The sequence below is a fragment of the Nicotiana tabacum genome, chromosome 14 (assembly GCF_000715075.1).
Source record: "Nicotiana tabacum cultivar K326 chromosome 14, ASM71507v2, whole genome shotgun sequence".
NCBI lineage: Eukaryota > Viridiplantae > Streptophyta > Magnoliopsida > Solanales > Solanaceae > Nicotiana > Nicotiana tabacum.
The window spans coordinates 23,678,570-23,750,658 of NC_134093.1; the positions used below are offsets into that span (position 1 = coordinate 23,678,570).

Below are 72,089 nucleotides of genomic sequence, written 5' to 3' on the forward strand. Positions count from 1 at the left end.
ACCCATAGAATTAAAACCTTGAAAATCCATCTTTGATGGTAGCATTAGTATAATGAAAAGAGAAAAAGTTTACCTCATTCAAAGATGTGAAAGCAGAAGAAAAGGAAGTTATCGCAAATGCGTTGGTGGCTATATCAAGAGGCCACTTAAACCTGTTTAGTAAATTTATGCGAGAGAGACACAAAAAAACTTGCTTTCTTATCTATGTATCAATGACAAAAGGAAGTAACTAATTAAGTTATAGTGAGTACAAGTTAGAAAGTTAATTCGTCAAAAACATGGGAAAGAATGAATGTTAAAAATAAAAATAAAAATTAAAATTGAATAGGAGTGTAAATATATTAACTACTGAGAGAAAATTTTATTGTTATATATAACTTATCTGTATAACAATAATGCTAATATTTTGGGGGCCTTTTAGTATTTGGGGCCTAAGCCAATTGCTTTAGTAGCCTTACCTTTCGGCCGTCCCTGAGTTATCGTCTACCATAAAAAGATTTAACGAAAATATTGTTCATATGAAAGTGAGTCTTAGTGTAACCGGTAAAGTTGTTGTCATGTGACCAGTATGTTACGGGTTCGAGCAGTGGAAACATACTCTTGTAGAAATGCATGCAGGGTAAGACTGCGTACAATAAACCCTTGTGGCCCGACCCTTCCACGGACTCTGCACATAGCGGAAGCTTAGTGCACCGGGCTGCCCTTTATTGTTCATGCATCTTCGTACAGTTACAGTGAGCAAAATTAAAATTCCATTTAAGTACTGGCAAAAAAGCTATAAACGGTCAATTGTAATCATCATTATATTAGTCTTGAGCACACTTCAAGTTTCTTTCCTAAGTGCTGGAGCAAGATTAAAATTGGCTAGACAAATTTTAAAGAACAAACAAAGAGCTTAATTACCTTATGTTATAATAAGAAGTTTGAGAAATGGACACTCCTACTATACCCCTAAACTACAAGCTAGCGCGCATGCAATGGCTGAAAAGTCGTTGTTGTTGCTAGTTGCTTACCATCTCGAAAATCTCTCTTTTGCATCTCTTCTAACAATGTCTCAATTCTGATTGATTAGCTTCTCCTTTGCGCAAAAGAGTGTGATTCACTTGCATAGTTTAATTAACATGTATGTTTTACCATTCTGACTGATGATGATACCTATATTGTTCCTCTTGTGATTTCAATTAATCCAATCCAACCTTATCCCCATAATATCTTCTTTTTCCCTTATTATAACTTGCCTGATTATTTCCAGCATTGTCATCAGTTGCTATCCCTAAAATATCAACTGTTAGTTTTGAGAAGAATGAAAAATCCCATTTTGACGTGGTACATTATTATTAGGGTCTTCTCTACTCATTCCCATGATCTTCTCGATCGAAGGGTAGTTCAAAATTCCCAACATATAAACCACTGCCAATAGTTCTTGGAATATTATATTACTTCGTCCACCAACTTCTTCAACTGAGTTTGAAGAATTATTAATAATATTTTTGCTAGTTGGAACAATTGGTGGATTATAACATGTGAATCCTTTGAGAAGTATAGGAGCAATCGTGTTATCGCTAATTCGTGCTCCCATTTCGGTTGCGGAGGTGAAAGCTGATCCAGTAGTAGTAAAGTGATATTGTTATTATTTGATGTGTTTCTTGGATTAAAATTATATCTGAGCAATCCATATTGTAGCTTGGTTTGATCATCTTCATGCCATGAGGATTTAGGCCACGGGTTTTGAGGGGATTATTCGCAACAATTTCACGAGAAATATTGGAGAAAAATTGGTGAACTGCAGCTTGGTTTTGTAGGATTATTCCTCCTGCAGTGGCATTGGCAGATAAATTGTGTTTCATTTTTTTTGTTCTCTTCAGTTAGTGCATCACAAAAGGCTCGGTGTGTTACAAACCTGTCCTTCCTACAAATGCAATATATTGAAATAAGGTTAGATCACTCCTGGAGGCTAGAGAGAGAATTATTAGTTGCATTCCAAATTGAGCAAATTAATCAAATTGACCATTCCTTACTCAAACCTAAAAGTCGATAATGATTTATTGAAAATCAATAGTTCGAGCTGTATATATAGGAACTATAGTGAAATATTAACATTACTTACAATCTTTAAAAATAGTTTTCAAACCGTGTTACGATTTGACATTTTATATACTATATGTTAAAGCCTTTTGCATTACAAATCAAACTGAGCTTACTCGTACCTATGTTTACTCCAAATTAACCTCTTAATGTAATACATGTGTCATGTATATAAACTTGTATCCGTTAGCCATAGTAAACTTATATGCATTTTCACTAATTTGTTACTCTTATAGTTAAATTGTTTGGTACGAGTACTCACCTCGAGAAAATGAGAGTCCTGAACCAAATATGATTTTTTTTTACTCAAAGCACAAAAATAGATGAAAAAAATAATTATTGATTAATTTATGTATAACGCATGGGTTGTAGGGGCGGAGCCACCCTTGTCCGAGGGGTGTCAACCCCTTCGCCGGAAAATTACATTCTACGGATAGGTTTATATATATACAATGAGTTGACAACCCTTGACACAAGACAAATATCTAGCGTAATGGTTAAGGGGTGTCAAAAGATGCTGAAGGTTGCAAGTTCTATTCCCGATCACGGCTCATATTCTCAAATTGCTAGTGTTCATTCTTGTTGTCGACTCACCGAGACGCCGATTCGTGTTGTTAGTCATCTTTGAAAATTGTTGGATGTTGGTCGATCTTCGCCACTGGTCATGGCAGCCATGATAAGTTCCTTTACTCTATTTCTTTGTCCCTTTCTTTTTAGAAGTTGGGAAATGTCTTTCTATAAGACTATAACTTTCACTAGAATAATTTAATGGAGGACAAAAAGGATTAATTCCAGTGAAACAAAATATTACTTGTATTTCTTCTAACTGTGAATTGACAATTGTTATAACTGTGAATTGTGATATTTTATAGAAAATATTACTTGTATTTCTTCTAATTAAATTTTGTTTTATAATTCAGAATAAAAAATCATTGAAGCAGTTTTTTTGTAAAGTACCAAAATCAAGTTTGGCCGCTCATAATCAATCTAATTTGAAAGAAGATGCAGTACCAAAATCAAATTTGGTCACTAATAATCAATCTAACCTGGAAGAAGATGCCAACCAATCAGAAGTACCACTGCATTCTTCTCAAAGACAACAAATTAATCTTGAAACTTTAAACTTTGATCCGGCAGAAAGAGCTCAAATCTTGGATTACCATCCAAACCTCTGAGATGTGATTAGAAGAGAATACATTCATAGAGGTGCTTTTCAACCTCGAGAACATAACTTTCCTCAAACAAATTTTTATGTAGTAATGCATCGTTTTAATCCTGAATGGTTTGTTGATTATCATGGGTGGTTGGAGTATAGTATAAGTAACGATGCAACATATTGTTTGAGTTGTTATTTGTTTAAAGACTATAACATTCATCAAGGTGGAGGTGATGTATTTTCGAGCATAGGGTTTAAGAGTTGGAACAAAAAGAAGAGCTTTGATAAGCATGTTGGTGGGCCAAGTAGCTTTCATAACCAAGCAAAAAGGAAATGTGTAGATCTACTACGGCAACAACAGTCCATTATATATGCATTTGAGAAGCAATCTGATCAAGTTAAGCATGATTACTTGATTCGCTTAACTGCTTCGGTTAATGTCGTAAGACTTCTTTTGAAGCAAGGATTTGCATTTTGGGGTCATGATGAATCTAAAACATCATTTAACAGGGGTAATTTTCTTGAAATTCTCTCATTGTATACAAAAGAATGTGATAAAATTCATGATTATGTATTGGAATATGCTTCTCAAAATGATTAGATAACTTCTCCAATGATTCAAAAAGACATTGTGACTGCATGTAAGATGGAAACAATTAAAGCTATCATTAAAGAATTAAATGGTGACTACTTTGCCTTATTAGTCGATGAATCTTTTGATGTGTCGCGAAAGGAGCAAATGGCTATTGTCTTACGATATGTTGATAGAATGGGATTTATGGTGGAGCGACTTGTTGATATTGTTCATGTCAAAGATACGTGTGCTTCATCTCTAAAGAAGGCAATTGTTGATTTATTTGCTAAACTTTCCTTAAGTCTATCATATGTTCGTGGGCAATGTTACGATGGAGCAAGCAATATGCAAGGTGAGCTCAATGGCCTTAAAATGTTGATTAGGCAAGAAAGTAGATCGGCTCACTCTATTCATTGTTTTGCTCACCAACTTCAATTAACTCTTGTTGCGGTTTCAAAAAAATGTATTCAAGTAGGAGAACTTGTAGTTTTGGTCTCAAATATTTTGAATGTGTTGGGATCTTCTTTTAAGCGTATGGATGAATTTCAAGAATCTCAAAAGGAAAGAATTGAAGAGGCATTAGATATGGGTGAGTTTAAAACTGGTAGAGGCTTGAATCAAGAACTTGGTCTTTCAAGAGCTTGTGATACTCGTTGGGGATCTCATTACAAATCTTTTAAAAATTCTATTCTTATGTTTGGCTCTATTCTTGATGTTCTTGAAGCACTTGTTGTTGATGCACGTTTGATGGATAACAGAGCCAAGGCAATAGGATATCTCAAAACTTGTCAAACATTTGAGGTTGCATTCATATTGCATTTGATGATAGATGTTTTAGCAATCACAAATAAGCTAAATAAATGCTTACAAAAAAAGGAGCAAGATATCGCAAATGCCATGCTACTTGTAGAAGTAGCAAAGAGAAGGTTGCAAAGTTTAAGAGAAGATGATTGGGATTCACTTATTGAAAAAGTATCTACATTTAGTATCAAGTATGGCATTTTGATACCTAATTTTGATGAGCCATACGTTAACTCTTTAAGATCGCGATGTAAATCTACCGATCATACTATTTTGCATCATTATCGTGTTGATGTGTTTTGTAAGATTATTGATTGGCAAATTTAAGAACTCAATGGTCGTTTTGACAAAGTGACTACTAATTTGCTTCATGGAGTTGCTTGTTTGAATCCAATTGACTCATTTTCTAGTTTTGACATCAAGAAGATCATGAAAATGGCAAAAATATATCCTGATGACTTTGATGAAGTTAGTATGGGTGATCTTGAGAATCAACTTGCGACATACATTATTGATGTCCGTGATATTGATGAAAGGTTCTCCAATTTGAATGGACTTTGTGATCTTTCAAGAAAATTGGTTCAGACAAAGAAGAATTTAAACTTCCCTCTTGTATTCTGCTTGGTGAAATTTGCTTTGCTTTTGCCAGTTGCCACTGCATCGGTTGAAAGAGCTTTTTCGGCAATGAAGTTTATCAAGAATGACATGCGGAATCGAATGAATGATGAACTTTTGAGTGGTTGTTTGGTGCCTTATGTAGAAAAAGTTGTATTTAGTACTATATCTAATGATGATATTATAAAAATATTTCAAGAAATGAAACCTCGTCGAGTACCATTGTAATAATATAATATTGTTTTGCTTTAGGCTGTGGTAACTTTGGTTTTGCTTCTAAGGTAGAGTTACATATTTTTCGTCACAGCTTTTGCTTGTAATAGTTTTTTAGGTGTGTATTATCTGATGTGCTGAATCTTCTTGATTTGTTCCTCTTTTCCCTTGTACTGCTTCTTATAGCTATATATAGCTCAGATGAATAAAAAATGGTGTCTTCCTTTGAACCTACCCTTGTCTGCTTTCTCAAGCTCGTTAGTATGTGTTTGTTCCCAATGTTTTGGGTAGTTCACAAATTGTCAGCTTGTTTGTTTAGTGTCTATCTAGCTTTCTGCTTGATTCACCATATGAGAAAAATTTGGTCTGACGGAAAAAAAAGTTTGTTGTTATTCTTGTTGTTTCACTAGTAGAATTATTTTTCTTGGTTTCTTCTTTAGATCTTGACACCTCTTTGTATAAATCCTGGCTCCGCCACTGATGGGTTGCATGCGCTATACCTTAACGACACGTTTGTCCTTTAAGGTATAACATATGCAACCCGTGCGCTATATTTGAAATTGACTGACCCACAATAATTGGTGGGTATATCGCATAGATTTATTGCGCTGCATATATAGCGCTTATAATGAATGTGTTATACCCTCAATTATTGTACCCCCGCACAGGTTTTTTGCTTATTTCAGGAGCTTCATTCTTTCTTCAAAAAATCCATTCAGGAAAAGTCAGTCTTCTGCATCCTTTTTATTTTTCTTTACTCATTCCGAAATATTTGTTTACTTAACTTTTTCTGCATTTTGCCATAATGTCTGAAGAGCAAAAAATTAGGGTTGCATTATATTAGGGGGGTGGGTTTGTCATGGAGAATAACTCAGTACACTATAGTTGTTCTCCACAGTGTATTGTTAAGTTGTCACTTACAATAGAGTACGATAGATTGGTATCATTATTATGTAGAAAATGAGTGTGAGAAAACGTTCGATTAATAATAAAGTAACCGAAATATATCCATATTTTATTACTCCGCAAAGGGTTGCTTGATAGGCTAAGTTTAACATCGAAAATGATGAAACCCTTAAAGAGTTTTTGAGGACTCCGGATGAACACCGAGAACTTCTTGTGATAAAAATATTAAAAATATACGTCAAGTCTGAAGACGTTCGCAATATTGAGGTTCCGCAAAATAGGGATAACCCTCAATCATCGGGTGGTATTTTTGGAGCAGTTTTATCCGACCAGGTTCCGTTTGAAAGAGTTTGGCCATATCTAAACTTATCTCCACAGGCGAATGAGGAGCGAGGACATAATTTCTTCACAAGTTTACATAATCCACACGCCGAGTGGTAAATTTTAATTTTCCTTTGTATTAGTATATTTTCTTTATATATCATATTTATATTAACACTCACATATTCCAAAGGGGGTACCAACTACATATAAATTTTACAAGTTATGAACCAACGGACAGTTGGAATGTGCCCAATTTGGTATTTTGGATCATGGTGGTCCATCCGGGAGTCATCAACAACTCGATAATGTGCATCATGGGATATCAACAGATTATGAGTTGTAAGTTAAGAAATAAAATTTATCTATAATATTGGGATGAATTTGAGAAACTCATTATTTTATTGGTTGTGCAGTGAAAACGAGTAACTTGAAGGTTCTGTCCTTACTCAATTGCCTGAAGATGATATATTTAATCAGGATCTGGCAAATACACAGAGTCAGGAAGATGATATTGATTATGATAACAATGCTGATAAGTCTGGAGATGACACACCCTTCCCTGATGAGGGCAATGATGAGGAGAAAATGTGCTTTGCTGATGAGAATGAGAATGAGTAACCTGATTTGCCGAGGGAGCATGATGCCACCAATGAGCATGCTTCATATATGCAGACTCTACCTCCCGTTAGACCTAGAGTGCACGAGTCACATGTGCCCTTTAATTCAAGGGCGATTCTTTACCTTGATCAGTTACCTAGTATGCCGGATGTGGATGACCTCACAAGAGATCTTGATGACATTTAGACGGCAATGTGGGATAAATCTAGACCAACAGTGCTGTCAAAGAATATGCTTTTTGCTGATAAAGCGCGCCTAAGCAGGGCGGAGCGAATGTACAACATAAAAGAGTGTCGTGAGATCGAGGTTCATGAGTCATCTCCGGAAGTATACAAGGTTATTTGTCGTAGATGGTTTTAAGGTTGTAGATGGATGCTGCATGCGAGAAAGTTGAAAACAAATATGTGGATTGTGGGAAAATACATTGTCACCCACACTTGTGATATGAACACATTCATTAGGAATCATTTTAACTTGAATGTTGACTTGATTTCTCTTGTCTTTATTCCACATATTGACTCGTCCATAAGGTACAAGATTAAAGAGTGTATAACATTTGTCCACCAGATATATGGTTGTACCATTACCAAAAGAAAAGCATTTCTCGGGCGTAAATGTGCGCTTGAGATTATTTATGGTAACTGGATAAGTCCTTTGCCGCTATACCCAGGTATATGGTTGCTTTCCAACACTTTAACGCCGGGATTGTTGTTGAATGGAAGCTTGAGCGGAGTATTGGAATATAAAAAATCATATTCAGATATGTGTTCTGAGCATTTAAACCAGCCATTGATGGTTTTGTGCATTATCAGCTGGTAATATCCATAGACGACACTCATGTCTATGGAAAGTATGATATTAAGTTGTTGATCGTCGTTGCAGTAGATGCTAATGGAAGCATATTTCCCCTCGCATTTGCTATTTGTGCCAATTAAAGTCAAGAAACTTGGACATTATTTTTTAACCACTTGAAGGAGCATGTTGTCAGACAACGTTCAAGTATTTGTCTAATATTTGATCGGCATAGTGGTATTTTAAGTTCTGTATAGAATTTAGGTGCATGGAAGGAACCGTATGCCTACCACCGTTATTGTGTTAGGCACTTGAAGGCCAACTTCCAGAGGGCTCATCCGAACAAGAACTTACATGATTTAATGTGGATGATTATAACAGATCATCAAGAGTGTAAATTCAGGAGGCGAATAGAATTGATTAGGCAGGAAGACCCAGAAGCTTATTGTTGGTTGATGCGATATGAGCTTGACAAATGGACTTTGCATAAGGATGGTGGTAGAAGATGGGGAATTTTGACTACAAATATGTCAGAGTCTTTCAACAGGTTGTTGAAGTCTGCACGTGGATTGCATGTTACTGCCATGGTGCGGATGTCATTCAAGCAGATGACAGAGAGGTTTGTTGAAGGATCCAGAAGTGCATCGTCATTGATGAAAATGGGTATTGAATTTATGTCACCACCGATGAAACAATTTGAGAAATATAGGAAGCGAGCACAGTGGCATACATTTTTGCAGTATTGTAACGAGCGAAATATTTTTGAAGTTCGCACTAGTCTGCATCAAAACCACGGTAATAATACTCACACCATCAATGAACCTAGAAGATTATGTTCGTGTGGGAAATGGTCGATCTATCATTTGCCATGCTCACATGCCATGAAGTTCTTTCAACATACAGGTTTTGCGGCGACGAGGTACGATGATAAAGAATATAGTGTTGTTTTATACGTAAACACCTATAGTGGCCACTTCCAACAAGTAGGTGCCGAGCATTATTGACTGTCGGGACTATTTAAAATGGTGTGTAACAAGGATTATGTGTGTCAATGGCAAGTGCAAAAAAGAATGCGGATACTGAATCAAATGGAGGTTGGTGATACCGTTTATGCGCGTAAATGCGGTATATGTTCCCAAACAGGACACGATCGCCGTAAATGTCCTTCAGTTGGTTTGGGAAGCGGTGGTAAATCAGCTCCAGGTGGCAGTTCATCCAATGTGCCCAATTATCAAGGATAAATTTAGTGTCTTGTTGCAGTATTTTTGTTGTACTAAATGTCTGTAAAGGTTTTGTTTGCAATACTTATGAAATAAAATTAAGTTTCCAATAGGCTTAAATCTAATTGACATTTAGCATTGAAGATTCAATACAATAATTTAAAATAACTTCAAGAAATAAATAACGACTTTCATTCTTTATTATCGTCACTGTTTGGCACTATTTCATTGTCATTGTCTTCATCTTCTTTGTCAACATCTTGTACGCATTCGTCCAGATCGAGGAAATCATAATCTAGGCTTCAGTTGGCACACATTTTTCGTATTTTATCGCTATCATCAATAAGACCACTTGCTTGATTTCTACAACAATATGGGACTTCTACGTCCAACGTCTACGGTAGAAACTTAGGTAGTCCCTCCCACTCGACAACTGTTAGAAATACAAGATAATCAATGTCTCTATATAATTTTTTATTTTCTAATAAATCCCAATATTGATCCTCCCTTCCTTGCAGGTAGTTAACATCATCCAGTGCATAATGAATGGCTAGTGCATTTTCCATCTTTAAAATCTCCTTCATCAAATACCAAATCACTTCTGGTTCATCTTTGTATGTGTTTGTTTGGAAGGTTGCAGACAATGCTTGTGGTATAACTAACCCATACCAATGGCATAGTACTTCATAATCACACTCTTTTGAGTAAAGGGGAACCCATTGTAGTTTTTCACCCCAAATTTGCATACCTTCAGGCTTTGTAGAATGCGATTCCCCCTCAACAATGTGCCCTGCAACTTTGAGATCAGTGTGTATATTGATAGACTTATTTTTCAAGGGACGTAGAACACCATACCACTTGTCATCAACCAAATCAGTACAACAACCTAGCATATGTTTTTCAAGGTAGGGATCGATTGTGTTATGATGTGTTCCATGTGGATCTATTGAACTGTCTTTACCTTTTTGCCTCTTCTTAAACCACTTATTAAATGTTAGTGGCATTTCCGAAATGGATGTTGTAATGGTTTTTGAATACTTGAATGTAGTTTCAACTTATAAAGAACTAAACTGCACGAACTTATATGTTAAACGTAGCGCATCACCAATATGCGTTATGTGTATTGTCATGTCGACCTGAAAAGGCTGCACCCACTTGTACCGTAAATAATCATTAGCACGCGAGACATAGCGTATCACCAATATATGTTATCTGTACTGTCATGTCAACCTGAAAAGGCTGCACCCACTTGTACTGTAAAGAATCATTAGCACGCGAAACATTGTGCATCACCAATATGCGTTGTGTATTGTCATGCCGACCTGAAAAAGTTGTCGACCTAAAAAAGTTGCACCGACTTGTACCGTAAAGAATCTTTAGCACACGAAACGTAGTGCATCACCAATATGCGTTATGTAACCTAAATTCACTCTTAGCTACCCATAAACCCCCCGCGTATTTTACATTATTATTTGCGACGTCACCAAACGAACAAAACAACTTTCCATAAATTTTTCAAGTTCAAGCATTACGACATGTCTGGACGCAATGACGTACCAAGGTGTTACTGTGGCAAACGTGTGATTTTGAATCCATGTTGGTCAAATTACAATTTAGGACACGGACGTTGGATGTGAAAGCAAGTTGTAAGTTATTATTATTGAAATTTATGTTGGTTAATATATTATTTATAACATGTTAATTAATAATTTTTTTTGTTGTCATCCCCATTTGTAGGACGAAAATCAATGTGGTTTTGAAGAATTGTATGATGAACCCATTAACCAGGAATACTACAAATTATGTTTGCTAAACATTTAGAATCTGACCGGTGAGTACGAATTCCAGATCTTGAAACTGCAAGAACAACTTGGGGCAGTGAAGGAGAAACTAAAAGAGGCAGAAGAAGAAAATAATTTGTTGGAAGAAATATTTTAGTGGTTGAAGCATAGAATAATGGGTGATAGTGACTAAACAAACACATGGATGTGTTAAGTGTAATTTTTTATTTTTATGTTGTACGTGTCATGTATTATCTGTAATTTTTAACGAATTTAAATTTATGTTAAGCTGTCTTTTTTTTTTTGTGTTCTAGTTTTAAACTAATAGATAACCCGAAAAATAAAAACACGTGCGCAAATTATGTAAAACATCAATACTTTTGCTCTTAGATATTTAATGTCATATATACAACTCAAAATACATATCAATGAGTCCCACAGCCTGTATACTTTAAAGCATTGACTGGCCTGAGGCGCATACCATCCCCCTGACTATGCTATCAGGATCATCCTCATCATGTCACCTCTTTATCGGAGGATGCGTTGTAGCATGATTGTCAGTAAGGCTGGCAGGCTCGATAGAAGCGGCCGTTGGGCCATCAGTAACCTACAAAATAATAAGATATTTTAGTATATGAAATATAGAATACTAACGCACGTCTTAGAAAAAATAATTAATGGTAATACCATGGTCTCAGTGGGCTCCTGAATAAGATCATCCGTCTCCGACAAGCGAGTATCGCACAATGTGGCCTCCGTGACGGGTGATGACGAAATCTTTAAAAAAATATAAACACTTTAGACATTACTGACTAATCTATAAGGAAAAAACAAATTGAAATAATAGAAATACAAACAAACATGTGCTTGAGTAGCCACATAATGCTCTATGGGAACTCAGAGGTGCACTGGAGTAGATGAAGGCTGTGACATCTCGACCCAATGTGATGTCCCCTATCTGTGCCTAAAAGATCCTCAGTAGCCCTCCATGATGAGCCATAACTCAGTCGTCGCCCACTATGCACCTCTCGTATCGGACGATCCTTATCAACCCTCGATGGCTCTGGACGATCTGGAAAATACCGATCCCAATCATGCTGCGTAATGGCGGTGCTCGCGATCAACACTGGAGCTGACGGGGTCAATTGTTAAGTCCCTGGTGACAGCTAAAGGCTGAATGACGGCATATCATGAGGAGCATCGTGTGGCTCAGGGTAGTCACATGGCTGATCATCTCTAATATCCTCCACAGGTGTCTTAACGCCCCCTTACTGGGGACCCCATCCTCGCTGACCACCATGACCATGTGGGCCATCCTTTCCTCTCTGGCCATGCCTGCCACGTTCTGGGGCCACGTATGGACCATGATGGTACTCCTCAGGCGGCACATAAGCAGCCTTGTAACCTAACCGTGCATTCTCTCGGGGACGTATCAATGTGTCAGCAGCAAGATCAGCAACCCGACGACCAAGACCGTGCACAACTGTCGCTCCGTCGCATGTATGTTGTAGCATCTCCAGTCCCAACTGGTAGAACTGATGTAAGTCAATAGCATGTATATCATATAAAATATTAATTAAGGAATGATGTTAAAGTAATGTAACATTATTAGTAAGTATAACAAATAACATACTAGTGCCTCATGCCTCCCGGCGTATGGAGCGTACCGACCACCAGCGCAATGAACGGGATTCCCGATTAGAAGGCGAGTAACACTGCGATAGCAACCCATGTACTCATGCTTGCCGTCCAAACGGTCAGATGGAGGGCGTGTCAGAATCACACCATACTTCTGGTCCCAATCCTCTATCTAGGTCTCTAGCCAGGCCAAGTATGTCTGGTCGACCTTGCGGCGATCATTCTGCTGGTAATGTGTGGAAGGCCAAGTGGGCGAAATAGGTATAAGCTGGCGTCGACCAAACTGTCGAAGGACTCGCTTGGTGGCATGTTGTTCGACTATATTGAGACATATGAGTGAGACCGAAGATATCCACATAGCTCGACCGCGGGAGCAATAATTTGGCAATCCAGCTATGAGCGCGTCGTTGTATGGCCTCCATATGAACTATTTCTTAAACACAAGAATCATGAGTAAACGCAAGACATATCAAGCATTATCAAAGAAACTTAGTTATATATGTACCTGAGCGTATTCAAGTAAATCTAGAAAATCCATGTAATAAGGGAGATAATGTCGAGCCTCGACCTCGCGGGTGTGGCCTCGCCTATCTACCCACCTCCTAGCTAGTGATAGAAATGGTGGATGTGGTGCATCTGGAGCTATCGGTGGCTGGAACTGCAGGAACCGCTCCTAGGCCCAAACCTAATATTTATTGTGGACGTAAAATTTAAGTTATTTTTTACTATCTCTGTTATAATCATGAAAATAATTAATTATGTTATCACCTGAAGCAGCGGTATAAAACCGACAACGTCTCTCACGGTGCCCATGGCCGACCGGCACAGCTGCCTATAAAGGTAAGCTAGAACAGCTCCACCTCAGCTGTAATCAGGTAACTCATCTAGCCGCTCCAGATGTTGTAGAAATCGCAAGCTAACTAGGTTTCCCCAAGTGTTCGGGAACAGAATACCACTAAGTATCATCAGCAGCATCAGCCTCGTCTGTCGGTCGATAGCCTTTGGCGGTGAGTCATCAGTAATCTCCACGTGCAGTTCCACTAGATGCTGCCTAACGAGCATCTGTTGCAATCGACTGGCACCACTCAAAGCAGTCGGCTCCACAGGCCTGAGCCTCTACAATATATGTAGATAGTCCTCTCCCGTATAGTCCCTAAGAGCATACGGGTAGCTGACAACCATACCATCAATGGGCAACCCGAATAGAACCTCCACGTCCTCTAGAGTGAAGGTAGCCTCGCCGATAGGTAGATGAAATATGTGTGTTTCTGGTCGCAAACCGCTCTATCATAGCTGTGATCAAGACCCAGTCGAACTGAAATCGATCGATCTCTATAATCCGATAAAACCTCGTCGTTTGGAGGCGTTTAACTGTACGGGGATGAAGTGGGTGGTCCCTAATGAACTCCCAAAGATTGTCTATACGTCTGAGGTGGAAGGTCTGGGACAGACACTATCCATCCCAGATGTGTGAAGACTTATGGTTGCCTTGGAGCAACAGTAGCTCTCGGACAACAGGTTCAGGATGCACAGGGGGAAGCTCCATGACGATATCTTTAAATTGAACAATATTAATTAATGTATTTTTCTATTTAATCATTTAACATCTTTAAATATAGTGCGATATTTTTTATATAATATTTAATCAATAAATTTTTTATATTATTAATTATGTTGATACATTTTCTATGTTATTATTTTATATGTTAGTTTCTTATATTTTTTATTAAAATTCGGTAGGGTTTTGTTTGAACTATCATCTTTTTTCCATATATTTTTGGGTTATAAGAGAATTAAATATTTAATTTTCATAACTAATCATGATATATTTAATAATTATTCATATAGAAATACTTAGGTTGATAAATTTTCTATACTATTGTTTTATATGTTAGGTTCTTACATTTTTTTACTAAAATTTGGCACAGTTTTGTTTGAACTATCATCTTTTTTTCAGATATTTTGGGGGTTATAAAAGAATTAAATATTTAATTTTCATAACTAATAAGATATTTTAGTAATTATTCATATAACAAATACTTAGGTTGATAAATTTTCTATATTAATATTTAGTATGTTAGTTTCTTACATTTTTTGACTAAAATTCTGCTGAGTTTTGTTTGAACTGTCATTTTTTCTAGATTTTTTGGATTATAACAGAATTAAATATTAAAATTTCATAACTAATCAAGATATATTTAATAATTATTCATATAAAAAATACTACAAACTTAATACTAAATAATATTGAATTTATTTCATTCGTAACGATTTGTTTGTTAACTTTATATTTTGCCCAAAAATTCGGCAGCGTCTCTTTTGTAATGTCAATTAATTATTTTATGATTCAAATCTGATATTTGATAATTATCTACTAATACAATACATCCATAATTGAGTACTCAAACCGAGTTAGTTGATGAGGGCACATAATTTTTATTCTAGACTAAAGAATCCTAAAGAACACTAAAGTCACACTACTCTAGATGGCCATAAACAACATCAACTATCATAAACTAAAATTTATTATCGGTTTTACTTCGCTAAAGGGCACTACATATCAATTAAAGGCACAATATAACACTAAAGGGCACTAAATAATAATAAAGTCACATATTATTATATGTACAACACTAAAGTCACATATAACACTAATTATTCAACAAAATAACAATATATAATTTTCATAATTTTTAGCACATAAATAAACTAATTCGGATAAAAAATAAAAAAATAATTATATCACAAAACGATCACAAAAAACATACAACGCAGTAACAACAATTAATTAGTAATTTATATACATGAGTTTTACTAAAAAGTGAATCAAAATACCTCGTTTTAGAGTTTTTTGAATTGAGAAAAATGGATGATTTGACCACCGAAACGAGCAATAGAAGAGATCCACTATACGACAACGCCTTGGATCCGGTGTTAGCTCGCTAAAATACTGAGGGGACATAATTTTTGGGAGACAGGTGGGCTCTAATGTAGATTTATGCTTTAAAAATGGGGGGGGGGGGGGAGGGGGGAACGATTTTGGTGCGTTCTGTCGATGAAGAAGGTTGGGCCATTTATTATGTAGGTATAACGCATCTATGCGTTATACCTACATGTCTTTTCAACTTCAGGTAAGCGCATCCGGTATATGCGTTATACTTATAGTTTGACCGGTATATGAATTTCAAATATAGCACATGCAATCGCTATATATAAATTGGTCATCAGTTGATTTTTTTACCTATTTTTGTGCTTTGAGTAAAAAAAGATCACACTTTGGTCGGGCTTCCGAAAATGGTGCCGCAATCACATCGATATTCACGAGTACCACAAATCTTGGAATGAGCTTTCCAATCAGATTGAACTGCATGACGCTTTGCGCATTTGTCACACTTCCATTTCTTTTCACTATGTTTACGACAATACTGTTTCCTGATCCCTGTCAAGTCACCTAATGCACGATTTGGATCGTGATGTACACAGTTTGGTTCTGGGCAAACGTACACTCTCTTCTTCACTTGGCCACCATTAATATTGTTATTTGGTCTTGCTTTCAATTTCCATGGAAGGTTGTGGCCTCTTCTGTGTAATTGAAAGTTTTGATCTCTCTGAAATCCTTAATGACATACCTCACATATGTACCTGTTGGTTGCTTCTTGGTGACATTTCCATGACCTCTGCATCAGGGTCTGTAACATGCACGTTTATAAGTTATATATATACATTGATCGTGCAAATAATTTTTACAATATCAGGGCTTTTTAACTGGTTATAGGATATTCTCACTCTATTTTCCTGATTATCATATCAGACTTGATAAGAAGAGTTGTTTATTATTCTAGGGTTAATTTTACCTTATAGTCTAAAAAATCTACACATACAGTATTAGTGCATAACACTTCAACTGAAGTCAAAAATCATATTGATCCGATGATAATCATGGAAAAAACAAAAGTAACATTTCAACTTGTGGGTGGGTGGGTGGGGGTAGGATACATATCCCAATACATTTATTTTCATTAAATGTAATTGCTTCAAGTTATATTGGACTATTTTAAATATATAAAATTAAAAGTAAGTAAAGGGATGTGGCTTGACTAACAAGCATGGTTAAAAAGTACTGTAGAGATTGGTCAATGTAACTACTTAAGAAATTTCCTAGATAATTTAGGGGCGTTTTTTTTAGTACTTTTAGCTCACGCCAAAAACTATTTACGTTTGTTAGCTGAAAAAGTGTATAAAATTTATATAATTTTTGTATATAATATACAGAATGTATATATATACAAAAAATATATATTTTTCGGCTATTATTTTGAGAACGGTTATATAGTATCATTTTTCTAAAAATTTTATCGATGCATCGCAAATTGACACATTTGTTATGTATGTACGCAACAAAAATTACTACTCCTTTGAACATATAACCAGCTATAGCAAAACATATACCACTATATTTTTGTAGATTATAAGCTTGCCCGGGTTTCGAGGAAGATTTCGTTTCTTCTTCGATACTCATGAAGCTATAGACGTAGTAGCAGAAGTTACTTTTTCATCTGTCCGAGTTTCACCAACATTAATGCTTTCATTAGGAGAATGAGCAGCCAAAGCCACAAAGCTTTGGAATTGGTCATCATGATCTCCATGAAATTCTTAAATAAAGTTTCTTGACATCTTAATTTGGCTAATTAGCTTGTAGTATATAAGTTGTAATTTCGTTTTGGTAAGATATGTTTTGTTCATTGCGTCTTACTTAATATATTGTTCGACCAAAAAGTGTAACTTTCGGCTAAATTATTAAATTTATATAATAATGGATTAAATCTAATTAAAGATAATAACTCTAGATGCAAATCTTGAAAACGTGTGGGAAAAGGGGACAAATCCCGTAAATGATTGATGACAATAAGTGTTCTTAACGTATGAGCAATAATGGAGGTGTAACTAGCAATAAATAACAATAAATGGCATTAAAGTAAATAAGGAGAATGATTCACCCAATAACAGATGGATTGGACGAATGTTACTCCTGACAATGATGAGTGACAGAAAGATTCAAGATTTGTTTAAACAATCCTCGGATATGGTGGAAAAGTGTGAAATGATACGAACAAGAATCTTTATCAAAAGGTAATCTTTGTATTTTCACAAGAGAGAAAGAATCTTCTTCTGAAAGGTGTTCTTATCAAAATTAATTATGTCCATCTATTATTGTCTCTTCTTTCTATATATATGAGACATTTTTCTAAGAAACCCTAATAGTAGAAGTGCAGAGAATATCCGCTAGAATATTCGCTTTTAATATCCTATCCTCATAAACTAGTTGTTATAGCTCCTATCATCAATATTCAACCTCGACTTTGACCCTTGTTGACATCTCAATTACGGCTCTTGTCGACATCTCGACTACGGCTCATGTCGACACTTCGGCCAATGACTTTGCTGCTTCTTGGGTGACCTCGACTGACTCTTTTCTTAATGCCATATTACGCTAAATATCTTTAGGGCAGATTTTGGCCTATACAGTTAATCCCTCCGCTTATTAAGGACGACACTAGATGACCTTGATGAGCGGACTTTGTGTGATGTGATCGAAGTATTTAGACAAGATAAACAAGCCGTGATGGTTAAGACGAGTAGGCAGCGTGTCCCATAGTGAACCATAAGTTCTGGGGTTGTAAATCCCACGAATCAAGGTGACGCACGGCGACTGACGTCATTATGGTGTAATTTCCCGAGATGTTGCTTCGTTTCGCGCACGCTTCCTAATAGAGCTTGCCACTTCAGTTACAGTGTCATGTAATGATGGTTAGTTTCTTGGTTTTGATGCTTGCATCCTTATAAATTGGGGTATTTGGGTAACATTTTAACATTTACGAAATTTCTTGTACCCAATAAACTCTGCATCTTCTTCTTCCTCTATTGTTTGAAAATTCTTACTGCTTTTAGCGATTCTCGCTGCTTCTAATATTTCCTTGCTCGAACATCTTCCCTTAATTAACATGACTAAGGCATCCTCTATTCCTGGTATGGCAATTGATCCTACCCTTTTGGCGGTGCTGATACCCCCCTCACGCCAATAGGATCTCTGTCGCCGCTGAGGAAGAGAACTTCCCTACGGTGGAGGAAATAGTTCCACGTAATGAGAAAATTAGGTCCGATTTCTCGAAGATGTCTAAGGACGATCCTGAGATCCCTGAATTAGGGATGAAGGAGATCGATCTCGCCGAGCTTAGGGCTAAGTTCAAAATTCCTGCCCATATCGATCTGATCCCAGCAGAGCGCGATGTGGTACAATATAACGCCTCGGGTACTGCGCATTTTATGCGTATCCTTTCTACGTTGGCTATTCCTTTCCTCTTCTCCTATTGGCGGAGGAGTTTTGTCATTGTTACGGTGTTTGCCCGGCCTAACTCTCTCCATACATCTACAAGCTTATCCGCATGCTTACAAAATTCATGGAATTGGCCGGGGTCGAGGTCACACTCAGTCACCTGATGCATCTTTTCGCTCCTAGTTTCTATAGGGGGACGATGCTGCACCTCCGCCATCGAGGGAGTAAGTGCCTAGTGGTGAAGATGGACGATAAGGCAAATCGTCAGTTCTGGCTCAACTACATTTTCGTCAAAACCGAGGACGTGGTGGCCAACGCAAGAGGATTCCCTGAGACTTGGAATTACGCCCGTAAGTATCTCTTTTTTGTCAAGCGTTTATTTTGCCTGTTTCAATAGTAGTTTGACATTCTGTCCCTTCTTCGTGCAGCCGAGACTATGCCCCCTCCTTTGGTCGAGGACACTCATGACTGGGTCCGCCAGGTTCTGCCTCACACAGTGGGGATTCGTGAATGGCCGGCCTTTATCAAGAAATTCGGGCATGCGTCTTCCGCGACCAGTGAGTTCATCTATGTATTATTATTATTATTATTATTATTATTATTATTATTATTATTATTATTATTATTATTATTTATTTTTTTATATCTATACTGTTCTGGCCTCATGGTCGCTTGTTCGTTATAGTTTTGCATAAGAAGTGACAGACTCTTAATCTTTCTTTTTCAGCCTGAGGACCTTTGACTAGACCGAAGACCTCTCCTCATTCATTTCGTAAGAGGAAGGCTGCTTCTTCTTCTGAGTCTGTTCCCATTATGACTGCGAATAGGCCCGCCCAGTTATCCACTTATATTCCTTCTTTTGTCGCGGCTAGGTCTGGCTGGTCGTCAACTACATCTGTAGCAGAACTCCCGACTTCCCCTTTGCATCATCTAGTAGGCGAGGATGATGAAGAGGAGTCGTCGTCGAGTGAAGGTAACTTGCTTCCTCATAAGAGGAGATCGGTGATGGAGGATTTCATCGTCCGAGATATGGAGACCATAGATCTTGAATGTGACGCCGAATTGCTGCCTGTGATTCCGCTATCGTCTGAAGCCAAAGAGGGTACATCACTCCCTGAGACAATGATGGGATTTGAAGGGACATCGGCGACAGTCCCTGATAACTTGCGATAGGACGATCCATTGGCCTCGCGACTGGTCGAGAATCTTTCTTCGAGGGCCGACTTAAAAGGAAAAAGCATAGCCACAGAAGGTTATGAGACGGGCTCTGACATGGATGCCGATGAGGTGAGGATGATGGAGGAAGGACTTACCCGACTCGAGGTGAGGTTGGAGGGGACCACGCAGACAAATTGCGATCCCCATGGATCGGGATTTGCTGGTTGGCATAGAGGACGTGGTCCCTTCTATTGGACCCCTCTGTTCTGATGTGGAGGGTAAAACCCTCGAAAAGTTGAAGGATACCACTCTATTTATGAGCATAGTCGGCCTCGCTCTTAGGGTAAGTTTTTCAATCCTTCTTCATTTTTGTATGGCAAGTTCAAAGTTTTGTTCTTACTCTTCGTTTTTTGTTTTTCTTTTAGACTGTGATTTTGAAGATTGAGAGTGTCCGACAAGAGGAGAGGTGTAAGGATATTTTTTAGAAGATGGAGCGAAAATATCGTGAATACCATAACAAGCATCGAGAGATATGCAGACGGTTCGATGAGAGCAACAACTCCCGGGCTCTTCGAGATGAATTGAAGGAGAAGGATGATGAGTTGGTAAGAGTTATCGGAAAATGTAGCGTTCTCGAGGGGGCGTTAAGGGATAAAGAGGAAGAGTTTGAGGTGAGCAGGGCGGTCGAGGCCCAATGTGCCGACCTTCAAGCCTAAGTGGTCTCATTGCGCACCGAGCTCGAGGAGTGTCAACTCAAAGCGGACGCTCTGAGTGGCGAGGTCACTGAGAAGGCAGCAGGTTTGGAGAAAGTGGAGTTGGCCCAGTTGTCAACTACGAGGAAAGCAAAGGCTTTGCAGATCGTGATCCGCATTCTACGATCTGAGCGGGAGAGTGCTCTGGAGATGGCCAGGATCAGAGATGAGTGATTTGATGAGCGGATAAGGGAGCTGGAAAAAGAGGCTTCGGGCCTTTGTGATCGAGTTGCTGCTCTCGAGGCCGAGAAGGCATAGTTATTGGCTCCGTTGTCTTCTTCCCATACTTCTGCTTTTCCTAATGTTTTCGCAGGATTTGTACGAGGAATAGATTCACGCCGAGGCCCAGCTGGATATATTTGGGGATCTGATGGGGGCGGGAGATGTTTTAGAAGCCGACTTCGAGGATGCTCTTGCTAAGGCACGTAGAGCTCGGTTTGCTTATGGCTATGATCCCGCTATACCAGAGGCTGGTGATGACGAGGAGTATACGGGCGTGGATCGAATTTAACAGGACGCCTGGTAGGAGGATGAGTATCCCGCTTGCAATGGCGATGGCGAAGAGGCAGATGGAGATTGTCTGGGCGATCAAGCTGGTGGGGTTGCTGGGCCAGGAGGCGATTAGTTGTTTTTCCTTTCCTTCCTTTTTGTTTTGCCGCAGACTTGTGTGTATTTTTTATAGGCGTGTATTCGAGCGTTTGTAAAAAATATTCTATGTATGAAATGTTAGTTCTATTATTCGTACCTGATTCTTTTTCTTCTATTTGGATTTGTATGCTTTATTGATTTTGTTGCTTGGTTGCCTTAGTCACAATAACTTTGTTCGACTAGTTTGAACGAGGTTGAAATGAATCCTAGGTTTGATTATGGCCGAGGGCCAGTAGGTGTTAGTTAGAACGAGGTCGAACACACCGCATGTTTATTTATGGATGTGGGCCGATTAGGTATTGATTGGAATGAGGTCGAATATAACATGTATTTAGTTATAGCCAAGGTCCGACTAGGTGTTAATTCGAATGAAGTCAGATGTAACATGCACTTAGTTATGGTTGAGAGCCGATATAGGCATTAATTCAAATGAAGTAGAATGTAACACGCGCTTAGTTGTGGCCGAGGGCCGATATAGGCGTTAATTCGAACGAGATCAAATGTAACCTATGCTTAGTTGTGGCCGAGGGCCGATATAGGCATTAATTCGAACAAGGCCGAATGTAACATGCGCTTAGTTGTGGAGGAGGGCCGATATAGGCGTTAATTCAAATGAGGTCGAATGTAACCTACGCTTGGGGAAAACAGAAATGAACTCATGTATTTATTCTTTGTTCATATACTTAGAGAGATTTATATATTTTCCGGGCGTCGGCTGGCATTTCAGTCCTAGTCCTAGTGTATCTAGTCCCTTCATTGGTCGAACTGGAAAAGTGTTGAGAGGTTGATCAATGAACCGGTGCCTTCATCTGTGCGCACTTCAATCCTGTAGTATCCCCATCATCACCTCGTTAAAAACCTCCTCGAGAAAACCCAATTGGGACAAAACTCGAGTGAGGGAAAAATATTGCGACTTTGGGGACCTCATCCTTTAAAAGTTGAAGTACTTGAGGTGTGTAATATTTTAGTTGTTTGGTAGTTGCTTTCCTTCCATTGTTTCTAGTGTGAATGACCATTTGTTTGCTGTTGCCGTGATTTTCTAGGGGTCGTCCCAGTTTGTTGCTAGTTTGCCTTCCCGCGGGTCTTTGCTTGCTTGTATTTTGGCTCTAAGCACGTAGACCCCGACTTTGAATGGTCTAATCTTTGCCCTTTTGTTATAATAGCATTCTGCTTGTTGCTTTTGGGCGACCATTCTCACTAGGCCATATCTCTTCGTCGAGTTCCTGCATTCTACTCTCATCGTTTTAGGGTCCACTTTCGCAGGAGTATCTTAGGCTGGGCTCCCCGACCTCGACCGGTATTACTGCATTAGTCCCATAGACTAACGAGTATGGCATTTTTTCTGTGCTCGTCTTTGGCGTTGTTCGGTATGCCCAGAGTACTTCTGGTAATATTTTCGGCCACAGTCCCTTGATGTCTTTGAGTTTCTTCTTCATGATGTTCAGTATTGACTTGTTGGAGGATTCCGCTTGCCCGTTGTCCGGGGGTGGTAAGGCATTGAGAGTATCCTTTTGATGTGCCATTTTTCAAAAACATTGATGACCTTCTTTCCTGCAAATGGGAGTCCGTTGTCGCAGTTGATTTCTTTGGGGAGACCGAAACGACATATGATATTTTTCCATATGAAAGTGATCACCTTATATTCACGTATTTGGGCGAATGCTCCTGTTTTCACCCATTTAGAGAAATAGTCAGTTAAAACTAAGAGAAATCGTACGTTACCTCGTCCTTCCAGGAGGGGACCATGATGTCCATTCCCCATTTGATGAACGGGCAATGGGAAGTTACTGAGTGTAGGTGTCCGCCTGCTTGGTGGATCATTGGGACATATTTATGGCATTGCTCGCATTGTTTCACAAATTCCGCGGCCTCCTTTTTCATGGTGGGCCAGTAATATCCTGCCCGTATGAGGCATTTGACTAGAGCTCGATTGCCGGAGTGAGCTCCACAGTGGCCTTCGTGTACTTCTTCAAGGATGCGTTGTGTCTGATTTGGGCCTAAGCATTTCGCTAGAGAGTCGCCGTATGTCCTTTTTTATAGGTCATTGTGGATGATGCTGTATCTGGCTGCTTGCATTCGCAGATTTTTGGCCTCTTTTTTATTGTTAGGGAGTACGTCGTCCTGTAAATATGTAATAATACGGTTGTGCCAGTCCCAAGTCAGGTCTATGGTACTTACCTCGATTTGATATATCGACGAGTTGAGGAGGTGGACCACATTTCTTTCTCTGGTTGTAATGTTTTTGGTAGCTGCGGCTAATTTGGCGAGTTCGTCCGCCCCGGTGTTGTGTGCTCGGGGGATCTGTTCGAGTTGACATTCGTCGAACTCAGGTAGTAGTTTGCAGATTTCGGTCTGGTATTTTTGTAACCTTTTCCCCTTGATTGGAAAGTCCCTATGACTTGGTTGACCACGAGTTGAGAATCGCAGCGCAATCTTAGTCGCTTTGCCCCGTATTTGAGTGTTAGTCTTAGTCCTGCAATTGCGGCCTCATACTCGGCCTCGTTGTTAGTCATGTATGGGCATCTTATGGACTGGCGAATCACTTCGTCTGTTGGGACATCGAGCACGAGTCCCAGCCCAGATCCTGATGCGTTAGACACGTCATCGGTGTACAGGACCCAAAGGTCTTGTGTTTGGGGAGAAGTGTGGATGGCTTCTTTTTCGACTTCGGGCACTATTTTTGCACTGAAGTCGGCGACGAAGTCCGTTAGGACATGTGACTTTATTGTCGTTCACGTCCGATATTTAATATCATGCTCGCTTAGTTTAATGGCATATTTTTCCAACCTTCCCGATAGCTCGGGTTTGTGTAAAATGCTTCTTAAAGGGAAAGTCGTGACGACCGAGATGGGGTGGCACTGGAAATACGGTCTAAGCTTTCGTAAAGCTACGACCAAGGGCATGGCCAGTTTTTCAAGATAGGGGTATCCCCTCTCGGCATCGACTAGTGTTTTGCTAATGTAATAGATGGAAGATTGCGTACCTTTATTTTCTTGGACCAGGACTGTGCTCACAACTACTTCAGACACGGCGAGATAAACGATGAGGGGCTGTCCCAGTTTTAGTTTTGAGAGCAATGGTGGTGAGGACAAGTACACCTTTAACTCCTCCAGGGCTTTGACGCACTCATGGGTCCATTGGAGGTCGTTCTCCTTTTGTAATATGCCGAAGAACTTATGGCACCTATCGGAGGATCGTGAGATGAACCTCGAAAGGGCGGCGATACGGCCAGTTAACCTCTGGACCTACTTTTTGGTGGTCAAGAGCTCTGGTATCCCTTCTATGGCTTTGATTTGGTCGGTATTGACCTCGATACCTCACCGTGACACTAGGAAACCCAAGAATTTCTCTGAGGCCACACTGAATGCATATTTTTCGGGGTTCAGTTTCATGTCGAGTATGCCGAAGACTTCTCTCAAGTGGTCGATGTAATCTTCTTTCCTTTTGGATTTAACCAGCATATTGTCGATGTAGACTTCCATCGCTTTTTCGAGTTGTTCTTTGAACATCTTTGTCACCAATATTTGGTAAGTTGCCCCGCATTTTTCAGTTCAAAAGGCATGACCCTATAGAAGTACGTCCCCTGGTGGGTGATGAAGGTGGTCTTTTCCTGGTCCTCTTCCTCTATTAAGATCTGATTATAGCCCGAGTAGGCATCCAAGAAACTTAGCAACTCGTGCCCGGCTGTTGCATCAATGAGTTGGTCGATACGAGGTAATGGAAATGAATCCTTGGGGCAAGCTTTGTTCAGATCAGTGAAATATACGCACATCCACCAGTTGTCGTTCTTCTTTTTCACCATTACTACTTTGGCGACCCATTAGGGGTACTTCGACTCTTTGACGGAGCCATTTTCCATTAATTTCTGCACTTCTTCACGCACTGCGTCATTGATTGTGGAGTTGAACTTACGTCAAACCTGCCTCACCGGGGAGTAGAGTGGATCGACATTCAATTTTTGTGTGGCGATCTCCTTTGGGATACTTGGCATATCTGCATAGCTAAAAGCAAACAAGTCCGCGCTAGTAGTTAAAAATTCACGAAACTTACTCGGTTCCTGAAGTTTGCAGTCGATGTAAGCTTTCTTGTTGTGGTCGTTGTTGTCTAGTTGGACGGGGTCGAGGTCCTCTATGGTCGATCATGCGGCCTCGACCATATCGGGGTCTCTCATGACATCCTCGCTGTCATCGCTTACCGACCTCGACTCTGTTGATTGCTATGCCTCTTTTTCTTTATCCTTTGTTTGTTGGGTGACCATGCAGTCTAGGGTGATGTGGTAGCATTCCTGGGATGTGTTTTGCTCTCCTCGTATATTGAATATCCCCCATGAAGTTGGGAATTTGATGATTTTGTACAAGACGAAAGGGAAAGCTCTCATGGTGTGTATCCATAGTCACCCTATGATGGCATTGTATATTGTGTCCTGGTCCATGATTTGGAATATGGTCTCCAGAGTGATGCCACCTGCTAGGACGGGGAGTGTGATCTAGCCAGACGTTCGCTCAATTGCATTGTTAAAGCCTTTTGGTGTGATGCAGTGTGGCACTATCTTGTCCTCGAGTTTCATTTGTGCAAGTACTCGAGGATGGATAATACACGCGCCGCTCCCATCGTCTACCATAATCTGTCTTACGTCGATATCTAAAATTTGCAAAGTAATAACGAGGGCATTATAGCGAAGGAAAGCCAAACGCTGGTATTTGACTTATCGAAGATGATACTTTCTTCGAGTTCATCATACCGTTCGTGGGTGATCGACCATTTGAGCTTGTGGGTTGTGGTGAACTTCACACTATTGATAGAAGCGTCGTCCCTGCCATCGATGATCATGTGGATGGTACGGGCTGGTGAGGGCGGTTTTGGCGGCCCTTGATGTTGTCCACGTCCCCTGGCAAAGTTTGTCCTTCCCCGATCGCTCAATAATTCTTTGAGGTGTCACTGTCGCAACATGTTTACGACCTCCTTTCTTAGGGCAATGCAATCTTCGATTTTGTGTCCTCGCTCTTGATGGAACTTGCAGAGGGCATCTGATTTTCTAGTATTCGGGTCCGACCTCATCTTTTGTGGCCATTTTACCTTCTGTCCGAGCTTCTCCAAGGCGTAGACGATCTCTGTAGGTGACATGCAAAAAATGTGAGCGGATAGTAAATGGGGCATACCTCTCTCATTCCGGTGAGTCCCTATTCTTGATCGAGATGGGCCTTATTCATGGCGAGATGAGCACGCAACGGTGGTTCTGACATATGGGATATGTCATTTCCGGTTTGGTCGTGAGGCCGCGAGATCTCTTCTGATATCATTTCTCCGATCTTTGCTGGATTCTGCTTGTACCGAGGTTAGTCGATGGGTCGGCCCATTGAGGTCATCTTCTTCTGCTCGGACTTTGGCACAATATGCATTGTGTATTTCGTCCCAAGTTGTTGGGGGGATACTTCATAAGCCGACTTAATAATTTTCTTGTCGCCCTTGAACCATTTCTGCTCAGCCCATTTTGAAAAGTAGTTACCGCCATTCCTTCTGATACATTGGGCAAGGTCATTCTTACTCGGTTAAAACGGGCGAGGAAGTCCCTCAGCTTCTCTCCCGGAGACTGTTGATAGCAAAGATGTCGTTTACTCTTGCCTCGGCCTTCTTGGCCCCGGCATGGGCCGTCACAAACTTATGGGCTATTTCCTCAAAGGTTTCGATAGAACATGCAGGCAGTTGCGAATACCAGGTTAATGCACCACCTGTGAGGGTTTTGCCGAATTTCTTTAGCAGAATGGAGGATACTTGTTACTTGGCGAGATCATTGCCTTACACGGCGGTGACATAATGGGTCACATGATCCTCGGGGTCAATTGTGCCATCGTATATTTTCAGGTATGGCGGCATTTTAAAGGTCTTTGGTATGGAATGTGGGGCAGCGTTATCACTGTATGGCTGCTCGACGAACCGACCGGCATCTCTCTTCGGCAATAGCTTAGGAGCGCCCGGTATTTTATCGACCCTTTCTTGGTGTTCTCTCATTTGGTCCCTAAATGCCTTGTTCTCGTTTTTTATTTCCTCCATCCTTTTCAGAATGGCTGTGAGAGCGTCGTCGCCTGCATTGTTAACAACATTATGAGTAATACATGTTGTTGTGGGAGGAGGAGGTTGATCGTGTTGCTCGTCCACTGGTGGTGTAGCACAGGTTCTCGCATTTACTGCGGCCGCATCCTGAACGGGCTTGTGGAGGACGCTGGTCAGTGTATCAGTTAACCAGGCCTCAAGGAGCTTATTTATCGCTGGTGGTGCCTTCTCTCCCACGGATATGGAGGCTGTCTTACCAAGAGATTTTGTGATGCTGCAGTGGGTGAACCACCTTGCCTAGGAGAGGCATTGGTTGTTGTGTCCTCGTCCACTGCTTCAGAGCTTTCGTGGATGATGTTCATGAGGTTGGTTGGGAAGTCACTCATTATTATCGTTCTATCTTCTCTGTTACCTGTCATGTTAGATCTATGCATGCAGAGAGAAAATGGGGTCCTTTTTTATGTTAAGAACCAGTGTCGATTGTAGATCTAGAAGAAACTAAAAGACGTAGCTAGATCATGGCTTTTAACCACGTGGTCATGGGTTCAATCCCCACAGACGGCGTCAAATTGTTCGACCAAAAAGTATAACTTTCGGCTAAACTATTAAATTTATATAATAATGGGCTAAATCTAGTTAAGGTTAATAACTCTAGATGCAAATCTTGAAAACCTGTGGGAAAAAAAGGGACATATCCCATAAATGATTGATGACAATAAGTGCAAAATATTCTTAACGTATGAGCAATAATGGAGGTGTAACTAGCAATAAATAACAATAAATGACATTTAAGTAAATAAGGAGAATGATTCACCCAATAACAGATGGATTGGACGAATGTTACTCCTCACAATGATGAGTGACAGAAAAATCCAAAATTTGTTTAAACAATCCTCGGATCTGGTGGAAACGTGTGGAATGATATGAGCAAGAATCTTTATCAAAAGGTAATCTTTGTATTTTCACAAGAGAGAAAGAATCTTCTTCTGAAAAGTGTTCTTATTAAAATGAATATTCTGTCCATCTATCATTGTCTTTTCTTTCTATATATATGAGACATTTTTCTAAGAAACCCTAATAGTAGAAGTGCAGAGAATATCCGCTAGAATATTCGCTTTTAATATCCTATCCTGACAAACTAGCCGTTACAACTCCTATCATCAATATTCAATATCGACCTCGACCCTTGTTGACATCTCGATTACGGCTCTTGTCGATATCTCGACTACGGCCCATGTCGACACTTCGGCCAATGACTTTGCTGCTTCTTGGGTGACCTCGACCGACTATTTCCTTAATGTCATATTACGCTAAATATCTTTAGAGTGGACTTTGGCCTATACATATAAGTGTGCAAGTTTTTAAACAAGACAAAGTGAAGAAGTTTTCTACATGCATTATTAACCTTACTAAAGGACCAAAAAAAGTTAAGTACAAAAACACCGTTCGATCCATGGTTTATATTTTATTCCAGAATCTTATAATACTTATACTACAAAATTCTTTGGTTGATAATGAGTAAAATATAAATTGAGTAAATATAGATGCATGGTTTGCATGGTAAATCAGATACGTAAACGAATTACCAACTCTTGAAGTGATTCTGAGAGGAAAAAGTAGTATGAAATTGAACAAGATATGGTAATTATATTACTAATTTTACTTGGTACCGCAACACTATATTTTTTAGGAAAAGAGTGTCATTTTCTACCAATAACAATATTGGATAACTTTTTGTTTTTGGTAATTAATTAACTTTATTACCAATTGAAACATACATAATATTGGATAACTTATTTAATTCAAAGTTAAATGCTTTTAGCATATGTACTTATTCACATGGAAATAGTTATCATATATTATTGCCTCTCTATCTTCTTCTTCTTCTTCTTTAATTTTTTTGTTTTGGATAATAAGAAATTTAGAAGAATCGAGTTGCATTATGGAGCTAAATCAACATGGCTAAGCTAGTAGCTTGAAGTAAAGATGTAAAAGAAAAAAAGTTTGAGAATATAGAAAGAGGTATGCCCTTCATATAATAATAAAATTTTAGTATATAATAAGTAAGAAATGTATATTTATATCTTTGGGTTTAAAGGAGTGACCAGATAAAGGATATTGTGACGAATTATATATGACGGACGAAAGAATTCCAAGTGTGTAGTACGTACGAAGAGACAATTGCCTTACTTTGGGATTGTTTTAATTTATATACTTTTAATTGTTTTAGCTGCCATTTTTTTTTAATACAATGCTCGATTCTGCCCCAGCTTTATCATGCCATTCTTGTTGCTTTCTTGGATTTTTATCTTCTTCTGTAGAATAGTTCTTCTTTGGATATTATAAACTCTTTTTTTGTCATTTCTTATGGATATATACAATATTTATTATGGTAATTGCGCATTACGAGTAAATAATCGAACTAATTAGAGCTCTTTATGATATTTTGAAATTATATTCAAATTTGAGCTCATTTAAGTTGATTTATGCATTGAATAGTCATGTATTGAATTGTTGAAATTCAAAAAACATGTTTCGTTTTTAGAAAATTTTAACTTAGACAAATTAGTCTTAAGTACCTGCAAAAAATTGGTTGCATTTCAGATTAATTAATTCTAAGTGCATCTTAAATGTAATTTGTGCACTTCAGATTAATTCGTCTTAAATGCATGCAAAAATTTAGCTGTACTTCAGACTAATTAGTCATAAGTGCAATTTTTGCACTTTGAAGTTTACACTACATAACTTCAGGTACGATTGTCTGAAGTTTGCACTGTCGGGGAGAGAACTTCTTAAGCGAACATTACCCGAAATTTGTATCTTCACGTCTGAAATTTGCACAATCACGAGGAGAATTTTAGACGCGAAAACTACTCGATTTCTTACTTCACACAAGAATTTTTGGAACATGAGACATGACATCTAAAGTGTGTTTTAAAGTGGATAAAATGATAAATTTTTGTGCAATACGGATATAAAGACATTGGTGACTCAAAAAATGGGATATATCTGCACTTCCCTAGACTATCAGAAAGCGTGCCTTTTGATCAAAGGCAACATTTTTCAACTTAAGTCACCGGCCTAAATAAGCCTAATCATTTCTTTAGTAACGCTTTTCATGAGGCAAAGTATACGATTTACGTAATTCTTTTTACTTGGTTATGTGAAGAAATTGCCTACTTATAGTGAATGTATTTGTATGCGGTCGAAACTGATTTCGGTCTTCATATGTTTGATCGAAATGAGAACATAACGGACCGAAAAAAGTTTTCATAATATCGAGATGGGATCCGAAGAATGAGATCCGAAGAAGGCACAAACGAGCTTCAAGTTTCAGGGACATGTCAAATACCGAGCTCGAAGTCATTATCGAGCTCGGGTCCGAATCGAACTATGATGAGATATAATGGAATCGAGCTTAAAGGCCAGAGGCCAACCAATACCGAGCCCAAGTCACTACCGGACCCCAAGTCGACATTAAACTCAAACCCGCATCGAGCTCTAAAACTGAAAACCGACTAATACTGAGTCCGATCAAGATCGAGCTCATAGACGAGCCGTTACAGCCGCACTAAGGGAGAGAATCTCGGCGGGAATTAGGAAAAAGTTAATTTATCATGGGTTCCCCACTATGTATTTTTAATTATATCTAAAGTAGGATCCCCCCACTATAAAAGATGGCTATATTTCTCTAAAGGGGCAAGTTTTACCATACATTGTAACTCAGATAACATACACTTCCATATTGAAGAATTATCCTTTTTTAGCTTCATAAGATTGATTCATATTGCTTAATCCATAAATCATCCTCTTTTCAACTTTGCTTATTTTTCACCCTTACAATCAATATTCGATATTCTTATTTACTCTACGATTTGTGTCAAGTTATACCACATACCCTTAGAACTACGTACAAATTTAATTATATCCGTTTTTCGGATAAACAACTTGGCACCCACCGTGGGGCTAAAGATAATAGTGATTATTTGATACGAATCTGCAAGAACACATCATTTTATGCTTGTTTTCGGAAATATCTTTGATTTTGGATTAGCAACAATGAGTTCTCAATTAAATGGCCTTACCTATCGACAACGAAGCTGGCCTTCAAGGTGAGAACAACAACTTGATGCTCAGGGCCAGAATGCTACTTGTCGACGCCGTTGGAGCTCGAGTCGAAGTAATATTAGACGTTAATTCGCATGTGGCCATTGAGGCAAACCTACGTTCTGAACCTAAAAATAGCATTCACGGTGGTACTCGATCTGCAGCTCGAGAAACCCATAACGTTGAGGAAAACGGAATTAGCTTGCGTATGATTTTTGAAATGTTGCAAGCTCAACAGGTAGCGATAGCTCAATTGCAGAGTCAAACCCAGGTACCAAGTGGACCGGAGCCCAGTCCACCCCGAAAAATCACCCACAGAACGGAGCCAACTATAGTAAGGTTAAATGAGCAAGAATCATGGACTAATCCCGAAATTGCTAAGATACTCGAAGAACTCACAAAACAGATCGAAGCAAACGATAAAAAAGTGAAAACATATAACTCAAGGGTCGATCAGATCCCGGGGGCACCACCAGTGTTGAAAGGGTTGGATTCCCAAAAATTCGTGCAAAGCCTTTTCCCTCGAGTGCAACTCCAAAACCGATCCCCAAAAAATTTTGCATGCTCGAGATTCCTAAATATAATGGGATGACCTACCCTAACGAACACGTCACCACTTACACGTGTGCCATAAAGGGTAATGATTTAGAAGATGATGAAATCGAATCTGTGCTGTTGAAAAAATTTGCAGAGACCCTTTCTAAGGGAGCAATGATTTGGTATCACAACTTGCCATCAAATTTCATCGACTCATTCGCCATGTTAGCAGATTCTTTCGTAAAGGCACACGCAAGGGCCATAAAGGTCGCAATGAGAAAATCAGACCTTTTTAAAGTAAGACAAAGGGATAATGAAATGCTGAGGAAGTTCGTGTCCCGATTTCAAATAGAACGCATGGAATTGCCACCGGTCACAGATGATTGGGCCGTTCAAGCTTTCACCCAAGGGTTGAACGAACGAAGTTCGATAGCATCATGTCAGTTGAAACCAAGTCTGATCGAGTACCCGGCCTGGGCAGATGTGCACAATCGATATCAGTCGAAGATTAGGGTCGAGGACGATCAACTAAGAGCCCCCTCCGGTTCAGTACATCCAAACAGGTCGGTAGTCAAGAATCATAGGGACATCGACAGGGAACGAAGGTCGAACAGAGACCGATATCAACCATATACCGTAGATCAAAGGAACAATGGTTCAGGACGCAATTCCGCCCGGAACAATCAAAGAAGTGATCAAGGATAGAGTTCTCGGGGATTTATGAGCAAAAGTGGTTTCGACAAGTATGTCGATCCCACAGAGGCACCTTAGTTATCAGAATATAACTTTAGCATCGACGCATCGGGCATTGTATCGGCAATCGGAAGGATCAAAGATACTAGGTGGCCCAGACCCATACAGACTGATCCTTCCCAAAGAAACCCAAATTTGATGTGCAAGTATCATGGAATGCATGGTCACAAGACCGAGGATTGCAGACAATTAAGGGAGGAAATAGCCCGTCTATTCAACGAGGACCACCTTCGAGAGTTCCTCAGTGATCGAGCCAAGAATTATTTCAGAGAAAGAGGCGCCAACATGAAAAGTAAACAGGAGGAACCCCAACATGTCATTCATATGATCGTCAGTGGGGTCGACGTTCCACAGGGACCCATGTTCAAACATACTAAAGTATCAACCACTAGGGAAAAATGAACCCGAGACTATGTGCCCGAAGTCACTTTGTCATTCAACAACGAAGAAGCATAAGGCATTTCTCAGCCCCACAATGACGCTCTAGTAATTTCTATCTTATTAAGTAAAATTCAAGTTAAGCGTGTTTTAGTGGATCCAGGTAGTTCGAAGAATATCATCTGATCGAGGGTCGTGGAACAGCTCGGCCTACAGAATCAAATCGTACCCACAGCCCGAGTTTTAAACGGCTTCAATATGGCCAGTGAAATAACTAAAGAGGAAATTATTCTACCGGTGAACGTGGCCAGAACGATTCAAGACACCAAATTCCATGTAATCGAGGGTGACATGAGATACAATGCCCTGCTTGGAAGACCGTGGATCCACAATATGAGGGAAGTCCCTTCGACCCTCCACCAAGTGATGAAATTCCAGACGTCGAACGGTGTAAAATAGTATACGGGGAACAGCATGCTGCAAAGGAAATGTTTGCGGTCGACAAGGTGACACCGATATCGACACTATCAACCTCGGAGAAGTCGAGCATCAAACGAAAAGAGGAAGTCAAATAGCAATCACATCCATCAGCCTCGACTAAATCGGGAAAGTGGGAGATAGAAGAAGAGGAGGAGGACTTTCTGACCCCTCAAACTTTTATTGCTCCCGAAGATTCCGACACCACCAAATCAACGGTCGAAGAGCTGGAACAGGTTATATTGATCGAATACCGGCCCGAGCAAAAGGTATACCTGGGAACGGGATTAACCCCCGAACTCAAGAAAAGGCTTATTCAATTCCCTATTGATAATATAGATTGTTTTGCTTGGTCCAATTTAGACATGACAAAGATCCTACCGGAGATAACGACACATCGGCTGAGCTTGGTCCCCGGGTTCAAATCGGTGAAGCAAAAGAGGAGACCCCAGTCCGAGATAAAGCACGCAATCATAAAGGATGAGGTAACTAAATTCTCAAAATAGGGTCTATTCGGGAGGTGAAATACCCCGAATGGTTAGCCAATGTAGTTGTAGTCCCTAAAAAGGGAACAAACTCAGAATGTGTGTAGATTATAAGAATCTAAACAAGGCATGCCCCAAAGATTCTTTTCCGCTGCCTAACATCGATCGCATAATCGATGCCACGGCCGGCCATGAGATCCTTACTTTTCTCGATCCCTATTCCGGGTATATCAAATCCAAATGAACCCGGAGGACCGATAAAATACTTTATTTATCACCAAGTATGGAACATATTGTTATAATGTAATGCCCTTCGGGCTAAAAAATGCAGGAGCTACTTACCAACGCCTAGTAAATAAAATATTTGAAGAGCAAGTAGGTAAATCGATGGAAGTTTATATTGATGAGATGCTAGTTAAGTTCCTGCGCGTGGAGGACCATTTAGCTCATTTGCAAGAAACATTCGAAATCTTAAGGAAATACAACATGAAGCTCAACCCTGAGAAATGTGCTTTCGAGGTCGGTTCGGGCAAGTTCCTTGGCTTCATGGTATCAAATCGGGGGATCGAGATAAACCTCAACAAAATTAAGGCCATCGAAGAATCACCATCGTAGCCAATGTAAAAGTCGTGCAGAGGCTAACAGGAAGGATAACTGCCTTAGGCTGATTCATTTCGAAGTTGTCAGATCGAAGCCACCAATTTTTCTCTCTACTCAAAAAGAAGAACCATTTTGCCTGGACCCCGGAATGCCAACAGGAATTAGAGGAATTGAAACAATACCTATCGAGCCCAACGCTACTTCACACTCCGAAGGTAGATGAGAAACTTTACTTGTACTTGGCGGTATCGAAAATAGCGGTAAGTGGTGTCCTAGTTCGAGAAGAGCAAGGTACGCAATTTTCCGTTTATTATGTAAGTCGAACCTTAGGGGAAGCATAAACTAGATATCCACACTTAGAGAAATTGGCACTAGCACTAATAAGCGCCTCTAGAAAGTTAAGACCATACTTTCAATGTCACCACATATGCGTATTAACCACTTACCCACTTCATAATATTTTACACAAGCCCGAACTATCAGGCCGATTGGCCAAATGGGCCGTCGAACTTAGTGGGTACGATATTGAATATCAACCCCGGACGGCCATCAAGTCTCAAATTTTAGCGGACTTCATGGCCGATTTCACTCCAACCCTAGTACCTGTAGTTGAAAAAGAACTCTTATTTAAACTGGGTACATCATCGAGGGTATGGACCCTTTTCACGGACGGGGCTTCGAACGTGAAGGGGTCCGGGCTAGGCATCATTTTAAAGCCGCCCATGGGTAACACTATTAGGCAATCTATCAAAACTGCTAGGTTGACTAATAACGAGGCCGAGTATGAGGCCATGATTGTAGGTCTCGAGCTAGCTAGAAGCTTGGGAGCTGAAGCCATTGAAGCCAAGTGTGACTCTTTACTGGTGGTAAATCAAGTAAACAAAACCTTCGAAGTTCGAGAGGATAGAATGCAAAGGTATTTGGACAAACTACAGGTAACTTTTTACCATTTCAAAGAATGGACTTTACAACATGTACCTCGAGAACAAACCAGTGAGGCCGATGCACCTACAAATTTGGGGTCATCAGTCGAGAAAGATGAGATCATCTTGGGGACTGTCGTTTAACTCTCGAGATCCGTGATCGAGGAAGGTCATGCCGAGATAAACTCTACAAGCTTAACCTGGGATTGGAGGAATAAGTATATTGAATACTTGAAGAATGGAAAGCTCCCATCGGACCCTAAAAATTCGAGGGCCCTACAAACCAAAGTTGCTCGGTTCACATTGACTACTGATGGAACATTATACCGAAGGACATTCGATGGACCATTGGTAGTATGCTTAGGACCAGGAGACACTGACTATATCCTACGTGAGATTCACGAGGGTACTTGTGGAAATCATTCCGGTACCGATTCATTAGTCTGAAAAATAATCAGAGCAGGATATTATTGGATCGATATGGACAAAGATGCAAAGGAGTTTGTTCGAAAATATGACAAATGTCAAAGGTTTGCACCGATGATCTATCAGCCCGGAGAGCAACTTCACTCAGTCCTATTTCTATGGCCATTCATGAAATGGGGAATGGATATCGTCGGCCCTCTGTCATGGGCCCCAGGTAAAGCTAAGTTCATTTTATTTATGACTGACTATGTTTCTAAATGGGTTGAAGCACAGGCGTTCAAGAAAGTAAGAGGGAAAGAGGTTATAGACTTCATCTGGGATCATATCGTATGTCGATTCGGGATACCCGCCGAAATAGTGTGTGACAATAGGAAACAATTTGTCGGCAGAAAAGTGACGAAATTTCTCGTAAACCACAAAATAAAAAGGATATTATCAACACAGTATCACCCTAGTGGGAATAGAAAGACTGAATCAACGAACAAGACTATCATTCAAAACCTAAAGAAAAGGTTGAACGACGCTAAGGGAAAATGGAGAGAAATCATACCCGAAGTTCTTTGGGCATATCGAACAACATCAAAATCCAGTACGGGGGCAACCCTGTTCTCCTTAGTATATGGCTCTAAAGCCTTGATTCCAGTCAAAGTCGGGGAATCCAGTGCCAGGTTTCGATATACAGCAGAAGAGTCAAATCACGAGGCTATGAATAATAACCTCAAATTATTGGATGAAAAACGAGAAGCGGCTCTCGTCCAATTTGCCGCCCAAAAGCAGCGGGTCGAAAGATACTATAATTGAAGAACTAATCTTCGCCATTTTAAAATTGGGGAAGTGCTAAGGAAAGTTACCTTCAGCACCCGAAATCCAAACGAAGGAAAACTGGGTCCGAACTGGGAAGGACCATATCTAATACTCGAAAACATCAGTAAAGGATCCTACAAACTCGGTATTATAAACGGCAAACAGCTACCAAGCAATTGGAATGTGTCACACCTAAAACGATATTACTGCTAAGGTACGACCCTCCCATGTTCATTTATATTTCGAAACTAACCCCTGCAGGAGTTCGATCGTCAACAAGGATGGATTATTCAACACAAAGACTTAGGCCTGAAAGCACGCGTTGCACTCTTTTTTTCTTATACCGGTTTTATCCCAAATGGGTTTTTCGGCAAGGTTTTTAATGAGACAACCATTGATCGTGCTAACTTAGAACAATTCAACAGTATTCGAGGTCTCTTTACAATCAACCTCGAATACTGAAGGGCATTACCCTCGAATATATCAAGTAAGTTCAATTGATTATCAAACTCGATGCAAGGAAGTTATGTCATAATGACAGGGTTTCGATAGGAAAAATTATAAAAGCCAAATGGTCAAAACGAACCATGCTCGTGTAGTCTGCTCGATCCCTGGTACAAAACATAAACACATGTATAATGATATAAAGAGGAATTTCTTCTTTGCCGATACTCCACGTCTCAAAATCCATCCTCTATTCCTCTATTTTATTAAGCCTACGGGCTACATTACTTCGAGTTCGAGCAATCGCTCACTCGACCATTAAGCCTACGGGCTACATTACTTCGAGTTCGAGCAAGCACTCACTCGACTACTAAGCCTACATGCTACTCTTATTTCGAGTTTGAAGGAATACTCACTCAACCATTAATCCTACGGGCTACATTACTTCAAGTTCGAGCAAACACTCACTCGAATACTAAGCCTATGTGCTACTCTTATTTTGAGTTCGAGCAAATACTCACTCGACCATTAAGCCTACGGGCTACATTACTTCGACTTCTAATCACTCACTCGACTAATAAATCCTACGTGCTACATCACTTCGAGTTCGAGCAAGCACTCACTCGGTTATAAAGGCTACAAGATCCAAATACAATCAAATTTCCTAAAGACTTATGAAAATCTTCATAAGGCATGAATGAAACAAAATCTTCACAAGGCAGAGAATAAAACATAGGAAAGTCGGGAAAAGAAAAGATCTTTATATATATACAGGACTGTTTACAATGTCCGAACAGGACCCTACATAAAAAACGAAAACGAAAACTAAGGGCTAAGTTTCTTGGTTATCTACGGGGGCAGTCTCTTCTCCATCGGGCTCCTCCCCGCTCTCGGACCCACTCTTGCTCCCATCATCACCATCATCATCATCATCGGAAGCTAAGACTTCAGCACCGGCTTTGAGCTCTTTAGCCCTTTTTATCTCCTCGGTGAGATCGAAACCTCGAGCATGGATCTCCTCAGGGTCTCCCTCAGAGATCGGCACTTAGCAAGTTCAGCAACCCAATGTGCTCGAGTGTTGGCGGTCTCGGTTGCCTCTCTTGCTTGTACCTGAGCAGCTTCAGCATCGGCCCGATAGAAGGCCACGAATGCATCTGCATCGGCTTTTGCTTTTTCGGCCTTGGCAAGCTCAGAGCCTAACCGAGCCTCGAGCTCCTCTATTTTTCACGCTTGAACCGAGCTTTTCTCCTTCAGAAGTTGAAGTTGACCTTCGGACGATGATAATTGGGCTCGAGCAGCCTCTTTCTCTGTAGCAAAGTGGTCCATACCTTCTTTCCACTTCAAGGACTACGCCTTTATCACATTGACCTCCTCACGGAGCTTCCCGATCATCTCAAGTTTTTGCTGCAGCTGTGAGACCGAAATATTAGCCACCGTTCCAGTATCGAGCCCATAGGCTTTTAATAATATCATTACCTGCTCGGTCTGATCGGTCTGATCTTGGTGAGCCTTGGCCAACTTAGCTCGGAGGTCCTTGATTTCCTCTTCCCTTTGCCCTAAGAGGAGTTTAAGGGTGTTCCTCTCCTCCGTAACCTGTTAAAGGTCAACCTCGTATCGACGCAGTTCGGCTCAATACCGAGAACATGCTTCTCGATAAACCGCTGGGGCCCACAAAGAAAGAAGGAAAAAAGTTAGAAAAGAATACCAAACATAAAATTGGTATCAACGAAGGGAGTTAGAGCTTAACCGATTTAGAGCTTATTACACTTCACAGAAAAGGCCTGACACATCACTAGGGCCAGCAACATCCTCGACGCCAGTAAACAAATCACAGAAGGGGTCCTCCCCTTCATGAGATCGGTTTATTTCGAGGGCCTCCAAAGCTTGGGCTTCCCGAATCGCCCCTTCGGAAAAGGCAGGAAGAGTGGGAGAGTCTCCGATTACTATTGCCCCAAGTGACTCGCTTCAGGCGTTCTCCTCAGTTCTGAGAGCTTCAGGACCGACCCCTTCTAATATACCCACAATTTGTTGACTTCAGTGGGAAGCATCCTCGACCTCTAACGATTTGGGGACTCTACCTGAACCTTCTTCCGATATCTCCTCAGCTCGAGGCAGAGCTTTATAAATCACTATCGATGTAGCTGCCTTTGGGGGCATCGATGGTTTTCTTCATTCGGGCCACCAGCACGGATTCGTCGTTTTCTTCTTCCTCCTCGTCTTCACCCCTTAGATGTAGAACTGATTCCATGGTTAAAGGGATGGTATTCTTCCTCGGCTTATGAGCCATCCTCGTCTTCGGTTTTGGATCTTCGGATGAAGAGGCCCTTTTTCTCTTATTATCCTTCACCGATTTTGGAACAGAGATCGAAGCCTCTTCCTCGCCAGGCGGGGGCCTCAAAACCGCATCTTTGCCCACACCTACATATGAAAAAATTAATTTAAATATATAGAAAGCATCTCGTTCGAATTGCCAAAGATACGAGAAATAGGCTTACCATAATTTTTTGGCCTCCCATCGGCCCTTTGACAAATCACGCCATAAGCGCTCGGCATATGTGGAGGTCGAAGCAAGATTCCGAACCTAGTTCTTGAGGTCGGAAACTGCACCGGGCATCCAAGGAACCGCTGCATCACAAAAGGGGGATATCGGTGAGAAAAGAAATAAAGGGTCAAAATAGTAGGAGATAACAACAGAATTACACTTACGCTTCATGTTCCACTCCTCGGAAAATGGCATCTTTTCAGTCGGAATCAGGTCCGAAGTCTTCACTCGAATGAACCTGCCCATCCAGCCTCGATCCTTGTCCTCGTCTATGCTCGAGAAAAGAACCTTGGTAGCCCAGCGCTGAAGTTTTATTAATCCGCCTCGAAAGAGGCGAGGGCAGTACAATCGAATGATATGGTCGAGGGTGAAAGGCATCCCCTCGATTTTATTCACGAAGTAACGGATCAAAATAACGATCCGCCAAAAAGAAGGATGGATCTCGCCTAGGGTTATTTGGTATTGACGACATAAATCAATAATAACAGGGTCGAGGGGACCTAACGTGAAAGGGTAAGTATACACACTTAAAAATGCTTTCACGTAAGTGGTGATATCTTCTTCATAAGACGGGATTACTATTTCTTTATTCTCCCAATTGCAATCTTTCTTTAGCTGTTCGAGGTGCCCATCGGTTATCGAACACATATACCTCGATACTGGCTCACATCGGCCGGGAACCGACGAGTCTTTATCGACCTTAAAATCAGAGGTAAGAACACAAGCCCCAGGAATGCACTCCTCAGGCCGTGGCTCCACCGGTATTTTATCGGCGGCAGGCTGTGAAGAAGAAGCTTTTTCTTTCTGAGGAATGATTTTTGATATTTTCGCCATTTTTGGATTTAAAGATCGAAAATAGAAGGAGGTAACAAAGATTTGGTCTTTTTGAAGAGAGATTTTGCAGTGAAAAATCACAGATTTACAGATAAACTCAGAAGATGCAAGAAATAATTTTATAAAATTTGGAGATTGGAGACGCAAAAGTAGTAAATGGTAAAGAAGGGGACTATTTACAGAGTAAGCAACGTCAGTTCAGTATCAACAGCAGCCGACCATCGTCTGACACACATTAAATGCCTTAAAAAACTAAACCGACAGGACAGCTTCACGTGCGTCATGATCGAGTCCGATGTAAACGTCAGCTTATATCTGATCGAGCCGTTGGGAAATCATATCGTTTCTCGCCACATCCTTCTTGAGAAACGAGGGAACTATCTGTATACGGTCGAAACTGATTTCGGCATTCGTACGTCTAATCGAGATGGGAACATAACAGACCGAAGAAAGTCTTCATGATATCGAGATGGGATCCGAAGAATGGGATCCGAAGAAGGCATAAACGAGCTTCAAGTTTCAGGAACAGGTCAAATACCGAGCTCGAAATCATTATCGAGCTCGGGTCCGAATCGAACTATGATGAGATATAATGGAATCGAGCTTAAAGGTGAGAGACCAACCAATACCGAGCCCAAGTCACTACCGGACCCCAAGTCGGCTTTAAGCTCAAACCCGCATCGAGCTCTAAAATTGGAAACCGACCAATACTGAGTCCGATCAAGATCGAGCTCATAGACAAGAGCCGTTACAGCCGCACTAAAGGAGAGAATCTCGGCGGGAATTAAGGAAAAGTTAATTTATCATGGGTTCCCACTATGTATTTTTAATTATATCTAAAGTAGGATCCTCACACTATAAAAGATGGCTATATTTATGTAAAGGGGCAAGTTTTACCATACATTGTAACTCAGATATCATATACTCCCATATTGAAGAATTATCTTTTTTTAGCTTCATAAGATTGATTCATCTTGCTTAATCCATAAATCATCCTCTTTTCAACTTTGCTTATTTTTCATCCTTACAATCAATATTCGATATTCTTATTTACTCTACGATTTGTGTCAAGTTATACCACATATCCTTAGAACTACGTACAAATTCAACTCTATCCGTTTTTCGGGTAAATAGTATTGTTGCTTAAAATTATATTATTCACGATACAACGTCCCATATATATATCGTTCACTCAACAAGCCCCCAACTCCGTTAGCTTTTCTCTTTTTGTTTTTTCGACAGAAAATGTATTGTTTCCATTTATTATAGCCTAATAGCACTTACAATAAATGAAAACAATACATATATTTTCAATATAATCTGATTATATTATGCAAGGTTTATGTTTGTGCATCTTTTGAAATGGAGATCACTAAATATTTTGTAGCAAGAATGGATCTTCTACCTATTTGAAGTGACGTAAGAGTGAACAATGTTCATTTTAAAAGATTTTTCGTAAGTGGAGCGAAGAAAGATTTATTAGAAAAATAAGCATAAAATTTGCAAATCTATTTGAAGATGTTATCAGAGAAGAAATTACTGAAAAGAAGAAATTGATGTTGGTATATATATTGCCTCAATTGGGTTTATAAATGGGTAATTCATAATTGAGCGGGCTAGCCACTTTTAAATTTTGTAATTGAAAAATATATTGTCACGGAGTTTTAAATTTTAGGAGTGAAATTCTATGATAATATTCTGAAGTTTCATATTTAAAATTTTAAACTCCATGTCAGTGGTTATTGTTCAATTATAGGGGTTGAAAAGTAGGTGGTTTGCGCTATTACACGGATAAATTTACTCAGTGCGCACAAAGTACTCACCCAAAGAGCAGAGGCTGTGGCAAAGGTTGTAACAGCTGCAATTTTTTTCTCTCACCAAAAAAAAAGTAGGTATTCGTGAATTTATTCGTTTAAATATGGGACAGACCGTGCTAATTTTAAGGCTTTACTTTATGTCTAAATTGACAGTTACTTTACATTATTTTCAATTTAAAACTTTTTTTGCGAAACGATATGTAGATGACATACTATGCTAAAAGTGTCCATCACTGCTTCTGACAACAACGAATATAAAAAATAAAATAAAATTGTCAACATGACATTCAAATTACCAAGCTAGTTCAGTCATTTCACTATTTTCTCCCATAATACACTAGAGTTTTTGTTTGCTTTTTAACGACACAATATTGAACAAATTTCATTTGTAGCCGGCCGGTGAAAACAATTATCATTCGCTAGCTATGAATTAAGCCATACAATTTATAGCTCCAAACAAATTATAATGGCTAGCCTAAATTGGTCTTCTAACACTTGCATAATTTAGAATAGCACGAGCCCATTTACGTAGCTTGAATTCATCTTCTTTGGACTACTATATCCTATTTATTTTGTCTTTTATTTGGGTTGTTCTTTTATTTCTTGTTCCAAGCTATACGAATAACATGTTCCATATCTTTTCCTCTTATTTGAAAGTATATATCCTCATAGAAAATATGTGACTTGGCCATAATTAATTTTTGTCTTAACCTCATCATGTTTGATTTTTTGCTTCGGTACCACGCTAAAGATAATAACAAGCAAGTTTAAGAGCTATAAATATTATGTGTTTTTCACTTTGAATGAGAGCTTTATATACACAAAGTACTTGTAATTAATTGATTTTCGTTGATGCTACCTACAAAGTTTCTGTCTTTTTCGAATTGATGGTTAAGGACTCAAAGCCTTATGTATTGTAGACCAGAATAACAAGAGGAAATACTTTATACTCTATGCGTTTTATTTAACTATTTTAACACGAAATTTAATAAAGAAAGAAGTATATTCAAAACTTGTAGTTTTAAATATGCCATTGAGTTTTTTTTTGGATAATAGCGTTCGAGATACATTAATGATACATTGTAAAATGCACGATACACTTTATATATACAAAATTTATACATTGTAGAGCAGTCTATACACTTTGGATACACAAAAGCACTCGTGATACATTAATAATACATTTTGGATACATTGTAAGATGCACGATATACTCTATATACAAATTTTATGCAATGTATGTACTAAATAGACTGTCACTATACAAAAAATATATTAAAATAGACTGTCACTATATAATTTATATACAGTAGATTGTCATTATACAAAATATATACAAAATAGACTGTCACTATATAAAAATTGGGTGTGCGCTTGTATATAGAGATGAAAAAGGAAAACTTGGATATCACTGAATATCCATTATGCATAACGTTGAAATATATACAAAATAGACTGTCACTATACAAAAAATATACTAAATAGACTGTCGCTATACAAAATATATATAAAATAGGCTGTCACTATACAAAAAATATATAAAATAGACTGTCACTATACAAAATATATACAAAATAGACTGTCATCATATACAAAATGTATAAAATAGACTATCATTGTATAATTTATATACAATAGACTGTCACTGTACAAAAAAAATACTAAATAGACTGTTACTATACAAAATATATACAAAATAGACTGTCACTATATAAAATATATACAAAATAGACATTTCGGACTATTAGATATAATATATTTGGGCCGAAGGGACATTTCGTGTCAATGTGAAAAAATATGGGCTATTAAAATTTTGAGGGGCTATAGAAGGTCATTTTCTCAACAATATTTCCAACAACCAAGGTAGTGTTGGGATTGGGCCAGTGGCATAAATATATGGCTTATTTCATTTTTAGCCCTCGCCAAAAACTATTATATTCGTTAACTGAAAAAGGTATAGAATTTGTATAATTTTTGTGTTTAACATACAGAATATATATATATATATATATATATAAATATATTTTTTTGGCTATTATATTGAGAGTGGCTATACAATGTCATTTTCTCATAAATATAGTCTCCCATGGGTCTCTTAGAGGTAATTTTCTTCCTCAACAAAAGGAGAGAAAGCAAAGTGCTATACTTGCAACTAGGCGCCTGTTTGTGGGCCTTTGTGAATTGGGTCAAATGTTCAGATCATTTATGGGCCTAGATTTGTTCAAATCAGGCCTAGGTCATATAGAATAATATAAACACTACTCTTCCCGTTTCAATTTATATGTCATATTTTAATGGAGAATGGAATTAAAAGTAAGACCTCTAAATATTTAAATGGCATACAAAAAAATTACGGTTAAAGCATAACTTGTTTTACTCTTGAAATCTGAATACCATCACATTAATTGTGACAGAGGGAATATGAAAATTATGAAAAATTCTCATAAGAAAACACATGTACCAAGCTCTTTATTAGCTTTACAAAAGAAGCAACAAAACACATTTGGACATTCTAATTTATTAGCTGAATCTTTTCACAGAAAAGTAAACAAATCATATCAAAAAAGCTTTTTTTTGGGAAATAAAAACACCAAAGTTATAGGAAAACCGTTTCGGGTAAATACAATAAATCGTAACGGGCAAATCCGTGCAATGTAGAATTCAACAAACGGTATATTTTCGCGGGAGTCCACGGAAATGGCGGTAAAACCTAACAGATAAACGCGTGTCACTTTCTGATTCGTTGCTTTCCTCACCTAGTCGGCTATGTATCGATATTAACATTTAACATCACCTATGTACGTTTTCCCGCGCTAAAGTTAGGGTTTATAGCTGCAGAACGGAACAAATAAAAAAAAAAAGCAAAAAACCAAAGAAAGCTTTAGAGATAGAAAGAGAAAGTGAAAATAAGAACAAGGAGAAAATTAGGGTTCTTTTTGGCTTGTGTGAAATTCACTAATTCAGATCTAATTCTTCAGATCTGATACATTATTGTTCCCTTTAGTGCAAAATTTTCAGATTTTGGGGTTGTTTTTGCAATTAGTGATAAAGATGGTGGAGCTGAATAATTGTTCTAATTCTGAAGAGAATGGTTGTGTTGATTCTCTTGAAGTTCGATTCACAGATTTCTGCAAGGTTTGTTTGTTTGTTTTTGCTTTTCTTGTTTATTTTGTTTGTTTTAATTTCAATTTCTTTGATTTTGATTTTGGAATTTGACATTAGTTTCCAAGTGCTTCAGTTAAAAATTGATTCTTTTGTTTACTTACTAATTTTGTTCTTGTTTCAGTTAAAAGAACAAAATTTGTTCTTTTTTATTATTTGGTTATTTTGTTGTTACAAGATTGTTCGTTTATTTACTTTTGTAATTCTTATAAAAGTTTCAGTGAAACCTCATACACCCAATACTTTCCACTTTTTGTTTTACAATTATATTCCTTTATCCATATTTTTATTTGAAAAAAAGACCTTCTTTTGGTTATTTATTCTTGCAATTTGTCCTTTTCTTGTATTCCGTAATTATGAAAAAAAAACTTTTTGTATATGGTGTGTTCAAATTAATCTTTAAGCGGGGTTTTTGTTTAATATTTTTGTTTATTTTTAACATTTATTGTTTGATTTTACAGAATGGATTGTCCATGGGTGAAAGCTTTGTGACTGAAGCAACAAAGCTGTTTAATGACAGTAAACATCTTTTACTGTCAAATAACTCTACTATTGGAGTTATAACGGTAACTCCCGTGATATGCTCTCTTTGTTTTGCATATCATAAATTTGTTTGATTACCCGAATTTTATAAAAAATACATACTATGAATTGATTCTGAGTTCTTGATCAGCAGGAGGGTGTTGAACGGTATTGGTTTGTGTTTGTTCTGTACTCGGTAAAGAGATTAAGTGAGAAGGAAGTGGGAAATTCGAGTAATGGGAATGAAGGAAATGCATTTTCTTTGTGCCAGATTTTACGAGGGGCTAAACTCAAGTGGGTATTTTTTTTCCTTCTAATTTTCAATATCCTATTTGTTTTCATGTAGAAGTCTTGATTTACCGAGGTTCTTGTTAATTTTGTTTCGTTTGTTGTAGTGTTGTAGACTTCTTCAAAGAACTTCCGCAATTTATTCTAAAAGTTGGTCCAACATTAAGCAATCTGTACGGTTCAGATTGGGAGAAGAGACTTGAGGTAATGATGTTGTGGAGGATTAGTCTTGTGTTCTGAAGCTATTTACGTTTCTGTTGGCTCAATTGAAATCTATCTGTAGTTAGCAATATGTTATGTTTTTGTTTGTTGTTTTAAGCATCTATTGATGGCTTTCTATTTGTTTAAATTGTTGTACTAGGCAAAGGAATTGCAGACCAACTTCGTGCATTTGAGCCTTTTAAGCAAGTGGGTACTCTTTCATGCACTAGTTTCCTCTACTTATGAAGCTTTGTGGTATTTTACAGTATCATAAATGTTGGTAGATTAAGCATTTCTGCTGAACAACTTCGTAATCTTAATCTAGTTTGATATAAGAAATCTTTTGAACGTCATATTTGATGCAGTAGGTCAAGTATCCTGTCTGGTTTCTCCTGGTGCTTAGCTTGTATTTCTTGAGGGCATGATAGTATTTTCCTATCTTAGCGTCTTCTCTATAATACAGAACGTGCCCAGATGACTTAGATAAGAGTATGAATGAGCCAGCTATCTGAACCAACCTGACCTCCCATTTCCTTATGTTTTTAGGTACTACAAGCGAGCGTACCAAGAACTGTTTCTGGCTAGTGGTAACAACGAAGATAAGCCCTCTGCTACTTCTAGTTCTGCTATCCACTTGCCGCAATATTATCGTTTTGGCTGGTTGCTATTTCTTTCACTTCGCATCCATGTATTCAGCCGCTTCAAGGACCTTGTGACATGCACAAATGGTTTAGTTTCGGTGCTGGTAAGTTTCTCAACAATTTAGTTGAATGTTTGGATTGTCTGATTTCTTTTGTTTATATGTTCATGTTGTACTGCGCATGCATTATAGACAGTATAACTTGTGCGCAATGTTGCTAAAGTTGTGTTGAAGCCCTCAAAAAAGGTGCATGTTAGGTTAGGTGCTTCGTATTACTTAGGTGTTGTTTAATACAGACGCCAACGTGCTGAGGTGGATCTCATTGGAGACAGCATTTTTTCTTGGAAATTGATAAATTATATGAGGCCAATAGGTTGCTTTAGCTACAACTTTGCATTTAAACCAGCTGACCTTGGCACATTTCTACTCTTTTTGTCTTTGACATCACTGGCATAACAGTCTTGCAATTTTATGGATTGGATAGTACCATGTTGCTCTTATGAGATATTTGATGTGTCTGACTACTGGCTTCATAAAACCTTGTGCAGGCAATCTTAATAATACATGTACCTGTCCGCTTCAGAAATTTCAACATCAATGACTCCTCACGGTTTGGTAATTATCTATGTATATTAAGCATTAAAAGAGTAGGGTTTTGGTCCAATACCTCTTCAACTTTTGTTCCATGATCCTGTTGTGACCTTATACTAATGCTGATTTTGTTACAGTTAAGAAAGGAGACAAAGTGGACTTGCTTGCATCATTAGGCAAAATTTATCAGACCTCAATAGATGACTTAAGGGAGACCATGGATAAAGTTAACTATCTAATAACAGAAAAGTTGAAGAAGAAACCTTGTTTGGCCTCAGAATTTAGGACGGAGAACCTGGACAACCTTGACACAGGTTTGTCTCAAAATCAGTGATGTCTCGCTTTTTCTCCGAGTCGGTGCTTTTACTGAAAGTTAGAATTTTTATTGCAGATGGTTTAACCTATTTTGAAGATTTAATGGAAGAATCATGTTTACCTTCCAGTGTAAGTATACTGGAGAAGGATTACAGTGATGCAATACAGAACAAGGGTGAATTGGATGAGAGGATTTTTGTCAATGAGGAGGATAGCTTGCTGGGTTCCGGAAGCTTGTCTGGAGGTGTTGTCAACATGAATGGAGTCAAGGTTTGTTGGATATCTTCCTGATTTATTGAGGCCATAATGCAGTAAGCACTCTTTGAAACCATTTTTGTTTGTCTTCTGTTTGTGTAGAGGAAATTTGATGCAATGGCTTCCCCAGCAAAAACGGTTACAAGTACACTCTCTCCTTACCGTTCTCCAAATTGTGCTAACTCAAAGATGACGGTAGCTACACCTGTAAGCACAGCGATGACAACTGCCAGGTGGTTGCGTACTGTCATAGCTCCGCTACAGCCAAAACCTTCAGCAGAGCTGGAGAGATTCTTGTCCTCCTGTGACAGAGATGTAACAGCTGACGTGATCCGGAGAGCTCAGATTATTCTCGAGGCTATATTTCCAAGTAGTGGTCCTGCGGAACATTGTGCAGCTGGTGGGAGCCTGCAAAGTACGAGCTTAATGGACAACATATGGGCAGAGCAACGTAGATCCGAGGCTTTGAAGCTGTATTATAGGGTTCTGCAGACTATGTGCACTGCAGAATCCCAGATTTTGAATGGGAACAATTTAACTTCGTTGCTAACGAATGAGAGGTTTCATAGATGTATGCTTGCCTGTTCAGCTGAACTGGTTCTTGCCACTCACAAAACAGTTACTATGCTGTTTCCTGCTGTCTTAGAGAGAACAGGAATCACAGCTTTCGATCTCAGTAAGGTGATAGAGAGCTTCATCAGGCATGAAGAAAGTCTTCCTCGAGAACTGAGACGGCATTTGAATTCACTTGAAGAACGACTCTTGGAGAGCATGGTTTGGGAAAAAGGATCTTCAATGTACAACTCTTTGGCTGTCGCAAAACCATCACTTGCTGCAGAAATCAATCGCACGGGCTTGTTGGCTGAACCAATGCCATCCTTGGATGCAATTGCAATGCACATTAACCTTTCGTCAGGAAGCTTACCGCCACTGCCGTCTCTACACAAGAACAACTTGGCCCCTAACGGTATTGTATTTGCCCCTAATCTCGAAGCTTCATTAAATGAAATGACTTTTTAATTCTGAATTATGCCTTTTCAGGCTATTTGGATAAAAAGTAACCTAACTTTCTCTCAAATTAATCTTGTTAGGTCAAATCGGTGATATCCGGTCGCCAAAGAAAGTGTGTTCCGAATATCGCAGTGTTTTGGTTGAGCGAAATTCCTTCACATCACCTGTGAAGGATCGATTTCTGGCTCTCAATAATATAAAATCAAAGTTTCCCCCTCCAGCTTTGCAGTCTGCATTCGCAAGGTATTTTGATTTATAGTTGGATTCTTTAGTTTTATTTACTGTTCAATTCAGGGATTTGTATTCGCTTTAAAGGGTTGATCTTTGAACTTTTACAGCCCAACTAGACCAAACCCTGGTGGTGGAGGGGAAACGTGTGCTGAGACAGCAATAAATGTATTCTTTGGCAAGGTAGACATTCTTTTTATATGCTATAGACTTTTTTTCTCGATCAGGAGATTTGATTTCCTTTTATTTAGGGTGCTTACTTAACTTTTTTTTTTTTTACGTCATGTTCCACCTAGATTGTAAAGTTGGCTGCTGTCAGAATCAATGGCATGATTGAACGGCTACAACTTTCTCAACAAATAAGGGAGACTGTATATTGCCTTTTTCAGAAGATTCTCAGTCAGAGGACAAGTCTTTTCTTCAACCGACATATTGATCAGATCATCCTTTGCTCTTTCTACGGAGTTGCCAAGGTAGTTTTTCAGAAAAGAGGGGGGATATTGGAGCTGTTAGTCTGTTATTCTCTATTTTCATATCTTGTTTCTTGACTACATGCAGATTTCACAACTTAACTTGACCTTCAAAGAAATTATATGCAACTACCGAAAGCAACCTCAGTGCAAACCACAAGTCTTTAGAAGTGTTTTTGTTGACTGGACATTAGCACGCCATAATGTGTTATGTGATCAGTCTTTAGATTGTTGACGTTAGTCTCTTATTGTTTGTGGAATCACTGATCAAATTAATTGGTTTTAAAACAGAGAACAGGTGCAGATCATGTCGATATCATCACATTCTACAATGAAATGTTTATTCCTTCTGTGAAGCCATTACTAGTTGAGCTTGCACCTGCTGGAAATGCAGAAAAGAACAACCACAATGATGGTAAGTTCTCTTCATTATGCCTTTGTTAGGTGATATTTTTTCTCTTGGTTTGGTTGCTATGTCTGATTCCTCGCTCATGTACCAATGTTAAATCTGTGGCTCTTTTTTGTTTCTTCATTTCCATTCAGGTCAAGGTCCGGCATCCCCCAAACCATCTCCATTTCCGAAGCTCCCCGACATGTCTCCGAAGAAAGTATCTGCAGTACATAATGTTTACGTCTCTCCACTTCGAGCATCTAAGGTAGTGATTTAATTCTCAATGATTTTTCCAATGCTTTAAATTCGACATACCTGAAGTGTTTTGGAGCTGAGAAATAGATGAAATATACCTGTATAGTTGAAGAGGACGAACTTATATACTAAAATGTAGGTTCTGAATTATGCCTAACTAACTATTGCTGGCATGTTCTTAATTAGGAATGACGGTCAAGTATTATATTAGGTAATACAGAAAGGACTCCTGCTTCAGTACGAATCTTGAACTTGAAATTAAAAAAAAAATTGTGGAAAAGAAGATGCTTATTCAGGAGGGAGAGGAGAGTTTTGTGCCAAGTCGATGAAGTTTCCTGTTGGCCTGCTAAATTTTATAGTTATTGCTTGTCCCTGTGATGGTAGAAAGCTACTTGTCTATTGTTAGTTGTAGTAATCACTAGCCCAAAGGAATATTAGGAGTAACAGTTATTGGGATTTTAGAATTTCCCTTTAAAGTCTGAGCTTGTTTGATTTTATAATATAGTGGTAGGAGCTTGAATAAATAACACTTTTTCTTTCTTCCAAGTTTTAATGAGCTCTTATTTCTCGCATTTATCTCTTGTTTCTGCTTTCAGATGGATGCCTTAATTTCCCATAGCTCTAAAAGCTATTATGCTTGTGTGGGAGAAAGCACTCATGCTTATCAGAGCCCTTCGAAAGATCTGGATGTAATCAATAACCGCTTGAATGGGTATGTGGTTTTTACCTATCTGCAAATTCCATCATCTAAATCTTTCATGTCAAGTACTCTTTAACTCAAACCTGAAAAACCTTCATTAATCTACAGCAATCGGAAGCTTAGAGGCGCTCTCAATTTTGATGTTGATGCGGGCTTGGTTAGCGACTCTATAGTTGCTAACAGCCTTTACCTTCAAAATGGAAACTGCAGATCACCGGTTGCACATGTGAAAACTGAGCAGCCTGAGTCTTAGTGCTGAAGAACTTGCATGTAAATAACACTTTTGGTTTATGACATTTCTTTTTTAGTATTAAGCTACGCTAAGGTAGAGCGGTAAGTTATTGTAAAATCGCCGCCACCAACCTGGTAGTTCTTTATCTGTTGATTTCTGATTCTGGGAATATATATAGATGGCTATTTCCCCTAATAAGAGTATTAGTTTTACTTCAACTCACTGGTGTTTTTCTCCAAAGTCTAATTGACAATGCTTGTTCTCAGTGGCGGATCTAGAGGCTAAGATGGGGGTTCCAGGAACCCAGTAGTTTTTGCCCAGATTCTTGTACATGTATTAAAAAATTCATTAACGATCTATAAATATTTGACTGTGAATCTAGTTATTAACTTGAGATCGTTGGAGGAACCCATAAGCTTTAAATTTTGGATCTGGCTTTGCTTGTTATATTCCATATCTTTTCATAACTGCTGGAAGGAAAAGCTGAAAGCCAAGAACTTGGTAAAGTGATGTTGGTGAATCTGCAGTTGATCTTGTTGAAGCAATTAGCCTTGCACTAGAAATGACTTGTTCATAATCAAAGCGTAAAAGATGTAAAGGAGCACGTGCGTGTTCACCTATTCTGTTCATACTTGAAAAAGTAAATTTGAATTAGGCCAGCTATTTGTATGATAATCCGGGTACTTAGAGCCTGTTTGGCCAAGCTTCTGGGAGGTCAAAAGTATTTTTTAATAAATTTAAGCTATTTGGTACTTTTTAATAAATTTAAGCTATTTGGCCAATACGGTAAGATACTTCTGGCCGCATCAGAAGCAATTTTTTTGCTTTTGGGAAGAAGCAGAAAATTCTACCTTCTTCCAAAAAGTAGAAACAGAAAATTAATTTATTCAAGACAAAACTATCCTCATCATAAATTTATATTTTTTAAATTATCCTTTACTAATTTAAGCCTTTTCTTTTCCTTATTGTTTCTAGTTTCTATCATTCTTTTGAAAACTTTCCAAATTCTTTTTTGACTTTTCTTGTTTTTGATTTTTTCTTTGTGTAATGTCTTGTAACTTTCCAAATTATCTTCTTCTTTTTTCACACTAAAGCAAATTATCTATATCTTTCTTTGTATTATCAAATCTCTTCTTACAAATACTCGTTTATAATTTCTTATGTTATACGCTATTAATTCTCGAATCTTTAAAACAATTATTGAATAATAGGTAATAAATTTACAATTGCATAACATAATTTATATACTTTTAAAAAAGAAAAAGAAAAAGCCTCCACATTAAGCCAAATGACAGTCTCACAATAGGTCACTTGGCAATTTAGGAGAAAGTTAGTTAGGTTCGGTAATAATTAGTTTCTTTTTTAATTTAAATTTTTAAAAATTAAATTATGCATTATGTGTTGTTAATAATTAGTTATTATTTTTGAATTTGAATTTAAACATACTTAACTATTTTTTTTTTACGAAAATAATAATTCTTTATATATTTAAAATTATTTCTATTTTACACTCAATGCCATCTTTCAAGTTTGACACTCCGAATCATCTTGTTACAACTACCATGGTGTGATGACCAAAAATGTCATCTTTAAATTTAATATTCATTTCTGTGATATGAGACCTTGAATAGCACCATTCAGCTTTCTTCGACTTGTGTGCGCAATCCATAAATTGTTTCGGAAAGCTTTTATGTGAAAAATGGATTAAAATGTGAAATACAACTTTAAAACTCAACTGAGTTGACTTTGGTCAACATTTTGAGCAAATGGACTCAGAACAGTGTTTTGACAGTTCCGATAGGTCCGTATAGTGATTTGGGACTTGGGCGTATGCCCGAAATTAGATTCGGAAGTCCCTAGCTCAAATTATCGCCTTTTAACGGAAACTAGAAATCTAAAGGCTAAAGATTTTCAAAGTTTGACCGCAAATTTGACTTTATCGATATCGGACTCGGATTGAGATTTTAAGAGTTAGAATAGCTCCATTATGTCATTTATGACTTGTGCTCCAAATTTGAAATCATTCCAGATTCATTTAATACATTTCAGCACGAGTTTTGTAATGTGAAAAGTTTGAAACTCATAAGTATGAATCGAGAAGTGAATTGTAATTTCGACGTTATTTGACGTGATTTGAGACCCTGAGTAAGTCCGTATTATGTTATGGGACTTGTTGGAATATTTGGTTGAGGTCCCGAGGGCCTAAGGTGAATTTCGGATGGTTAACGGAGTTTAATTTGGATATTCTAGAATGTTTCGACGCCGTTTATTCAAGAATAAGTGGTATCACATTAAGCAAATGAGCTCCAAATTCAGTTTTGATTGAAGCATTATATCCGTATTGAAATTTTGGAGCCATAACAAAAAGAATCGTTGAATTCGGACATCGTGTGAGAGAGTTATGTCCATTTCCGTGTCAAAAAATATTTCCTGTCGTCGTCAGCGTTCAGGGTAGCGTGGGGCGCTATCCCTGGCGTTGGGATTTCTGAAGTTCTGGAAACGGCGCCACAGGCAGTGCCCCATGCCACCTGTGGCACCACGGACATAAAACCCCCATAAAACGGGGAGTTTTGCCATTTTTACTCATTTTTGAGTTTTGAGTCTCAGATTTAGGCGATTTTTGGGCGATTTTCATGGAAAAACATTGGGGTAAGTATTCCTTATCCTATATTAATTATATTTCATGATTCCATACTCATTTACATCATGAATCCGTGAATTTATGAAAGAAAAATCAGATTTTTATAAAATCTTTCAAAAATGTAAAATGAAGATTTGAAGGTCAATCCGATGTCGGAATTCGATAATTTTTGTATGGCTGAACTCGTATCGAAACGAGTGTTCAGATTTCGTGAGTTTTCTCGGGATTCGAGAGGTGGGTCCCACTGTCAATTTTTAAATTTGAATTTCGAATTTTAATCCGAAATATTAGTAAATTTATATGGAATTAATTCCTACGATCGGAACGGGTGTTCAGATTTTGTGAGTTTTTTCGGGATTCGAGACGTGGGTCCCACTGTCAATTTTTAAAATGAATTTCGTATTTTAATCCGAAAAATTAGTAAATTCATATGGAATTAATTCCTACGATTCGTGTTGAGTATATTGAATTGTTTGTGACTAAGTTTGAAGTTTTCGGACACGAATTCGCGAGGCAAAGGTTTATTGGAATCTTGAAATTGGTTGCGAAGCGAGGTAAGTGTCGTGGTTAACCTTGACTTGAGGGAATAGAACCCTTAAATTATTTGTTATGTGAAATTTATGTGAATGACGCATAGGCGAGGTGGCGAGTGCCTATACGTCATCAAATTAATTATTTGCATAATTATTTGAAAATCATAAATTATTTTAAATCATGAATTAATTATTATATTATTGTTTCTCTCACATTCCTTGCTCAATATTATGCCTTGAATCCGTGCTATACTTGCTACATGCTTAATTGACTTATGTGACTTAATTGTTACTTGACATTTAGCATACTAATTATTAAATTGCCTATTTTCTCCTTAATTTTCATAATTAATTGCTACTTGTCATCACTTATTTCTAATTAAATCATAATTATTGTATGCTTGTTGTCTTATAATTTCATATTAATTATTGTATTTATTGGAGTAATTTATTTTATAAGAATTGGTAAATTATATTAATTGAGGAGCGTGTTGCACGTCGCAACAGAAATAAAAGTGAATATATTGGAGGAGCGGGTTGCACGCCACAACATAATTGGTTGAAATGAATATATTGAAGGAGCGGGTTTCACGCCGCAATAGAAGTGAATGAAAAGATATATTGAGGATCGGGTTGCACGTCGCCACGAGATTAAATGAAAATGAATATATTGTGGGATCGGGTTGCACGCCGCAACGGAATTGAATATGAATATATTGTGGGATCGGGTTGCATGCCGCAACGAAAATTGATTGAAATAATAATTGGTTATGACTACCGAGTTGGCTTCAACGGTTGAAATGAGTTACCTATTTTATTTCTATTATTATTGTTATTATTATTATTGCGTACCGGCTAATGTAAGTGACCTGCCTTAGCCTCATCACTACTTCGTCGAGGTTAGGCTCGACACTTCCTGGGTACATGGGGTCTGTTGTACTCATACTACACTCTGCACTTCTTGTGCAAATACCAGAGTTGGTCCTAGCGGCGTATAGTAGATTTGCTGGGATTCAGCTCTTCGCAGGAGACTTGAGGTATAACTGTATGGCGTTCGCAGTTATGAAGTCCCATTCTACCTTATTTTTAGCTGTGTGCTTTCTTTCAGACAACTTTATTTTTATTCAGACCCTTGTTTGTATTATTCTAGAAGCTCGTTCACTTGTGACACCAGTTCTGGGATGGTATTTAGACATCGCTATTATTATGGATTATTCACTCTATTTCAATTTATTTCTTTGATATTAATTAACTTAAAATTATTTTAAAATGGCTAATATTATTCTGACGTTGGCTTGCCTAGCAAGTGAAATATTAGGCGCTATCACGGTCCCGAAGGTGGGAATTTCGGGTCGTGACACATGGCTATACATAATTTCATCCGACGACATTCTTCTACCGATAAGGAATTCAACAATTATGCTAATGAAGACATTACTGTAGAGATTGAGGAAGGAGATGGGCCTTCTGGTATTCTTTTAGTAATGCAAGGCAAGTCTTCTACTAATATAGAGGCGTTGTGTGATAGAATTAAGGATGAAATTGTTGAGAAATATTATCATGTGTGAGTGACTTTGCTTATTATTTCATGGTAGATTATCAATATATAGTAATTTGTGGAATAGACTTCTAATTCATACTGAATGATGACAATAAGTAATTATACTAGATAATATTATATGCTTTGGTATAACTATATATGTTATAATGATTTAAATCTTTAATATGTACGTTTACTTTATGTTTTATATTTTAATTAAGTAAAATAAAAAATAATAAAAGTCTCTTATGATAAATATTTAAGTTTATGTTTCTCTTTAAAATAATTATAAGACCTTGGTACTATCCTTTTTAATAATTTGACATTTAAAAGCACTTTTTAGAAAGATTGGTCAAACACAATCTGCTTACCTAATGTTGCAAAAAACACTTCTTAAATGCATTGGCCAAACACAAACTATTTTTTTCAAAAGTACTTTTGGAAAAAGCACTTCTCGAAAAAAGTACTTTTCAAAATAAGCAGTTTTTGGCAACTTGGCCAAACATGCTCTTCATATGTCCTTAATGCTAGTATTATTATACATGGAATTTAATTTCACGATAACTTTATTCGTGAACTAAATGACTCCTTAACAATTGAAATCAACAATCCACATGTCAAGTAACGTAGTGTCCTCACCATTTATCACGGTGAAAATAACATGGACTAGCCAGTTTTCGGACTGGTAATTGAAAAATAGCCAGCGTTTGCAAAGTCATTAAAATTTTTCACTAATTTGCTGAAACACGAAAAGTTCCAGCATACTATGCTGCATCATTGAGCTCATGTATATAAACTTCTAGAATATTATATTGAAACTCCAATACATGGAAATTTCCGGCATGATATACTGAATTATGAAGCTCATGCGTATAAACATCCAGCATATTATGTTGGAACTCCAACACATTATGAAATTGTAACATATTATGCTGGAATCTCATATGTAAAAAATTGGAACTCCAGCATATTATGCTGGAGTTTTTCCGGATTTTTGAGGGTGTTTTTGTACAGATTTTATCTTTACATGAAAAAGTGGCTAAATTTCGATTACTTTTGAAATTGTGATTATTTTTTAGTTATTAGTTATAAATCTGGCCATTTCTGATTTTTTGCCTACATCACGACATTAAAGAGTCATGGGCCTCCCAGTTATCTAGGATAGTAAAGAGTATATATATATATATATATAATAAATATTATATATATAATTAGTATATATATATATATATATTTTGTATATTTGGTGTAACGATCCGACTGACCGTTTTGAGCTCTAGCGCGTCGTTCGATGGTTTGAGGCCTTGAATAGCATCACTTCGTGTTTTATGACTTGTACGTGTGGTCAGAATTGAATTTCGGGAAGTTCGGAGTTGATTCAGAAGGATAATTCTCAATTCAGAAGCTTTAAGTTGGAAGAGTTGACCAAGGTTTGACTCTTGAGTAAACGACCTCGGAATCCGGATTTAAAGGTTCCAATAGGTTCGTATGATGATTTCGGACTTGGGCGTATGTTCGGGTTGAGTATCGGGTGGCACGAGAGCATTTCGGCGCTTATCGTGGAAAGTTGGAATTTTGAAGGTTTTAGAAATTTCCTAAGTTTGACTTGATGTGGATTTTGATGTGATTGATGTCCGTTTGGAATTTTGAGCCTTGGACTAGGTTCGTATCATGATTTATGACTTGTACGTAAAGTTGGCGTCATTCCGGAATATTTTGATATGATTCAGATGCGTTCATCGAAGTTTGAATCTTTAAAAGTTGAAAGAAGGATTTTGATCGTCGATCCGTGATTTTGATGTTGTTCGTTGAGTTTTGAGCCTTTGGATAAGTTTGGATAAGGTACTGAGACTTGTGGGTGTGATTGGACGGGGTTCCGAGGGCCTTCAGGTGTATTTCAGGATGGTTTCAGACCATTTCTCTAAGTGTTGCAGCTGCTGGTTTATGGTGTGTTGGGTATTCATCGCGATCGCGAAGAGTAAAGTGGAATGGTAGAGCTTTTTGTCACAACCCCAATTTTCCTCCGTAGGATGTCGTGATAGCACCTAGTCTCTACGACTAGGTAGCCTAACATTCAATATAACTTGACAAGAATAATCAACAAAATACTAAAAACAAGTCTGAATAACTGATATACACTCCTGAAAACAGAATCAACAACACTACACTCCCTGGGACTGGTGGAATTGAGTCATAAGCTCTATAAAGTCATATTAGAGTGTCTACTACATCACTGTCTGAAAGGAAAATACAACAGTAGTAAAAGTAAAGGAAGGTGACTCCGAGGCCTGTGGACGCCGAGCAGGCATACCTTGAGGTCTCCGAAAAGTAGCTAACAGATGATTACTAATGACCGGCACAAGCAGACGTACCTAGATCTACACAAAAAGATGTGCAGAAGTATAGTATGAGTATATCACAATGGTACCCAGTAAGTATCAAGCCTAACCTTAGTAGAGTAGTAACGAGGCCAGGTCAAGACACCTACTAGGATATAAATAAACAGTATAAAAACATAATAAGGATAAATAATGGAAAGCAGAGAAATAATTGATACGAAACAGTTAATAGCATGAACTAATACCGGAATTGTAAACATGAAAATAACATAAAGAAATCAGTCAAAGAGAACCACAATGATCATATACAGACAATAACTCACAAAAGAAAACAAGGAAGAACAAAACAGCGAGAATCACAATGAGGTACCACCTCGTGTACAATAAGAATCACCATATTTGTAGTACTCTAGACGCTCGTGTATTCGTGACACCAGTTCTGGGATTTGTATTTGGATATCGTCGTTTGTAATTTTAATCACTCTATTTCAGTTTATTTAGCTTATTAGTTTTTATTTGATTGGAGTTGTTAAAAATGGTTAATAACTACCTCTAACATTAGCTTGCCTCGCAAGTGAAATGTTAAGCGCCATCATGTTTCCGAGGGTAGGAATTACGGGTTGTGACAAGTTGGTATTAGAGCACTTGGTTGCCTAGGTCTCACGAGTTAAGAGCAAGCTCAGTAGAGTCTGGAGGATCGGTACGGAGACGTTTGTACTTATCTTCCAGAGGCTATGGGGTTTAGGAAGAAAATTGCACTTCTTTCCTTCTCTATCATGCGATTTATTCTATCATTGATGATTGAACCATTAAATTCTTGTTCTCTCACAGATAGTGAGAACACGCACAACATCTGCAGTCGGACAAGAGCCGGAGCCCCATATGGAAGCTATTACCAGGGGTAGAGGTCGAGGTCGAGATCGAGCCACACCCAGCTTAGACCGTACCCGTCGGACCAGCTCAGGTCCCGGGGGGGGGGGGGTTCATAGCCACTCCAGTGCTTCATGACGCTCTAGTCCGTTTGGTGGGCCTTATGGAGAGTGTGGCCTAGACCAATGCATTCCCGGTGCACCAGCCGTCTCTCCGGCTAGGGAAGGAGTGTGATGACCCAATATGTCATCTTTAAATTTAAAATTCATTTTTGTATTCTATGACCTCGAATAGCACTATTATTAATCATTTCCCGACTTGCGTGCGTAGTGCGTATAATTTTCCTATAAATTTTAATATGAAAAATTAATTAAAATGTGAAATAGAGCTTTAAAACTCATTTGAGTTGACTTCGGTCATCATTTTGAGAAAACGGACCTGGATAAGTTTTGACAGTTCCGATAGGTCCGTATCGTGATTTGAGACTTGGGTGTATGCCCGGAATCGAATTCGGAGATCCCTAGCTCAAATTATCGCTATTTAACGAAAACTAGAACTAAAGATTTTTAAAGTTTGACCGCGGAGTTGACTTTATTGATATCAGACTCGGATTGAGATTCCAAAAATTGGAATAGCTCCGTTACGTCATTTATGACTTGTGTTCCAAATTTGAAGTCATTCTGGATTCGTTTAATATGTTTCGGCACGAGTTTTGTAAATTGAAAAGTTTGAAACTCGTAAGTCCGAATCGAGGTGTGAATTATAATTTTGATGTTTTTTGACGTGATTTGAAACCCCAAGTAAGTCCGTATTATATTACGAGACTTGTTGGTATATTTGAACGGGATCCCGATTGACTCGGGTGAGTTCCGGGGTGGGTTTTGAGCGAGTCTGGGCATTTTGACACTCTGATGATGTTGTGGAACAGTTGAAGTGCGGAGGGCACATTTTAGAGTGCGGAAGTGCGGCCGCAAACTCCCAAAGTGCAGGGGCAGTAGTAATTGTGCGGACCACACTTGAAAATATGCGGACCGTAGTTGAAATTGTGCGGTCCGCAGAATTCTTCTCGCGACCGCAGAAAGGAGGTTCTGCAGGTCCGATGGTTTGATTTCAGAAGCTTATATTTTTTAATATATAAGAAATTTGGAGATGATTCCAAAACAAAAGTTGTAGTCATTTGAATCTAGTTTCCAGAAAGATGTATAATTAATCATTTGGACATTTGTACAGAAAGTTATGGTCAAATTACTAAAGCTTAGTAGTGAAGTCACCATAGAAGTGCGACCGCACAATTTGGAATTTGCGGCCGCAGAACCTGGGATGTGCGACCGCACAAGAAAATGTGTGGTCAGCAAAATGAGAGGTCAAATTGTGTACTATATAACCGAGGGTTAGGGTATTATGCCACATTTGGACTTTGGGAGCTCGTTTTTTTTAACAAATATTCTACTAGGTTATTCACCTATAGCTTATATATATATATATATATATATATAAATATTCTACTAGGTTATTCACCTTGTAGCTTATATATATATTAAGTCCCAAAAAAGTTGGATAATGTTACACAATGTTCAAGTAAACGAAAATAAAGAAACAAAGAAAGTTAATGGCTATTGCTACCAAATACAATGTAGGAGTAGCATAATGAAAAATTGAAAAGTACAAAGCTATTAATTTGAAATATCTAATTTTTGCCGATGACAATGAATTCACATTTCAGTTGCAAACAAGTCCTTGTAGCACCTACGAAGCTCTCATCCGACGCCATTTGTTGCAATTCAAAGGAATAGGTATGAGTAAATTCATTAGTTGTAAAGCAGATCAGTTTGGACATCTTCATTTTGGGTCTGCATTACTTCAGTAGCAGTTGTAATGGAAGCAATAGTGGCAGATGAATGCATACCGACTACAGTACTACATGCTTTGTGATATAAGGACCATATAGTGTTCTCTCATCTCCAGATTGAGCATGCATGCACACTAATACCACTGGATAATGATAAAACCCTATACTGTGTAAATAAGAACAGATTCAAGCAGCAATTTCTGTAGCATTTCATGTGAATAGATATACTCCATTTGACATTTCAACACTACCAATTCATAAACCACGAGGCTGATCATATGTACAGCCTTATACTTATGTGAACAAATGCAGCAGAATAGTCTCATGAAGTTGCTGAACAGTTTAGTGATATCTTCCAATTGTGTGCACATGTTGTATACTGAAAGCTGCATTGTTGAAGTATATTTGTTGTAATCTATCGAACAACACCCAGAATGAGCATGGTAACATGCTAATACCACTGGGTATTTATTCGATAAAAAACAAATAGTTAATACCTTCGAAATAATAGAAGCAGTTGACAATTGTTGTGCAGAAAAGTAAAGCTTGATCTTCCTGTAAAATCTAGCTCTGTTGATGTATTTGTAGAAGTACACTTGCTATTGTATCCACATTTGTATCCTACAGTGTATCCAATTGTGTAGAGCAAAGTGAGGATATCTTTCTGTTTTTTGCATCTTTTGGAAATAGAGATCTTCCTTGTTGAAAAATCCATGTTGTATTTGTTGAATAACTGAGTAGCAGTAGTAACAAAAGCAGAAGAGATATGTCAACATCTTCAAAACAAACTGAGTAGCAGTAGTATGTGTTGAAGAAGCATCACTGATCCATATTCCTGTGAGTTCTAGCTTCAATGTTCTTGCAGCAGTAGCAGTACCAAATGATTTGTCTATTAAATTTTGGATTGTTGTTGTAATTGTTCAAGCATTACTCCAGTTGTAGGGTCTTATGACCTTGTGCTGTAGAAGTCAAAGAACTCTGTAGCTGCCTCAAGAGTATGAACTTATATCCAGATCCTGCAAAATGTAACAAACAAGTTAGGGGGAAAAGTTCTTCTTCCAGTATCTTGTGTGTTCTGGGAGTAGTGAGACTAGGATGTGTGATAGTGATGGATGAATATGAGTGCTGTCTTCTAGGAGTAGCTAAAGATATTTGGTTGTGACTAGTTTTTCTGTAATCTGCAATTGACACTACCATAGACAGAAATTCCACAGCTCTAAAATCAAATGTGTTGTGCTATAGCTTTAATATTCCATATTGCTGTGAATGCCCTATTCTCCAACAGCTCTTGCTCGAGTCCATCTTGATATTTCTGAGGATGAATGAATACTTATGTATTCTTGCTGGAGAAAACATAAGTTATAGCACAATGGAAATTGGATCCAATCCGAGTCTATGTCTGGATCCTGAAACATAAAGCAAACAAGTTAAAAGGAAAGATTGTACTCCCAGGTTCTTGTTTTTTCTGGAAGTAGTGAAGTATATTGGGTTTTGAGTGTTGTGGAAGTTCTGTGGATGTTGCTCTATTGGTATTGTATTGTTGTATGTCATTAATCCCTCCCCAGACTGAGCATGATGGCCTACTAATACTACTTGTAAGTAGTAATCTCATACACATCCATTTAGAGCCTCCCAAGCCACAACATTAAGAGTTAGCGTGTACAAGTGTTGCTTGGTTGTCATGTTGATGGACATGAAAGTGATGCAGTCCCAGCAGGAACCTTGCAGTAATTCCCAAACCACATGATAAGTATTCCATTTTATATGTATAGCTTGGTTGCCATGTTGAAGGGCATGCAGGTGAGGTAATCACAACAGCTCTGGGGAAGCAGTAGCCAAACACATGTGTAACATCTTCCTTTTATTATGTTGTCATAACCCTCACAGATAGAGTAGTCCATGGGATCCATTGCAAGCATATGCATAAATAAAGTTAAATTATCTTTGGAACCTGCAAAAAGTAGCAAACATATTAGAAGGATAATTTCAGCTACCAACTTCTTGGTTGTTCTGGAAGTAGTGTATAATAATGGGTTTTGATTATTGCAAGCTTGTTGTTGCTGTTGTATTGTTGGTATGTTGTTGTTGTATGGCATCAAACTATCCCCAGAATGAGTGTAAAGCCATGCTAACACCACTGTGAGGTAATTGGGTTCCACACAAACATGAACTGCCTCCCAAGCCTCAGCATCAATAGTCCAGTTGATCAATAGCCAAGATCCATTTTTTGCATAATCAGCTACAGTCAACCATACATTGCTTGTTCTATTCCTCATGATATATCTGGACAGTATCATCCTATTTACTGATGAAACAACCACAGAATGATTCCAGGTACTGCCATCATTGTAAGAAAGCTTTGATTTCCACCATGAATAATTCATTATATTTGCAGAGATATTCATAGAGCATTGAAGGTTCCAGTCTTTGTAGATCCTTGCAGTTGTTGGAAAAACCATTTCCCTCGAGAATTTGACCAGCATCATCTCAAAAGTTGTCGTTTTATTCCCTGAATATGGTAATTTGTTTTTGTAAAGCAGCCAGATAGGTCCAAGACACACCAGTGTGGGTCTCAACCATGCCAATGTGCATTGAATGTCAACTGTTTGTCTAAACTGTGTCCAAACTTCTACTCTACTGATGCATTTGAACCTCAACATCAATTGCTTGTACGTGTAGATGTGTAACAGATTATTGATTTGATATCTGAACTAAAATCTGTCCGTAATCATGTTATGCATCATTATAATTTTGTCGACCATGGAAAGTATTTATGTTTCTTGCAACCCGAATCCTTAGATTAGGTATTTGACTCTTGTCTTGATTAATCAGCGTCTTTCCAGCAGTAGGAAATTCATTGAATGATTGGAATTCTAATGAACCTACAAAAGAGAAACTGAGATTGGCTAGAAAATCAGCCACATAGTTTCCCTCCCTAAGGACATGCTGAAAAAGCTCGTTGAATTGCCCCTTCATTTCCTTAATTTTTTTCACTTCTTTGATGATGCACCAGGCCACCTCCCATTCTCCTTCAATGGTTTTCTTCATAACCATTGAGTCAATATCAATGATTAGAGGATGAAGATTCATTTGAATACAATAAGAAAGTCCTTCCATTATTGCCCTCGCCTCCGCGATCATGTTGGTTGTATTCCCTATCTGTTCTGCCTTTGCAAAAATTACATCTCCAATATGATTCCATACACAAAAACCATATGAGCTTGGTCCTGGATTCCCTCTAGAAGCACCATCAGTGTTTCACTTGAACCATCTCTCAGAAGAAAACTGCCAGGTAACTCTTTTGGTGATAACTACTATTTGTAAGATTCCAATAAGCTAATCTTATTTGGCCAAAGAAGAGGTATGTTTCCTAGCCAAGCAAACCTTAGCTTAGCTAGTTGATGGAGAGTATTGTTAACCTCACGTACCACCCTTTTGACCGAAATTGTTCTGCCTCCATGCTTCATAGCGTTCCTCCTCTTCCAAATTTCACAAGATATAATTGCTGGTGCAGCCTGGAAGAGTTTCTTAAGTTTTGAGCAGCATGTAGCATTCCACCAAGCTCTAATGACCTGGTGTATCTATATCATGTTGTCCACGATTCCAGCAGCCTGCAAAAAATACTTCCATACTTGTTAGGCAGTTGTGCTTGTAAGACAAATATGTTGTAATGTTTCTTCCTGTGGTGGAAAGCAACACCAATATTTTGAAATAATTTGATATTCATTTCTCCTCCATAAGTCATCTGTTGGCACCTTGCCTCTCCATAGAAAAAAAGAAAATTTTAAGGGTATTCCTTTTGTCCATATTAAATTTTGTTCTGGATTTGCTGGTTCTCTATGCCTCAACATGTGTCATGCACTCCCAATTTTAAATTTACCCGATGGCGTTGGCATCCATATAGGTGTGTCCAAGTAGTCATCTATATTTTCAAAGTGTACCTCTTGACTGATGTGGTCGGCTATATCCGCTAGGAATGCTTGATCTAGCAACTGATCATCCCAACCATTATCTATTCTTAATTCTGACACATTTTGTAATTCTTCATTGATGTCGAACTGTGGTGGTACCTGATGATATAGAGCTCCAATTCTAGTCCAATTTTCATGCCAAACATTTGTTGAGCCCCTATTTAATTGCCACAGGATTTCATGCTCGACCTCATCTCTTACTTGTAACATTTTCCTCCAAACATGTGATCCCTACCTGAATTGCACGACAATAGGAATTTTCTTCTTGCAATATTTATTCCACATGAAATTTGACCACAATGACTTCGATGTTTTGAATTTCCACCACAATTTTGCGAAGTTGAGATGTCGAACAGTGATCTGAAACCCAATCCTCCTTCTTCCGTATGGAGACACAAGTTTAGCCATTTTGTCCAGTGCCTGCTTCTGCCTTCGTCATTGGAACTCCAAAAGAATCTAGCAAACATCTTGTGTAAATGTTCGATAACATTATCTGGAGGGTCCAACACTGAAAGTATGTGCGTAGGTAAACTCTTAAGCATGCTGGTAATAAGTGTTACTTTGCCTCCGAAAGACAATAGTTTTCCCTTGTAAGAGTGTAGTTTTGTTTTCACCTTCTTCGTGAGATCATTGTAGTAATCCTTCCTTCTCTTTGTGTAAAACATTGGACAACCTAGGTAAGTGAACGGGAATGCTCCTTTTTGGAAGCCAGTGATTGAACCAACTGATTCATGCAAATTTCTTGACACCTTTGTATGCATGTAGTAAGAGCTCTTTGATTTATTGATCTTCCGTCTAGAATTCTGTTCATAGTTTGTGAGCACGTCAACTATTTTCTTCAGAGAGTAAGGATCAGCAGATGAAAAGATTATAGTGTCATCTGCATAAGCCAAATGGTTTAGTGGATCTGTCCATTTGGGCATTCCAAATCCTTTGAATTTCTTGTCTAAGAACAGATTGTTCAGTGATCTGGATAGAACTTCCGCAGACACAATGAACAATGCAGGAGAAAAGGAGGTCACCTTGTTTCACCCCTCTGCTGGATTTGAAGAACCCTGGTGCTTGGCCATTGATAAGACATGAGTAGCAGTTGTTGACTAATAGGCTCAGCAAACCCCATCTTCCTCAAAACATGTAGAAAATATTTTCAAGAAACCTTGTCGTAAGCCTTTTCCATATTAAGCTTGATTACGACATTGGCCGGTTTCCCTCTCAACCTTATGTCGGTGATTATTTCTTGTGTAAGCAAAACATTTCAAAAAATACTCCTTCCTTTAACAAAGCCAGATTGATTGGGCAAAATCAACGAGGGAAGTATCTTATCCATTTTTTCATGTAATACCCTTGATATTACCTTGTTAATGGAATTGCTTAGACTTATTGGTCGTAAGTCTGAGAATGTTTGAACTGGAGGTTTCTTAGGCAGTAGAACAAGATTATTGTGTGTTATGGATTTTAGGAGTGGTGCCCTACCATAGAACTCTTGAAGCAGCATGTAGATATCTTCCCCATAATGTCCCAGCATGTTTGGTAGAACAAGCCAGTGAAACCATCTGGTCCACTTACACTATCCCCAGACAGAGCAAAAACTGTATCTTTCACTTCATCGATTGTAGGATATTTGCACAACTCAAAATTATATTCAAGTGTCACCATAGTAGGTACATTGTTAATCATTTCATAGTTATTGGTATCCCATGTTTGTGTAAACTGGTTGCTTAAGAACTCCACCGAAGCATTTGCCATAAGTTCCTGTGTTTCAAGCCAATACCCATCTGTGCCCTGTATCCTTTTGAGGTTCAATTTCTGCTTCTTGCCGTTTACGTGGTTGTGAAAGAATCTTGTGTTTCTATCTCCTTCAGCAAACTAATTCATTCCTGCCTTTTGTTTCCAGTATTTCTCTTCAATGCTCAGGTATATTTTCAATTCTGCTTGTGCTTGTTGAAGTACAATTCTGTTTGCTATAGTTGGTTCCTCCTCAAATAGTATCTCCTTTGCTCTGACAATATCCTCCCTAGTAGCTAGTTGCTTGAAGATATCTCCAAAAGTAACTTTACTCCAATGTGAAAGGGCAACTTTCACTCTCTTCAATTTCTATTTGAACATCGAGAAAGGATCCCCAATAAAATCTGCCAACCAGTTTTGTTTGACTACTTGTTTGAAAGTGTCATGCTTTGTCCAGAAATTGAGGAACTTAAAAGGTTTAACAAATTGCATAGATTCCTTCCCACAGCACATCAGCAAAGGTGCGTGATCAGATCCTGTCCGTATCAGGTGTTCTACTTCTATTTTTGGGAAGAGATTCTGGAAAGGTAGATTGACAAAGATCCTATCAAGTCGTTTGAAGATTCATTGTTTATTTGGTCTACCATTCCACCAAGTGAAAGGGCTGCCCTTGTAATCAAGGTCAAACAAACCACAAGAGTTTACACATAAGGCAAAGTCTTCATATTCAGGCGGGTGCACTGGTAGTCCTCCTATCTTTTCATGTTCATGTAAGATCACATTGCAATCATCGCCGACGACCCAAGGCATATCCATGTCACTGGCCAAGTAATATAAGTAGTCCCACAGTTCCATCCTTTCAAGTGAAGAACATTTGCCGTACACAAAAGTCATGATGATATGTCTTGATATTTCTTGATGAAATACCTTAATAGTAACCTACTGCTCGGTGTCCATAATTAATTACCATTCCACACCAGTTTCAATGAATATCCAAATTTTTCCGTTGATGTTCGACATAACAGTTTCCATTCCAAGTCTCCTTCTGTAGGTTTGAATGTGCCTACAGTTCTGGAAAGGTTCCATAAGTGATATAATTGAAAATCTATGTTGTCTCTGCATATTGATCACTCTCTGAAAGGCCTGCTGTGTGTTAACAGACCTTATGTTCCAAATGAGAGATTTTATCATCATTTAGTTTGTAAGGCTGCCCTTCTAGGCAAGATTCTTTTTGGTGGTTGAGTTTCTTTAGCATGTGCATGTTTCTTGCCCTTCTTTTCATTTATCGATGTGATCCTAGGTGACAAATCTCTTTCCTGTGCAACAACCTTAAAGTTTCCAGCAGTAGATTCATCATCACCTTCATCTTCTAGTTGTTGTTTTTCCACTAAGGCATGTTGAACCTCCGGTGGAAGCTCTTTATGGGTGATGATGTCATGTTGTACCTAATTTGGAGATATTAAAGGGACATTGAGTTTTATCTGCATTGGGGATCCATTTGTTGACGCACAAGCAATGGGAACAGTACTAGTTGCTGCTGGTTCTATATTGACTATTGCAAGTCCCATGTGATCAATCGCCATGTTATTTTCCTGACAAACAATAGTTTGTGACATCACTATATTTGTTGAAGTCTCTATGTCAATATCAGCACCCTACTCCATAATTGTAACTCCAACCAGAGTTCCTGCAGTATTAAAATTATGCTGCCCTGTATCACTGTTACATACTTTATTTGTGTGAGGTTTTCTGTGTACTTGCTTTAGTACTGTATCAACCAGAGTTCCTGCAGTATTAGAATTAAGCTTCCCTGTATCACTGTTGAGTACTTCATTTGTGTGAGGTTTTCTCTGTGCTTGCTCTAGCACTGTATTGTTTGTTTGAGCTTCAATTGCTAGAGCTTGTTTTGGTTCTAAATTGTAATCAATCTCTTAGATTTCATCACTCCAGATTTGTGTAGCAGTTATGGTGGAATTAGGCGATGACACAAAAGTCTGCGATGGTATGTCATGGCATGATTGGTTTAGAGTAACATTCATGACTTCTTTGTGTTTGCCAAAACTCCTTTGAACCCAGTCTATTATGTTCTCCTCTGTAGCTGTACCCTTTTTCCCAGTATCTTTAATAGCATTGTGATTATCAGTACTTCTAACTTGCTGATCCTTCTGATTAACATGAGCAACTGTTGTATCAATCTATTTTTTGGGAAGTATGTTTTCGCCTAATTCCAATGTTTGCTGCCTTTGATGTTGATCTTTCTTATTATTTTTCTATTTTGCATTGGAACCAAGAATCATAAAAGATTCAAGTTCAGCTGTTGTTAAGGGATTTTTGGTGTTACCTTTCAACTGAACTGAATCATGAACTGCCTGAGGAGAAACTATTCCATTAGGATTCCCTGTCTCATTAGGTAGATCCTCGACAATCCCTTTTCCTCCATTCTTGACAGCATTACTATCAGCAAATTTATGAATTCCTTCTTGAAGAACATCCAGTGTCATTAATGTTGCTGGTTGTAATTTGCTCATTATAATTGATGTCTTGGCTGGTTTGGGAACCTGTGATCCAAGTTCATGTTCATGTGGCTGTTGTGGTGGGAGCTTGCTAGAGGGCTTACCTGACTGATTGGTGGTTTTTGGTACATTCTCTTTTTGTGAATGCTGCAGTAGTTGAACCTTTGGTGTTTTAGCAATGTATTAAGGCTGATGTTTTCTGCTGTTATTCTATACAATTCCTTTGAATCTCTTATTTCTCTGTGTTTGCCATTCCTCTTGTGAATGATTTATCTCTTTGTTCTGATCTTCTTCCCTGGCAGGTGGTGTATTTATTTTTTGGATGCTCTGAGGTTGGTGGTGAGGTACCTGTCTTTGCTGAGCTGTAAAATGCTGTTGTTGTACACTTGAATTAACCATCTGTTGCTGGGCTGGTTCTGCATTGGATATTCCGGTGGCTTTCATTTTATGCTTCTCATCATGTTTGGCTTTATCTGGGCATGCATGGATTGTGTGTTCTAGGTGTCTACAATAGGTGCACTGTTCAGGCAGGCTCTCATATTGTATTTCCAGCCATTGTCCATCACCATTTTCATCTTGATTTTCATCATAACCTAGCCAAACATGTTAAGGCCTTTCCTTGGTTAGGTCAATCTACATTTTCACCTTAGCAACACTGCCTCTTATTTTTTGGAATGAAGCTAGATCAAGGAATAATGCTTTTCCCATATGAGACAACAATGGTTTGAGGATTTCCATGTTGTAAAGGTGCCAAGGCATTTTAGGGATGATAATCCAAACTGGTACTATCGGAGAATTTTCATTAGGATTGAAAAGAGGTGTCCAAGCTTCAAGTTTCATCATTTGGCCTTGAATCTACATGAATTGTTTATTCCACACTGTCGCATGATCATATTCATTGTCTAGATCAATGTAGACAATCTTAGAATTGAAGTGAGCAATATTAACTCCACCCCTGAGTTCAGTTTGAGTCACGAAGCTTCTTCTAATTACTTTCATTCTAGGTATAGTACTACCAAATTTTCCAACCACAGTGTTCTTACATCTTGTTGCCATAGTGCCCATATAATTCTCTTTTGTTAAAAAAAACTGCATGCCTTCCTTGTTTGGTTGTTAACTTTGGTGGGGTGAACTGAATATGAATTCTCTCTGCTTTGAATCTGGCCCTGATTTTTGTGGCATAAGAGTGGGTGACTGTATTTGGGGAGGGGGGGGGGGGTTCAATTGTGTTTGTGAGTTTTTGGAGTTGTTCCTTGGTTACTACTGAAAATTGTGGGTTGATGTTAACTGTATTGTGTAATCTGCTAGAAGATGGAATTTGTGATGATTGGCTTGTTTGATTAGTTCTTCTGTTAGGTCTTTCAAAGTTGGCAGTGAGCATAGGCTGGTTTTTTATGGGAATGATAGGTAACTTATTGAGCTGCTACAGGGTAGTTTTGGATGCGAGTATCCCATTTTTGGCATTCTGTGCTCCTACTTGCTCTGTGAACTTATCAACCATACCAACATTGTCAACTTGTGGCGCAATAGGTTCACCTTGGATCACCCCAACTTGAATCACCCCATCAACATTTTTCTGCCCCGTCACTGTAGCTATAAGTAACTGCCCTTGATCACCCTCATTTCTCGTATGTTCTTGTAAATTCTCTTGACGACTAATCTCAACATGACTTTGTGAAGCACAACCATTCATATGTTTATAAAAACTGACATCAAAACTGACCCCGACATTTTGTCGAACAGATGGTATATGCGATTATGTATAAACTTTGTTCTGCAAAGTTGTAACTAATTGCTCATCGTGGTTGTTTTTTGAAGGGTCAGGATCATTGTCCAAATCAATTGGAGTGGCTTGGCATTGGTTATGACCAGTTTGGACGTCTGTAGCTCCTCGCGCGACCTTCAGCTGTTTGTCGACATTGTTCCTCTGTTTTGAATCACAAATTCCTATTGTGATGTTGTCTGATGCTTTGTTGGTTGATTGTAAATGGTGTGTTGAGCCATCTCCATGGATTTGAATCAGTCGACTTGACCGAGAAACATTGCAGTATATC

At 38.5% G+C, this 72,089-nt stretch overlaps 3 protein-coding genes across 6 annotated transcripts; all 3 read left to right on the forward strand.

The window, feature by feature from the left end:
* Positions 1-3,344: 3,344 nt before the first annotated feature.
* On the forward strand, positions 3,345-3,842 carry LOC107777438 (uncharacterized). Its single transcript, XM_075230017.1, has one exon. It carries the CDS (start codon positions 3,345-3,347, stop codon positions 3,840-3,842), a length of 498 nt encoding a protein of 165 aa, XP_075086118.1.
* A 45-nt stretch (positions 3,843-3,887) lies between these two features.
* Positions 3,888-7,292, forward strand: LOC142168851 (uncharacterized). Its single transcript, XM_075230018.1, has 3 exons — positions 3,888-4,866; positions 4,969-5,363; positions 7,152-7,292. The coding sequence occupies exons 1-3, from the start codon at positions 3,888-3,890 to the stop codon at positions 7,290-7,292; spliced, it is 1,515 nt and encodes a 504-aa protein (XP_075086119.1).
* Positions 7,293-45,425: 38,133 nt separating this feature from the next.
* Positions 45,426-52,272, forward strand: LOC107777437 (retinoblastoma-related protein 1). 4 transcript variants are annotated; one of them, XR_012698470.1, is made up of 17 exons: positions 45,426-45,928; positions 46,417-46,521; positions 46,629-46,771; positions 46,873-46,969; positions 47,127-47,173; positions 47,513-47,711; positions 48,155-48,221; positions 48,335-48,511; positions 48,589-48,782; positions 48,870-49,734; positions 49,859-50,021; positions 50,117-50,189; positions 50,303-50,479; positions 50,565-50,891; positions 51,020-51,132; positions 51,719-51,834; positions 51,931-52,272. XR_012698470.1 is itself a non-coding variant. In XM_016597450.2 (17 exons), exons 1-17 carry the CDS (start codon positions 45,845-45,847, stop codon positions 52,073-52,075), a joined length of 2,889 nt encoding a protein of 962 aa, XP_016452936.1. In that variant the 5' UTR covers positions 45,426-45,844; the 3' UTR covers positions 52,076-52,272.
* The last annotated feature ends 19,817 nt before the right edge of the window (positions 52,273-72,089 follow it).

What these genes read in the sequence shown, in the direction of transcription:
- LOC107777438 (XM_075230017.1), top strand. Translation starts at nt 3,345, where the DNA reads ATGCATCGTTTTAATCCTGAATGGTTTGTTGATTATCATGGGTGGTTG.
- LOC142168851 (XM_075230018.1), top strand. Translation starts at nt 3,888, where the DNA reads ATGGAAACAATTAAAGCTATCATTAAAGAATTAAATGGTGACTACTTT. An exon ending in TAACTCTTTAAGATCGCGAT is followed by an intron (nt 4,867 to 4,968) that starts GTAAATCTACCG and finishes GTTTTGACAAAG; the next exon opens with TGACTACTAATTTGCTTCAT. An exon ending in AACTTTTGAGTGGTTGTTTG is followed by an intron (nt 5,364 to 7,151) that starts GTGCCTTATGTA and finishes ATATTTAATCAG; the next exon opens with GATCTGGCAAATACACAGAG.
- LOC107777437 (XM_016597450.2), top strand. Translation starts at nt 45,845, where the DNA reads ATGGTGGAGCTGAATAATTGTTCTAATTCTGAAGAGAATGGTTGTGTT. An exon ending in ATTGGGAGAAGAGACTTGAG is followed by an intron (nt 46,970 to 47,126) that starts GTAATGATGTTG and finishes TTGTTGTACTAG; the next exon opens with GCAAAGGAATTGCAGACCAA. An exon ending in GAACAACTTGGCCCCTAACG is followed by an intron (nt 49,735 to 49,858) that starts GTATTGTATTTG and finishes TAATCTTGTTAG; the next exon opens with GTCAAATCGGTGATATCCGG.